The sequence below is a fragment of the Manihot esculenta genome, chromosome 4 (assembly GCF_001659605.2).
Source record: "Manihot esculenta cultivar AM560-2 chromosome 4, M.esculenta_v8, whole genome shotgun sequence".
In the NCBI taxonomy this organism is placed as follows: domain Eukaryota; kingdom Viridiplantae; phylum Streptophyta; class Magnoliopsida; order Malpighiales; family Euphorbiaceae; genus Manihot; species Manihot esculenta.
This window is the reverse complement of record NC_035164.2, coordinates 13,592,962-13,651,954: the sequence shown is the minus strand read 5'-3', so window position 1 is coordinate 13,651,954 and position 58,993 is coordinate 13,592,962. Positions and strand designations below refer to the sequence as shown.

Here is a 58,993-nt window from a genome sequence, read left to right as displayed (position 1 = left end):
TACATTATAAACAAACTTGTTATCTATTGGTAAATCATTTATTCAAATGTTCAATGAAAATAAAACTTAAATTTTTTACTTTAATTAATTTAAAGTCAAGAACATTAAAAAAGAAACGATGGACTCAAAATAAACAACAGTGACTTTCTTACCGCAAAATATTATACTCATACATTATAAAAAAAAATAATATTAATAATTATTTTATTCAAATATTTAATTAAAATAAAACTTGTTTAATTAGTTTAACGTTAAGAACATTAAAAAAGAAACGATTGGGCGCAAAATAAACGATAGTGCCTTTCTTACCCCAAAATATTATACTCATACATTATGAATAAAATAATAATAATTATTAGTAATTATTATTCAAATATTTAAATAAAATAAAACTTTAATTGTTCACTTTAATTAGTTTAATGTCTAACATTAAAAAAGAAATAATGTGGCGCAAAATAAACGACATCGCCTTTCTTACCCCAAAATATTATACTCATATATTATAAACAAAATTGTTATTTATTAGTAATTATTTATTCAGATATTCAATTAAAATAAAATTTAAATTTTTTACTTTAATTAGTTTAAAGTCAAGAACATTAAAAAAAAAAATAGGGCGCCAAATAAACGACAGTGCCTTTCTTACCCCAAAATATTATACTCATAGATTGTGAACAAAATATAATAATTATTAGTAATTGTTTATTCAAATATTTAGTTAAAATAAAACTTTAATTGTTCACTTTAATTCGTTTAAAGCCTATCATTAAAAAAGAAATAATGTGGCGCAAAATAAACGACAACGCCCTTCTTACCCTAAAATATTGTACCCATATATTATTAAAAAATTGTTATTCATTAGTAATCATTTATTCAAATATTCAATTAAAATAAAATTTTAATTCTTCACTTTAATTAATTTAAAGTCAATAATATTAAAAAATAAATAATGTGGCGTAAAATAAACGACAGTGTTTTTGTTACCCCAAAATATTATACTCATACACTATAAACAAAATTGTTATCTATTGGTAATCATTTATTCAAATGTTCAATGAAAATAAAATTTTAATTAGTTTAAAATCAGGAACATTAAAAATAAACTATTAGGCGCACAATAAATGACAGTGCCTTTCTTACCCCAAAATAATATACTCATACATTACAAACAAAATTATTATTAATTAGTAGTAATTTATTAAAAAAATCAATTAAAATAAAAGACAGTGCCTCGCTTATCCTAAAATATTATACTTATACTTTATAAACAAACTTGTTATCTATTAGAAATCAATTATTTAAATGTTCAATAAAAATAAAATTTTAATTGTTGACTTTAATTAGTTTAAAGTCAAAAAATTAAAAAAGAAACGATAAGACGCAAAATAAACGACATATTATACTCAAACATTACAAAAAAAATTGTTATTCACATTAGTAATCATTTATTCAAATATTCTATTAAAATAAAAGTTTAATTGTTTACTTTAATTAGTTTAAAGCCAAGAACATCAAAAAAAGAAACAATGGGCACAAAATAAATGAAAGTGTCTGAACATTAAAAAAGAAATATTAGACGCAAAATAAATAACAGTGCCTTTCTTACTCCAAAATATGATACTTATACATCATAAACACACTTGTTATCTATTGGTAATCATTTATTTAAATATTCAATAAAAATAAAACGTAAATTTTTTACTTTAATTAGTTCAAAGTCAAGAACATTAAAAAAGAAACGATGGACTCAGAATAAACAACAGTGACTTTCTTACCGCAAAATATTATACTCATACATTATCAAAAAAATATAATAATTATTAGTAATTATTCATTCAAATATTTAATTAAAATAAAACTTATTTAATTAGTTTAAGGTTAAGAACATTAAAAAAGAAACGATTGGGCGCAAAATAAACGATAGTGCCTTTCTTACCCCAAGATATTATACTCATACATTATGAATAAAATATAATAATTATTAGTAATTATTATTCAAATATTTAAATAAAATAAAAGTTTAATTGTTCACTTTAATTAGTTTAAAGTCAAACATTAAAAAAGAAATAATGTGGGGAATAATAAACGACATCGCCTTTCTTATCCCAAAATATTATACTCATATATTATAAACAAAATTGTTATTCATTAGTAATCATTTATTCAGATATTTAATTAAAATAAAATTTAAATTTTTTACTTTAATTAGTTTAAAGTCAAGAACATTAAAAAAAAAGGCGCCAAATAAAAGACATTGCCTTTTTTACCCCAAAATATTATACTCAGTGAACAAAATATAATAAGTATTAGTAATTAATTATTCAAATATTTAATTAAAATAAAAATTTAATTGTTCACTTTAATTAGTTTAAAGCCTAACATTAAAAAAGAAATAATGTGGCGCAAAATAAACGACATCACCTTTCTTACGCCAAAATATTATACTCATATATTATAAAAAAAATTGTTATTCATTAGTAGTCATTTATTCAAATATTCAATTAAAATAAAATTTTAATTGTTTATTTTAATTAGTTTAAAGTCAATAACATTAAAAAAGAAATAATGTGGCACAAAATAAACGATAGTTTCTTTCTTACCCCAAAATATTATACTCATATACTATAAACAAAATTATTATCTATTGGTAATCATTTATTCAAATGTTCAATTAAAATAAAATTTTAATTAGTTTAAAATCAAGAACATTAAAAAAGAAACTATTAGGCGCAAAATAAACGACAGTGCATTTCTTACCCCAAAATAATATACTTATACATTATAAACAAAATTGTTATTAATTAGTAGTAATTTATTCAAATATTCAATTAAAATAAAAGACAGTGCCTTGCTTATCCTAAAATATTATACTTATACTTTATAAACAAACTTGTTATATATTAGAAATCAATTATTTAAATGTTCAATTAAAATAAAACTTTAATTCTTGATTTTAATTAGTTTAAAGTCAAAAACATTAAAAAAGAAATTATGAGACGCAAAATAAACGACATATTATACTCAAACATAACAAAAAAAATTGTTACTCATTAGTAATCATTTATTCGAATATTTAATCAAAATAAAGGTTTAATTGTTTACTTTAATTAGTTTAAATCCAAGAACATCAAAAAAAGAAACAATGGGCACAAAATAAATTAAAGTGTCTGAACATTAAAAAAGAAATATTAGACGCTAAATAAATAACAGTGCCTTTCTTACTCCAAAATATTATATTTATACATTATAAACAAACTTGTTATCTATTGGTAATAATTTATTCAAATGTTCAATGAAAATAAAACTTAAATTGTTTACTTTAATTAGTTTAAAGTCAAGAACAACAGTGACTTTCTTACCCTTAAATATTATACTCATACATTATAAAAAAAATATAATAATTATTAGTAATTATTTATTCAAATATTTAATTAAAATAAAACTTGTTTAATTAGTTTAACGTTAAGAACATTAAAAAAGAAACGATTGGGCGCAAAATAATCGATAGTGACTTTCTTACCCCAAAATATTATACTCATACATTATGAATAAAATATAATAATTATTAGTATATATTATTCAAATATTTAAATAAAATAAAACTTTAATTGTTCACTTTTATTAGTTTAAAGTCTAACATTAAAAAAGAAATAATGTGGCGCAAAATAAACGACATCGCCTTTCTTACCCCAAAATATTATACTTATATATTATAAACAAAATTGTTATTCATTAGTAATCTTTTATTCAGATATTCAATTAAAATAAAATTTAAATTTTTTAATTTAATTAGTTTAAAGTCAAGAACATTAAAAAAACAATAATAGGGCGCCAAATAAATGATAATGCCTTTCTTACCCCAAAATATTGTACTCATAGATTGTGAACAAAATATAATAATTATTAGTAATTATTTATTTAAATATTTCATTAAAAGAAAACTTTAATTGTTCACTTTAATTAGTTTAAAGCCTAACATTAAAAAGAAATAATGTGGCGCAAAATAAACGACAGCGTCTTTTTTATCCCAAAATATTATACTCATATATTATAAAAAAATTATTATTCATTAGTAATCATTTATTCAAATATTCAATTAAAATAAAATTTTAATTGTTCACTTTAATTAGTTTAAAGTCAATAACATTAAAAAAGAAATAATGTGGCGCAAAATAAACGACAGTGTCTTTCTTACCCTAAAATATTATACGCATACACTATAAACAAAATTGTTATCTATTGGTAATCATTTATTCAAATGTTCAATTAAAATAAAACTTTAATTAGTTTAAAATCAGGAACATTAAAAAGAAACTATTAGGTGCAAAATAAACGACAGTGCCTTTCTTACCCCAAAATAATATACTCATACATTATAAACAAAATTGTTATTCATTAGTAGTAATTTATTCAAATATTCAATTAAAATAAATGACAGTGCCTTGCTTATCCTAAAATATTATACTTATATATTATAAACAAACTTGTTATCTATTAAAAATCAATTATTTAAATGTTTAATTAAAATAAAACTTTAATTGTTGAGTTTAATTAGTTTAAAGTCAAAAACATTAAAAAAGAAACGATGAGACGCAAAATAAACGATATATTATACTCAAACATTACAAAAAAAAAATTGTTATTCGTTAGTAATCATTTATTCAAATATTCAATTAAAATAAAAGTTTAATGGTTTACTTTAATTAGTTTAAAGCCAAGAACAAAAAAAAAAAAAAAAGATACAATGAGCACAAAATAAATGACAGTGCCTGAGCATTAAAAAAGAAATATTAGATGCAAAATAAACAACAGTGCCTTTCTTACTCAAAAATATTATACTTATACATTATAAACAAACTTGTTATCTATTAGTAATCATTTATTCAAATGTTCAATGAAAATAAAACTTAAATTGTTTACATTAATTAGTTTAAAGTCAAGGACATTAAAAAAGAAACGATGGGCTCAAAATTAACAACAGTGACTTTCTTATCCCAAAATATTATACTCATATATTATCAAAAAAATATAATAATTATTAGTAATTATTATTCAAATATTTAAATAAAATAAAACTTTAATTGTTCAGTTTAATTAGTTTAATTTCTAACATTAAAAAAGAAATCATGTGGCGCAAAATAAACGACATCGCCTTTCTTACCCCAAAATATTATACTCATATATTATAAACAAAATTGTTATTTATTAGTAATCATTTATTCAGATATTCAATTAAAATAAAATTTAAATTTTTTGCTTTAATTAGTTTAAAGTCAAGAACATTAAAAAAAAATAGGGCGCCAAATAAACGACGGTGCCTTTCTTACCCCAAAATATTATACTCATAGATTGTGAACAAAATATAATAATTATTAGTAATTATTTATTCAAATATTTAGTTAAAATAAAACTTTAATTGTTCACTTTAATTCGTTTAAAGCCTATCATTAAAAAAGAAATAATGTGGCGCAAAATAAACGACAACGTCTTTCTTACCCTAAAATATTATACCCATATATTATTAAAAAATTGTTATTCATTAGTAATCATTTATTCAAATATTCAATTAAAATAAAATTTTAATTCTTCACTTTAATTAATTTAAAGTCAATAATATTAAAAAATAAATAATGTGGCGCAAAATAAACGACAGTGTCTTTGTTACCCCAAAATATTATACTCATACACTATAAACAAAATTGTTATCTATTGGTAATCATTTATTCAAATGTTCAATGAAAATAAAATTTTAATTAGTTTAAAATCAGGAACATTAAAAAATAAACTATTAGGCGCACAATAAATGACAGTGCCTTTCTTACCCCAAAATAATATACTCATACATTACAAACAAAATTATTATTAATTAGTAGTAATTTATTAAAATATTCAATTAAAATAAAAGACAGTGCCTTGCTTATCCTAAAATATTATACTTATACTTTATAAACAAACTTGTTATCTATTAGAAATTAATTATTTAAATGTTCAATAAAAATAAAATTTTAATTTTTGACTTTAATTAGTTTAAAGTCAAAAAATTAAAAAAGAAACGATAAGACGCAAAATAAACGACATATTATACTCAAACATTACAAAAAAATTGTTATTCACATTAGTAATCATTTATTCAAATATTCAATTAAAATAAAAGTTTAATTGTTTACTTTAATTAGTTTAAAGCCAAGAACATCAAAAAAAGAAACAATGGGCACAAAATAAATGAAAGTGTCTGAACATTAAAAAAGAAATATTAGACGCAAAATAAATAACAGTGCCTTTCTTACTCCAAAATATTAATTTATACATCATAAACACACTTGTTATCTATTGGTAATCATTTATTTAAATGTTCAATGAAAATAAAACTTAAATTTTTTACTTTAATTAGTTCAAAGTCAAGAACATTAAAAAAGAAACGATGGACTCAAAATAAAAAACAGTGACTTTCTTACCGCAAAATATTATACTCATACATTATCAAAAAAATATAATAATTATTAGTAATTATTTATTCAAATATTTAATTAAAATAAAACTTGTTTAATTAGTTTAACGTTAAGAACATTAAAAAAGAAACGATTGGGCGCAAAATAAACGATAGTGCCTTTCTTACCCCAAGATATTATACTCATACATTATGAATAAAATATAATAATTATTAGTAATTATTATTCAAATATTTAAATAAAATAAAAGTTTAATTGTTCACTTTAATTAGTTTAAAGTCTAACATTAAAAAAGAAATAATGTGGGGAAAAAATAAACGACATCGCCTTTCTTATCCCAAAATATTATACTCATATATTATAAACAAAATTGTTATTCATTAGTAATCATTTATTCAGATATTTAATTAAAATAAAATTTAAATTTTTTACTTTAATTAGTTTAAAGTCAAGAACATTAAAAAAAAAAGGCGCCAAATAAACGACATTGCCTTTCTTACCCCAAAATATTATACTCATAGATTGTGAACAAAATATAATAAGTATTAGTAATTAATTATTCAAATATTTAATTAAAATAAAAATTTAATTGTTCACTTTAATTAGTTTAAAGCCTAACATTAAAAAAGAAATAATGTGGCACAAAATAAACGACATCGCCTTTCTTACGCCAAAATATTATACTCATATATTATAAAAAAAATTGTTATTCATTAGTAGTCATTTATTCAAATATTCAATTAAAATAAAATTTTAATTGTTTATTTAAATTAGTTTAAAGTCAATAACATTAAAAAAGAAATAATGTGGCGCAAAATAAATGATAGTGCCTTTCTTACCCCAAAATATTATACTCATATACTATAAACAAAATTGTTATCTATTGGTAATCATTTATTCAAATGTTCAATTAAAATAAAACTTTAATTTGTTTAAAATCAAGAACATTAAAAAAGAAACTATTAGGTGCAAAATAAACGACAGCGCATTTCTTACCCCAAAATAATATACTCATATATTATAAACAAAATTGTTATTAATTAGTAGTAATTTATTCAAATATTCAATTAAAATAAAAGACAGTGCCTTGCTTATCCTAAAATATTATACTTATACTTTATAAACAAACTTGTTATATATTAGAAATCAATTATTTAAATGTTCAATTAAAATAAAACTTTAATTCTTGACTTTAATTAGTTTAAAGTCAAAAACATTAAAAAAGAAACGATGAGACGCAAAGTAAACGACATATTATACTAAAACATAACAAAAAAAATTGTTATTCATTAGTAATCATTTATTCGAATATTTAATTAAAATAAAGGTTTAATTGTTTACTTTAATTAGTTTAAATCCAAGAACATCAAAAAAAGAAACAATGGGCACAAAATAAATTAAAGTGCCTAAACATTAAAAAAGAAATATTAGATGCAAAGTAAATAACAGTGTCTTTCTTACTCCAAAATATTATATTTATACATTATAAATAAACTTGTTATCTATTGGTAATAATTTATTCAAATGTTCAATGAAAATAAAACTTAAATTGTTTACTTTAATTAGTTTAAAGCCAAGAACATAAAAAAAAAAGATACAATGGGCACAAAATAAATGACAGTGCCTGAACATTAAAAAAGAAATATTAGATGCAAAATAAATAACAGTGCCTTTCTTACTCAAAAATATTATACTTATACATTATAAACAAACTTGTTATCTATTAGTAATCATTTATTCAAATGTTCAATGAAAATAAAACTTAAATTGTTTACTTTAATTAGTTTAAAGTCAAGGACATTAAAAAAGAAACGATGGGCTCAAAATTAACAACAGTGACTTTCTTACCCCAAAATATTATACTCATATATTATCAAAAAAATATAATAATTATTAGTAATTATTTATTCAAATATTTAATTAAAATAAAATTCATTTAATTAGTTTAACGTTAAGAACATTAAAAAAGAAATGATTGGGCGCAAAATAAACGATAGTGCCTTTCTTACCCCAAAATATTACACTCATACATTATGAATAAAATATAATAATTATTAGTAATTATTATTCAAATATTTAAATAAAATAAAACTTTAATTGTTCACTTTAATTAGTTTAAAGTCTAACATTAAAAAAGAAATAATGTAACGCAAAATAAACGACATCGCCTTTCTTATCCCAAAATATTATACTTATATATTATAAACAAAATTGTTATTCATTAGTAATCATTTATTCAGATATTTAATTAAAATAAAATTTAAATTGTTTACTTTAATTATTTTAAAGTCAAGAGCATTAAAAAAAAATAATAATAGAGCGCCAAATAAACGACAGTGCCTAAACATTAAAAAAGAAATGATGGGCGCAAAATAAATAACAATACCTTTCTTACCCCAATAGGGGAAGCTAGCGCATTCAACAAGTAGTTCAATCGATTATTATGCTATTAAGGCAAATATTTTTTTTATAATTCAATGGTACGTGACGGTGTTACACCCATGTCTCTTCTACGGCAGAAGGTGCTATTGCCGGGTTAAAGGAGTCTGTGTTTCCAGTCGATATACCAGAGAATTAAAAATTATTATTTCTTAACAATTGATACAGATAATTTAGAATGACATTAAACAAAGCTAAAGTCCTCTGGTATTCTTATAGTCACAGTGCTCATTATGATTAACAGCATGGTAATTATATAATCTCGTCCTTCGTTATTTAATTTGTTTCTAAAACTTAGTACCTCTTGTTGATTTGTTAAATCTATCAAGACTAATTTTCTAATAGCAGATAAAATAATATTAGACATATAAACTTACAATAGTTTCTTCTTGCTCAAAGTCGTCTCCCCAACCGGTTGGCTTAATTGAAGAGAAGGGAGTGTCTGCAGATTCTGGTTTTGTATACCATACTAGATAATCAAACTTTCCTGATGGTTCTCCAAGAGTATCTTTGACACCGATTAAATCGTTGACAGGGAGATTTCTCTTCCTGTATATTTTTGTTGTTTCTGATTTGAGAGAGAGTTGTGATAATTTCTTTCCAAGCGATCGATGCTCAAATTTTTGAAAGGAATTTTTCATTCATAAGATCGAAGGATACAAGATGAAACTAAAATTCAAACTGTTTACAAAGAGAAGAGTAGAGCTAGAGATTACAGAGAAAGTTTTCTGCTCGGATTTTTTCGAATGCCTATCACTTAAGTTTTGGCTTCCTTTTATAGAGTCTGAGGGAATCTTTGATGATCTCATGGCGTTCGTTAGAGCTTTTGGCTTTATTGTTGCTTTCTTATCTTCTTATCTTCTTGGAATCTACTTTTGAGAGTGCGGTGTCCACTAAGGCCAAGTGGCTTCGTTTGCCTCATCCGGATTTTGGCTGTCTTGAAAGAGGGAATCTGACAGCATGTCTTCATCATCTGAGTCACTGCTTTCTTTGGCGTGTTTGAACTTTGTTCTGGAGCATTCTCCCTTTTCTCGTGGCTTTTCCTTAGTGGTTGCTGTATTTGACAAGTCCTCAAGTGCTTGGGACAGATGTTGCTTTAATTCATCTTTTGGGATGGAGTGAAATAACTCCTTAAGTAACAGAGTCATTTTTGACTTCTCAGAAGATTCCTCTGATTTTTTAACCAGGTCAATAATGCCTCTATGGTAGAATACTGATAAGGGATCAAAAAATTCAAACTTCTTCCACCATTTTATCATTATTCGTCGTGTTAACCATTTCACATTATTAATGGTAAACTCATTAAAGTTTTTGGGCTTTTTGTTTGTTAAAATATAATCCCATCTTGCAATCCATGGTACTCTGTATTGAGAGTAAAATCAAGTATAGAATTTAAGAGAGATTGATTAACCTTTGTAAACTGTTTATAAACAGATCTTACTTTGTCTGGTAACATTATTGGGAAAATTCCCCAATTAAAGAACCATTCGTGAAACCAAGGAGGAAATTCTTTAATTTCTTTTTCTAGCTGGAACTGGATAAACCAACTGAATTTTCTCTGTCTATTTTCATATAACAGAGCTCCAGTCCAAGCTTGGATATAGTCAAAGTAACTATACCATCTTGGTCTTCCGTATTTCAGTTCTCTTTGTTTCAGAAGAGAATCACCCCATTGCTCACTAGTTATAATATTTTTTATAATGAACTTACTATAAGCCCATGGATGACCAGTTCTTTCTGTGGGTGCAATCTCAACAGATCCAGTTTCTGTCAATATAGCTTGATAATAATCAAAAGCTTTTGGGAGAAATGGAACTGCTGAATGATGTTCAGTATAATAATCAGCTATTTCATACGGGCTCAGGTTCTCATATCTTTTTTCAATAGGATTTAGAACATAATAGTTGATAGGGATATATGGGTAATTTACCTCTTTTTCATTAATCGGTTTGATGCTTATTTTATAAGCATCTTCTCTGACCCGATCCGATTCTTTAACCGGTAAGGGTGATGACTCCTCATGCTGCCTTTTGGCCGGAGTCCCATGAGTTAAAAAATCAGGTGATGAGTTAGTTTCTCCTTTTATGAATTCAATGTCGAAATCAAAAACAGACATAATGGCTTGCCACCTAGCAAAGATTTGCTTAGAGGTGATGTTTTTAACATCCTTAAAAAGTATTTCTTTTGCACTTTTGCAATCAATCCTAATTAGGAATTTCTGATTCAATAAATCAGATTCAAATTTTTGGACACAGAACTATCGAAAGAATTTCTTTCTTTACCATAGAGTAATTAACTCTTGGTCCTGTCCAGATACCACTTGTAACTCTTACAAGGGTTTCTTTATTATTCATCCTTTGTTTAAGGATTCCTCCATACCCTTTATCAGATGCATCTGTTTCAACTATTTTAAATGACTTAGGGTGTGGAATGGCTAAGCATGGTAGGGTCTTTACCCTATCTTTGATCTGTCTTACTGCTAAGGTACACTCATTGGTCCACTCAGGAGGATTCTTCTTTAACCGTTGGAATAAAGGCTTAGCATCCTGGGCTAGGTTTTTATAGAAATCGGCTACATAATTCAGACTTCCTAAAAACCTTTGCAGTTGAGTTTTTTCTTTTATTTCATCTGAAAATTTACTAGCTAACTCTATGGCTCTATTTATAGGAATAATAGTTCCCTTAGCAATATTGTGGCCTAAAAATCGAATTTCGGTTTGGAAGATTTTTATCTTCTTTGCAGAGACTACCAGACCGTTTAATTTAACGATCTTTTCAAACATTTTTAAATGCTTGAAGTGTTGATCTATAGTCTTAGAGAAGATTAAAACATCATCTATATAGACTATAGCAAACGCTGAATAAACGTTAAAGATCTCATTCATAATCTTCTAGAATTCTGAAGGGGCATTTTTTAACCCAAATGGCATGACGTTCCATTCATAATGCCCAAAGGGTACTGTGAAGGCCGTCTTGTACTTATCTTCTTCAGCAATTTGTATTTGCCAATATCCTGACTTCATATCGAACTTTGAGAAAATGGTTGCTTCATAGAGTCTGTTTAACAGATCTCTTTTATTGGGCAAAGGGTATCTAATCCATCTAAGCGCCTTATTTAAGGGCTTGTAGTTTATGACTACTCTCAGAACACCTCTTTCCAATTCAGCAGCATTTTCAACGTAAAACGCTGGACAACTCCATGGGCTACTACTCTTTCTTATTAACCCTTTTGCTTGTACCTCAACAATTTCTTGTTTACAAATCTCTAAGTGTCTCGGCCCCATAGCTATGGGCCTTGCTTTAGTAGGTATAGCCCTTTCAGTAAACTCAGGCTCATATGGCAAATTAACCACATGTGTTTTTCTGGCCTAAAATGCATCTGGGCTTTCAGCACAAATACTGTTTATCATTTCTTCCTGGATTATTTTAATCCTCTGTTGGACTTTAGGTTCTTTTAACCTATCTTCTATACTTTTGTAGACTACCTCCTGTTTTAAGGAGTTAATAAATTTTGTTTTATTTTCTATAGTGCTTTTTAACACATCTATTTCCCTTACCCTTGGTTGCGTGGTAAAATGGAAGGTAATTACCTTTCCATTTATCTTAGTGCTTATTCCTTTTTCAGTTATTTGCTAAATAGGATATAGCATATGCAAAAAAGGGTTTCCTAAGATAACTGGATGAGATAATCCTTTTACCATTAGGAAAGGGATTTCGAAGCAAATACCTTGGTTGCAAATAGCAGTATTGTTCAGTTTGTACCTTACTGACATCTTGCTTCCATCTGCAGTATGCAACTCCTCAACTGTTTTTGAGAAATATTTGGAAGGAACTAATCCTTCATTGATGCAGTTTAGGTCAGCGCCAGAGTCGATCAAGGCATTTATTTCAAACAAATATTCTTTGTGTACCACTATAGTGATCTTTGTATGCCACTTGTGGGTAATTACCCTGTCAGCCATATTAATGTAATGGAGATTATTAATGTCTTTAATCTCTGTTTCTAGCTGCTTTTCTTCTGATTCTTCCATGGCTAGTTGGTGTTATTCATTTAACAGCTCTAGGATATTTATCCTTTCTTTTAGCTCTATAATCTCAGATTTAACTTAGTTAAGTTCAGCTCTTAGTTCCGCCACTGTTGGTTCCTTTTGTCTCTTCGAGTTTTTAACTCTTTCTAAAATCTTTTTTAAGTCGTAAGGAGACTGCTTACTGTCGATTTTCTTCTCGATTGGATTTTGCATAGTTGTGCCAGAGTCTTTGTCTTTATAAAGACTGATGTAGGTTTCTAGCTTCTCTCTTTTCTTTTCTGAATTTTCGATATTATCGATTAGATCCAGAATGAGGTTGTCTTCTCTTGTTAGTACTAGAAGACCATTCATAGCACACAGCGACTTGTAGTAATCGCAATTTCCTTCGCATTCATTTTTCTGTTCATCATCTTCTTTTGAACTGCTATCTCCTTCTTCTTCTGAAGTGTAGTCTAGAGCATTAAGTGCCATTACTTCTTGCTCTGAATCTGTTTCATTTAGCAAAACTTTTGCTAAAGCTTCTTTTAAATCTTCTTCTATTGTCAACGCTTGAATTTGCTGCTTTACTCTGCATTTGTTGGCGTAGTGACCAACCTTTCCACATCTGTAGCAGACTATAGTTTTCTCTGCTTTGCTTTGATTAGACTTCTTTCTTTCTTTTTGGCTTGTGGCCCTTATCTCTCTTCGGGATCTTTCTGTGGTCTTATTTGTAAGGACGTCGATCTTTGAAGAAAGTTCTTTTTGGACGATAATGGCGAAACATACGTCGTCGACTGCTGTCCTCCCTAAGAGGGAAAGGCTGTTTGAATCTCTCTCTGGTAGATCTAGAGGTTCTAGCTCTTCTATATCCTTGTCTAAAAAATCCACAAAAAATAAAGAAATTCTGTTAGCCCAAGATCTAGATACTAGTTTAAATAATTGGGAGTTTCCTCCTATTTCTTCAGATCTTATTTATAAATCTAATTTCATGTATAAATTTGATTACGTTATTAAGACTATAGAACAAGCAAACACCAGTACATGGAGACATGCAGTCTCTAAGTTTGCTCTCAGAAGAATTGATCAAAAGGCATCAAGAGAAATATTCATTTCTTCATATAGGAATGATACAGGTAGCGGTAAAACCGGCTACAAGATTGGGGCTTAATACAACCGCCATGTTGTGCGTTCGAGACAAAAGGCACTTCAAGTTTAATGACTCCTTATTAGGAGTAGTAGAGTCTTCCCTTTGTGATGGACCCATATTCTTTCAGTGCTATCCAAATCTTACCTTGTCTCTCACAGATCCGTACATCTTGCAGACTCTGATCTTAGATATCAAAACAATGGGATATGATATGCTGCCGGGATCAGAAAACTTAATCCTAATTTACAGGATTCATTATAAAGCTATGAATACTGTAGTCCCTAATTTAAGGGAAAAGGCTACTAAGTTAATATCCCCAAAGGGAACAACTACTTTGTTCGTGACTAATATGTCAAAAAGGAATTTAATAATTCCAAAGTCCATTCAATGGGATCAGGTTAATTTGCCTGAAAGTTGGATACTTGAAGAAGCTGCACCACCAATGACGCGGAACCCTATGGCACAAGCCTCAAACCCACACGCACAAGTGGATATGGAATCCAAAGATTTGATAAACCCACCTCCTATGGCACCCCACACTTAGAGAAGCTGAAAGACCAATGATCGAAGGATTTATATGAGAATCTGACAAACGCCACAACGAATAGTTGATAAGTAAGCCAAGATTCCTGGTGCAATTTATGAAAGCAAATCCTCACTCTCACTCAAAGCAATACACGCCAAAGGCATGAGAAGAATTTTGAAATTTTGATTAAAAGCTGCCTCTTACAATTGTTTCTTATCCTTATATAGTAAGGAGAAAAACAAATAAAACCCTAAGACACTCTTCTTGGACCTGACTTAAACACATAAGGCCCAATCTCAATTACACACTAAAATAACACATAAGTATTAAAACATAAGCTCAAAACATGGCCCAACACTCTAAAACTTAAAAGATAAAGTATGACCAGAATACAAGCCCAAACAAAGCTAAAATAAAATAAGTGTTAAATAATAAAAATATAGCAAGCCCATCATAACAAAGCTGAATCTTCACAAAAACCTTACTTGATCTTCACTTTAGGCTTCCCTTTGTGTAGTTTTAGCCCATAGGTTTGATTAGGCTTCCTAAGCCTATGATTACAAGTGTTGCACCAAATCTGTCCCATATGAGTTGAAGCACGCCCAAAATATATATGGATCATATGAATATGATTTTGAACTCCTTTTAGATCCATTTGAATGACATAAGTTTGCTCCACACCATTGTTAGAAATTTGCCCTATTGGATCCGTATCAACCAAAGAAGGAAGAATCAACTACTGTTCAGTCAATAATACAAAACAATAAAGGATCAGTAGCCATCTCTTTTGCCAGAAGTAGAAGTTTTGGAGGAAGAAGATCTTATTCCAATGCATCCTTACTATCAGAATCATTACCTCCAAGATCTTCAGTATCAACTCCTATTCAAAGAAGCAACTCTATGATTGGAGTCCAAAGGACTGAAGAACAAATAGCAAATCCAGTTTATGAAAAGCCTCTAAGCCCAACTCCATCCGACATGGGCTATGACACTGAAAGTGTGATCTCCAGATCCTTCAAAATCATGATTCTTGAAAAAGAAGAAATGCCGTTCGAAAAATGGTTCAGTATGGAAATTTCCAACAAAGAGCAAAAGCTGTGGCGTAGCAAGTACAAAGTCTACAAGCACCAGAAACAGGGGAGTACAGACTTTCCTGAATTTATACACCACTGTTTCACTCTACTAAAAAAACCATACCCCAATTTTGAAGACATTTCCTTTCTGACCACCCTTGAGACCAACTACAAGACCTTCATCAATCCCCATGGAAAGATTCTTAAATAAATGCATCCACCCTTAACCGATCTTATATACCAACCATCAGAAAATTCTAAAGTAGAATGCATCCCCTTTTCACATGACAACAGTGAAAATCCTGCTGCTAGGCAACAAAACTTCACTAACCTAAGCCTTCATACAATTGGGCAACAGCTGAATAGAGTTGAAAATCAAGTCTCAAAGATAGCATCCCAACCAACAGGAGTATACATTCTTCCACGAAAAGAAAAGGCGGAATCATCAGGCACCAAACTGGAGGAAAGGGTTTTATTTAAACCCATGGATAGCAAAAGCGTCAATATCAAATTAGACAAGAAAGAAGAAATCCTGGAAGAATTAACAAAAAGATTGGCTAAACTGGGACTAAAAGAAGATCCAAAGAAGAAGTCAATTGTTCCATTAACTATGGAATCTGAGAACGAGACAAAAAGAGAAGAAAGGCAAAATGAAGAAGAAGAACTTACTCAGCTCGAATCCATGTTACGAGAAACAGAACCAGCTGAGGTAAATAGGATAAAATATCCTAAAGCACAGGCCACGATGGATTTGAAGCCATACTATCCCAGGCCATCTCCAATTAACTTGCAGTATGAAGATACAAGCTATAATCCGGTGCAAGTAGATGGATCCTCCATTATGGAATGGAATATTGATGGGCTATCTGATTATCAAATCAAAAATGTCCTTTAGTACATGACCATGCATGCTATAGCATGTCGAGCTAAGGGTAATGATAACCCTGCCGCTGCAAGAGCCCTAATAGCAGGGTTTAGTGGCCAACTAAAAGGCTGGTGGGACTTCTCAGTCTCCAATGAAGGAAAAGCTCAAATATTCAATATGGTTAAACAAGAAGGAGCCCAACAAGTACCAGATGTAGTCAACACCCTATTATATACAATAGGGTTACATTTCATTGGATCAGTCAGCATGTTTACTGACAGAGCGCAAGAGCAGTTAATAAATCTGTGATGCCCAGATCTTTCTCATTTTAAATGGTATAAATCTTCTTCTCTCTGGTCTTTACCAGAGAAGATAGCCAGAATAATGTCTGGAAAGAAAAATTCTTGGCAGGACTTCCCGCACTCTTTGCTGAACGAGTACGAGATCAAATACGAAGTAAGCATAACGGTAATATACCATACCATCAGTATACGTATGGAGAACTAGCCTCTGAAGTGGTTACTGCAGGCATCATCCTTTGCAATGAAGTAAAAATTCTTAAGCAAATGTAAAAGGAACGGTTCTATGGGAAACAAATTCTTGTTAACTTCTGTCAATAGTATGGATTACCACCTATAAAATTTCCCTCCACGAAATTTCAGGGGGGTAGGGAGGACAGCAGTCGACGACGTAATTATATAATTCTCGTCCTTCATTAATTAATTCGTTTCTAAAGCTTAGTACCTCTTTTTCATTCACCGGTTTGATGCTTATTTTATAAGCATCTTCTCTGACCCGATCCAATTCTTTAACCGGTAAGGGTGATGACTCCTCATGCTGCCTTTTGGCCGGAGTCCTTGAACTCATTTCCTGTAAGAAATTCTCGAGTTAAAAAATTAGGTAATGAGTTATTTTCTACTTTTATGAATTCAATGTCGAAATAAAAAACAGACAAAATGGCTTGCCACCTAGCAAAGATTTGCTTAGAGGCGATGTTTTTAACATCCTTAATAAGTATTTCTTTTTTGTATTTTTGCAATCAATCCTAATTAGGAATTTCTGATTCAATAAATCATATTCAAATTTTTGGACACAGAGAACCATCGAAAGAATTTCTTTCTTTACCGTAGAGTAATTAACTCTTGGTCCTGTCCAGATACCACTTGTAAATCTTAGAAGTGGTTCTTTATTATTCATCCTTTGTTTAAGGATTCCTCCATAACCTTTATCAGATGCATCTGTTTCAACTATTTTAAATGGCTCAGGGTGTGGAATGGCTAAGCATGGTAGGGTCTTTACCCTATCTTTGATCCGTCTTACTGCTAAGGTACACTCATTGGTCCACTCAGGAGGATTCTTCTTTAACCGTTGGACTAAAGGCTTAGCATCCTCGGCTAGGTTTTTATAGAAATCGGCTACATAATTCAGACTTCCTAAAAACCTTTGCAGCTGAGTTTTTTCTTTTATTTAAAATAAAACTTTAATTGTTGACTTTAATTAGTTTAAAGTCAAAAACATTAAAAAAGAAACGATGAGACGCAAAATAAACGACATAATATACTCAAACATTACAAAAAAAATTGTTATTCATTAGTAATCATTTATTCAAATATTCAATTAAAATAAAAGTTTAATTGTTTACTTTAATTAGTTTAAAGCCAAGAACATCAAAAAAAGAAACAATGGGCACAAAATAAATGACAGTGCCTGAATAATAAAAAAAGAAATATTAGACGCAAAATAAATAACAGTGCTTTTCTTACTCCAAAATATTATACTTATACATTATAAACAGACTTATTATCTATTGGTAATAATTTATTCAAATGTTTAATAAAAATAAAACTTAAATTGTTTACTTTAATTAGTTTAAAGTCAAGAACATTACAAAAGAAACGATGGGATCAAAATAAACAACAGTGACTTTCTTACCCAAAATATTATACTCATTCATTATAAAAAAAATATAATAATTATTAGTAATTATTTATTCCAATATTTAATTAAAATAAAACTTGTTTAATTTGTTTAACGTTAAGAACATTAAAAAAGAAACGATTGGGTACAAAATAAACGACAATGCGTTTCTTACCCCAAAATATTATACTCATATATTATGAACAAAATATAATAATTATTAGTAATTATTTATTCAAATATTTAAATAAAATAAAACTTCAATTGTTCACTTTAATTAGTTTAAAGTGTAACATTAAAAAAGAAATAATGTGGTGCAAAATAAACGACATCGCCTTTCTTACCCCAAAATATTATGCTCATATATTATAAACAAAATTTTTATTTATTAGTAATCATTTATTCAGATATTCAATTAAAATAAAATTTAAATTGTTTACTTTAATTAGTTTAAAGTCAAGAACATTAAAAAAAAAAATAGGGCGCCAAATAAACGATAGTGCTTAAACATTAAAAAAGAAATGATGGGCGCAAAATAAATAACAATGATTTTCTTACTCCAAAATATTATACATATACATAATAAACAAACTTGTTATCTATTAGTAATTATTTATTCAAATGTTCAATTAAAATAAAAATTTAATTGTTCACTTTAATTAGTTTAAAATCAGGAACATTAAAAAAGAAACTATTAGGCGCAAAATAAACGACAGTGCCTTTCTTACCCCAAAATAATATACTCATACATTATAAACAAAATTGTTATTCATTAGTAGTAATTTATTCAAATATTCAATTAAAATAAAAGACATTGCCTTGCTTATGCAAAAATATTATACTTATACATTATAAACAAACTTGTTATCTATTAGAAATCAATTATTTAAATGTTTAATTAAAATAAAACTTTAATTGTTGACTTTAATTAGTTTAAAGTCAAAAACATTAAAAAAGAAATGATGAAACGCAAAATAAACGACATATTATACTCAAACATTACAAAAAAAATTGTTATTTATTAGTAATCATTTATTCAAATATTCAATTGAAATAAAAGTTTAATAGTTTACTTTAATTAGTTTAAAGTCAAGAACATCAAAAAAAGAAACAATGGGCACAAAATAAATCACAGTGCCTGAACATTAAAAAAGAAATATTAGACGCAAAATAAATAACAGTGCCTTTCTTACACCAAAATATTATACTTATACATTATAAACAAACTTGTTATCTATTAGTAATCATTTATTCAAATGTTCAATGAAAATAAAACTTAAATTGTTTACTTTAATTAGTTTAAAGTCAAGAAAATTAAAAAAGAAACGATGGGCTCAAAATAAACAACAGTGACTTTCTTACCCCAAAATATTATACTCATACATTATAAAAAAATATAATAATTATTAGTAATTATTTATTCAAATATTTTATTAAAATAAAACTTGTTTAATTAGTTTAACGTTAAGAACATTAAAAATGAAACGATTGGGCGCAAAATAAACGACAGTGCCTTTCTTACCCCAAAATATTATACTCATACATTATGAACAAAATATAATAATTATTAGTAATTATTATTCAAATATTTAAATAAAATAAAACTTTAATTGTTCACTTTAATTAGTTTAAAGTCTAACATTAAAAAAGAAATAATGTGGCGGAAAATAAACGATATCGCCTTTCTTACCCCAAAATATTATACTCATATATTATAAAGAAAATTGTTATTCATTAGTAATCATTTATTCAATATTTAAATAAAATAAAATTTAAATTGTTTATTTTAATTAGTTTAAAGTCAAGAACTTTAAAAAAAAATAATAGGGCGCCAAATAAACGACAATGGCTAAACATTAAAAAAGAAATGATGGGTGCAAAATAAATGACAATGCCTTTCTTACCCCAAAATAATATACATATACATAATAAACAAACTTGTTATCTATTGGTAATCATTTATTCAAATGTTCGATTAAAATAAAATTTTAATTGTTCACTTTAATTAGTTTAAAATCAGGAACATTAAAAAAGAAACGATTAGGCGCAAAATAAACGACAGTGCCTTTCTTACCCCAAAATAATATATTCATACATTATAAACAAAATTGTTATTCATTAGTAGTAATTTATTCAAATATTCAATTAAAATAAATGACAGTGCCTTGCTTATCCTAAAATATTATACTTATACATTGTAAACAAACTTGTTATCTATGAGAAATCAATTATTTAAATGTTCAATTAAAACAAAACTTTAATTGTTGACTTTAATTTGTTTAAAGTCAAAAACATTAAAAAAGAAACGATGAGATGCAAAATAATCGACATATGATACTCAAACATTACAAAAAAAAAATGTTATTCATTAGTAATCATTTATTCAAATATTCAATTAAAATAAAAGTTCTATTTTATACATTAATTAGTTTAAAGCCGAGAACATCAAAAAAAGAAACAATGGACACAAAATAAATGAAAGTGCCTGAACATTAAAAAAGAAATATTAGACGCAAAATAAATAACAGTGCCTTTCTTACTCCAAAATATTATACTTATACATTATAAACAAACTTGTTATCTATTGGTAATCATTTATTCAAATGTTCAATGAAAATAAAACTTAAATTGTTTACTTTAATTAGTTTAAAGTCAATAACATTAAAATAGAAACCATGGGGCTAAAAATAAACAACAGTGACTTTCTTACCCAAAATATTATACTCATACATTATAAAAAAATATAATAATTATTAGTAATTATTTATTCCAAGATTTAATCGAAATAAAACTTGTTTAATTAGTTTAACGTTAAGAACATTAAAAAAGAAACGATTAGGTGCAAAATAAACGACAGTGCCTTTCTTACCCCAAAATATTATACTCATACATTATTTAAAAAAATATAATAATTATTAGTAATTATTTATTCAAATATTTAAATAAAATAAAACTTCAATTGTTCACTTTAATTAGTTTAAAGTCTAACATTAAAAAGAAATAATGTGGCGCAAAATAAACGACAAAGCCTTTCTTGCCCCAAAATATTATACTCATATATTATAAACAAAATTGTTATACATTAGTAATCATTTATTCAGAAATTCAATTAAAATAAAATTTAAATTGTTTACTTTAATTAGTGTAAAGTCAAGAACATTAAAAAAAACATAATAGGGCGCCAAATAAACGACAGTGCCTAATCATTAAAATGAAATGATGGGTGCAAAATAAATAACAATGCCTTTCTTACCCCAAAATAATATACATATACATAATAAACAAACTTGTTATCTATTGGTAATCATTTATTCAAATGTTCAATTAAAATAAAATTTTAATTATTCACTTTAATTAGTTTAAAATCAGGAACATTAAAAAAGAAACGATTAGGCGCAAAATAAACGACATATTATACTCAAACATTACAAAAAAATTGTTATTCATTAGTAATTATTTATTCAAATATTCAATTAAAATAAAGGTTCTATTTTATACATTAATTAGTTTAAAGCCGAGAACATCAAAAAAAGAAACAATGGGCACAAAATAAATAAAAGTGCCTGAACATTAAAAAAGAAATATTAGACGCAAAATAAATAACAGTGCCTTTCTTACTCTAAAATATTATACTTATACATTATAAACAAACTTGTTATCTATTGGTAATCATTTATTCAAATGTTCAATGAAAATAAAACTTAAATTGTTTACTTTAATTAGTTTAAAGTCAAGAACATTAAAATAAAAATGATGGGGCTAAAAATAAACAACAGTGACTTTCTTACCCAAAATATTATACTCATACATTATAAAAAATATAATAATTATTAGTAATTATTTATTCCAATATTTAATCAAAATAAAACTTGTTTAATTAGTTTAATGTTAAGAACATTAAAAAAGAAACGATTGGGTGCAAAATAAATGACAGTGCCTTTCTTACCCCAAAATATTATACTCATGTAATGACCCGAAAATCGGACCGCTACCGGCGCTAGGATCCAGATCGGCTTAAGGCCGCCGGGACCCGTAGCAAGCCTGACATGCAACCTGTAAACCTGTTTAATCCCATACATGATCAACAATTATACATAAAATTTAAAACTTTTCTTTCATACATTCTATCATCCACCAAACTCAACCTGTGCATGCACTGAACATATACATAATCATAAACTTGACCCCTCAGTGGGATCCCATCAATGCCCCCAATGGGTGGCATAACAAGAGTTGAGTTGGCTAAACATGGACATCAATAACATTAAGATCATGTTCAAAAGGGATTACATTATACTATGGTCAAGCACACTTCTAACCTCAATATCATTACATTACATATCTATACATCATTATACAATCTGTCATGTCCACTTTCTAACTATTACATACATAAGACTTCATTACTCTTCTTGACTTCTCTGTCTAACCCGTACCTGCAAACCTGGGGAATTTGGGAGAGGGGTGAGCTACTAGAGCCCAGTGAGCAGAATAGTAAAGCATTTAAAACATATGATAACATGAAATGCATCACATCACAACTAATCATATCAAGGATGAACTTGTCACCATTTAGCCCTCTACATAATCCAATCATGCCAGGGGCGTAGTGCAGGCCACACCTGGTCTTTCTCTTATACATAACATAACATAACATACATAATCCATGATGCCGGGGGCGTAATGCAGGCCACATCCGGTCTTTCTCTTACATAGTGCCAGGGGCGTAGTGCAGGCCACACCTGGACTTCCATATCATATCATCATGTCATAACATATGAGGGCTAATGGATCATTCAACATTCATCCACATCAACAACATATTATGCAATGCAACATATTTGTGATTTCTAATGCAAGCATCCTAGAATATCACATGGCATCCGTGATGCATGAACATGCTCAAAACTGATTTATTTATTTATTTAAAAGCATAAGAGTCATTCCACTCACCTCTGGCTAGCTCTGACTCTGACTGAAGCAGTTGACTCACTGCTGAGGTCCTCGGTTCCTCGGGTCCAAACCTACACAGGTGGACTCAAATGAGGGACCAAACATCCATGCAAGAACATGCAAAATAAGGCTGGACAGGGCACTTTCGGCGGCAGGTTCGGCGGCCGAAACTCCCAGACAGAGACGAAAGTCTCCTTTCGGGGGCAAGCTTCGGCAGCCGAAGGCTGCCTCCACAAGAGGGTTCGGCGGCCGAAAGTCCCTTCGGCTGCCGAACCTGGTTTCTCCCAAAGGGCAGAAACTTGGTTCAAACATGCACAAAAGCCTCAAACTCATACCATCATGCATTTAGCTCAACCAAAACATGCACACAAGCTCCTAGGGGTCTCAAACTAACTTAAACCCCAACTACAACACACATACACAAGCATTTGCAAGTCACATTGTTCATGAACATACATTTATACCCATAAACATAACTTTAACCTAAACATGCATTCTACCCCCAAGAACTTCATAAAACTTACTTAAAACATAATATAAGCTAGAGATCGACTCTTACCTCTTGAAGATCGAGAGTAGAGGCGACCAAACTTGGGGTTGGGAGAGATTTGAGTTCTTGAACCTCAAAGCTCCAAAACTTTGCTCAAAAGCTCAAATCTTCAAAACAAAGTTAAAACAAGTGAAAAACTTGAAGGATCTAGAGGAAAAGCATCAAAGATCGATGAGGGGCGGCGGAGAGCTCACCTTGGCCGAAAATGGGGAAAAACTCGCCCGTTTTCGGCTAAGGGACCCTTTTATAGTGGCTGGCCAGGCCACGTTCGGGGGCCGAATGTGCCTCCGCATGCATGCCATGTTCGGCGGCCAAACTTGAGGTTCAGCGGCCGAACCTGGACTTCCCTCACTTATGCTTTCGGGGGCCTAAAGCACACCCGCAACGCACGCATGTTTGGCGGCCGAACTTGAGGTTCGGCGGCCGAACCTGAGCTTTCCTCCAAGGGTGTTTTTATTCTAAAAACTTATTTCCTCTTTACTTAAAATCATCAAAAACATTAAAACATTTCATGAAAACATGGTTTTACCCATCTAGAGGTCTCTGACATCCGAGATCCCACCGGACGGTAGGAATTCCGATACCGGAGTCTAGTCGGGTATTACAACTCATACATTATTAACAAAATATAATAATTATTAGTAATTATTTATTTAAATATTTAAATAAAATAAAACTTCAATTGTTCACTTTAATTAGTTTAAAGTCTAACATTAAAAAAGAAATAATGTGGCGCAAAATAAACGACAAAGCCTTTCTTGCCCCAAAATATTATACTCATATATTATAAACAAAATTGTTATTCATTAGTAATCATTTATTCAGAAATTCAATTAAAATAAAATTTAAATTGTTTTCTTTAATTAGTTTAAAGTCAAGAACATTAAAAAAAAAAAAGGGCGCCAAATAAACGACAGTGTCTAAACATTAAAAAAGAAATGATAGGTGCAAAATAATTAACAATGACTTTCTTACCCCAAAATATTATACATATACATAATAAACAAACTTATTATTTATTGGTAATTATTTATTCAAATGTTCAATTAAAATAAAATTTTAATTATTCACTTTAATTAGTTCAAAATCAGGAACATTAAAAAAGAAACAATTAGGCGCAAAATAAACGACAGTGCCTTTCTTACACCAAAATAATATACTCATACATTATAAACAAAATTGTTATTCATTAGTAGTAATTTATTCAAATATTCAATTAAAATAAAAGACAGTGCCTTGCTTATGCAAAAATATTATACTTATACATTATAAACAAACTTGTTATCTATTAGAAATCATTTATTTAAATGTTCAATTAAAATAAAATTTTAATTGTTGACTGTAATTAGTTTAAAGTCAAAAACATCAAAAAAAGAAACGATGAGACGCAAAATAAACGACATATTATACTCAAACATTACAAAAAAAATTGTTATTCATTAATAATCATTTATTCAAATATTCAATTAAAATAAAAGTTTAATTGTTTACTTTAATTAGTTTAAAGCCAAGAACATCAAAAAAGGAAACAATGGGCACAAAATAAATGAAAGTGCATGAACATTAAAAAAGAAATATTAGACGCAAAATAAATAACAGTGCCTTTCTTACTCCAAAATATTATACTTATACATTACAAACAAACTTGTTATCTATTGGTAATCATTTATTCAAATGTTCAATGAAAATAAAACTTAAATTGTTTACTTTAATTAATTTAAAGTCAAGAACATTAAAAAAAAAGAATAGGGCGCCAAATAAACGACAGTGCCTAATCATTAAAATGAAATGATGGGTGCAAAATAAATAACAATGCCTTTCTTACCCCAAAATAATATACATATACATAATAAACAAACTTGTTATCTATTGGTAATCATTTATTCAAATGTTCAATTAAAATAAAATTTTAATTATTCACTTTAGTTAGTTTAAAATCAGAAACATTAAAAAAAAACGATTAGGCGCAAAATAAACGACAGTGCCTTTCTTACCCCAAAATAATATATTCATACATTATAAACAAAATTGTTATTTATTAGTAGTTATTTATTAGTAGTAATTTATTCAAATATTCAATTAAAATAAATGACAGTGCCTTGCTTATCCTAAAATATTATACTTATACATTATAAACAAACTTGTTATCTATTAGAAATCATTTATTTAAATGTTCAATTAAAATAAAACTTTAATTGTTGACTGTAATTAGTTTAAAGTCAAAAACATCAAAAAAAGAAACGATGAGACGCAAAATAAACGACATATTATACTCAAACATTACAAAAAAAATTGTTATTCATTAATAATCATTTATTCAAATATTCAATTAAAATAAAAGTTAATTGTTTACTTTAATTAGTTTAAAGCCAAGAACATCGAAAAAGGAAACAATGGGCACAAAATAAATGAAAGTGCCTGAACATTAAAAAAGAAATATTAGACGCAAAATAAATAACAGTGCCTTTCTTACTCCAAAATATTATACTTATACATTACAAACAAACTTAGTATCTATTGGTAATCATTTATTCAAATGTTCAATGAAAATAAAACTTAAATTGTTTACTTTAATTAATTTAAAGTCAAGAACATTAAAATAAAAACGATGGGGCTAAAAATAAACAACAGTGACTTTCTTACCCAAAATATTATACTCATACGTTATAAAAAAGTATAATAATTATTAGTAATTATTTATTCCAATATTTAATTAAAATAAAACTTGTTTAATTTGTTTAACGTTAAGAACATTAAAAAAGAAACGATTGGGTGCAAAATAAACGACAGTGTCTTTCTTACCCCAAAATATTATACTCATACATTATGAACAAAATATAATAATTATTAGTAATTATTTATTCAAATATTTAAATAAAATAAAACTTCAATTGTTAACTTTAATTAGTTTAAAGTCTAACATTAAAAAAGAAATAATGTGGCGCAAAATAAACGACATCGCCTTTATTACCCCAAAATATTATACTCATATATTATAAACAAAATTGTTATTTATTAGTAATCATTTATTCAGATATTCAATTAAAATAAAATTTAAATTGTTTACTTTAATTAGTTTAAACTCAAGAACATTAAAAAAAAATAATAGGGCGCCAAATAAACGACCGTGCCTAAACATTAAAAAAGAAATGATGGGCGCAAAATAAATAACAATGCCTTCCTTACCCCAAAATACTATACATATACATAATAAACAAACTTTTATCTATTGGTAATCATTTATTCAAATGTTCAATTAAAATAAAATTTTAATTGTTCACTTTAATTAGTTTAAAATCAGGAACATTAAAAAAGAAACGATTAGGCGCAAAATAAACGACAGTGCCTTTCTTACCCCTAAATAATATACTCATACATTATAAATAAAATTATTATTCATTAGTAGTAATTTATTCAAATATTCAAATAAAATAAAAGACAGTGCCTTGCTTATGCCAAAATATTATACTTATACATTATAAACAAACTTGTTATCTATTAGAAATCAATTATTTAAATGTTCAATTAAAATAAAACTTTAATTGTTGACTTTAATTAGTTTAAAGTCAAAAACATTAAAAAAGAAACGATGAGATGTCAAATAAATGACATATTATACTCAAACATTACAAAAAAAATTGTTATTCATTAGTGATGATCTGAGATCCAGAAATAGGGTTTTACAATGGGTTCTGTAAAACTGGAAAAGCTTAGACCTAGAGGAGAGTATTTCTCCTTTTATATGTTTCCTTTTGTCTGCTAGTGACGTGCTAACAGAACGTATATCATTGGTCCACCTGTCCCTGCTACGTTGATACGGACGTACGAGGGAATCAGATCTCTGCTCCATGCGTAACGGCCTATGATTCTTTTAGGACGCGCATGCGGGTGGATCCACACGAGGGACATGCGGATCTACTTCCTGGTTTCGGGTTGGGCCAGACGATGAGGTACGGGCCGAGCCCAACGAGGATCGGCTGGTCCAGTCGGAAGGGTCGGGCTGGCCTTGGAGAGGGTGAGTTGGACTTAGTGCGAGTCGTGAGGTTCGAGGGCTTCGGTATGATGGGCCTGTATCTTGGGCTGGACCCCAGACCGGGGAGGAAGAGCCCAACGGTCATCAATTAGTAATCATTTATTCAAATATTCAATTAAAATAAAAGTTTAATTGTTTACTTTAATTAGTTTAAAGCCAAGAACATCAAAAAAAGAAACAATGGGCACAAAATAAATGAAAGTGCCTGAACATTAAAAAAGAAATATTAGACGCAAAATAAATAACCGTGCCTTTCTTACTCCAAAATATTATACTTATACATTATAAACAAACTTATTATCCATTGGTAATCATTTATTCAAATGTTCAATGAAAATAAAACTTAAATTGTTTACTTTAATTAGTTTAAAGTCAAGAACATTAAAATAGAAACGATGGGGCTCAAAATAAACAACAGTGACTTTCTTACCCAAAATATTATACTCATACATTATAAAAAAATATAATAATTATTAGTAATTATTTATTCCAATATTTAATTAAAATAAAACTTGTTTAATTTATTTAACGTTAAAACATTAAAAAAGAAACGATTGGGTGCAAAATAAACGACAGTGTCTTTCTTACCCCAAAATATTATACTCATACATTATGGACAAAATATAATAATTATTAGTAATTATTTATTCAAATATTTAAATAAAATAAAACTTCAATTGTTCACATTAATTAGTTTAAAGTGTAACATTAAAAAAGAAATAATGTGGCGCAAAATAAACGACATCGTCTTTCTTACCCCAAAATATTATACTCATATATTATAAACAAAATTGTTATTTATTAGTAATCATTTATTCAGATATTCAATTAAAATAAAATTTAAATTGTTTACTTTAATTAGTTTAAAGTCAAGAACATTAAAAAAAAATAACAGGGCGCCAAATAAACGACAGTGCCTAAACATTAAAAAAGAAACGATGGGCGCAAAATAAATAACAATGCCTTTCTTACCCCAAAATATTATACATATACAAAATAAACAAACTTGTTATCTATTGGTAATCATTTATTGAAATGTTCAATTAAAATAAAACTTTAATTGTTCACTTTAATTAGTTTAAAATCTGGAACATTATAAAATAAACTATTAGGCGCAAAATAAACAACAATGCCTTTCTTACCCAAAATAATATACTCATACATTATAAACAAAATTGTTATTCATTAGTAGTAATTTATTCAAATATTAAATTAAAATAAAAGACAGTGTCTTGCTTATGCAAAAATATTATACTTATACATTATAAACAAACTTGTTATCTATTAGAAATCAATTAATTAAATGTTCCATTAAAATAAAACTTTAATTATTGACTTTAATTAGTTTAAAGTCAAAAACATTAAAAAGGAAACGATGAGACGCAAAATAAACGACATATTATACTCAAAGATTACAAAAAAAATTGTTATTCATTAGTAATCATTTATTCAAATATTCAATTAAAATAAAAGTTTAATTGTTTACTTTAATTAGTTTAAAGCCAAGAACATCAAAAAAAGAAACAATGGGCAAAAAATAAATGACAGTGCCTTAACATTAAAAAAGAAATATTAGATGCAAAATAAATAACAGTGCCTTTCTTACATCAAAATATTATACTTATACATTATAAACAAACTTCTTATCTATTGGTAATCATTTATTCAAATGTTCAATGAAAATAAAACTTAAATTGTTTACTTTAATTAGTTTAAAGTCAAGAACATTAAAAAGAAACGATGGGCTCAAAATATTATACTCATACATTATAAAAAAATATAATAATTATTAGTAATTATTTATTCCAATATTTAATCAAAATAAAACTTGTTTAATTTCTTTAACATTAGGAACATTAAAAAAGAAACGATTGGGTGCCAAATAAAGGACAGTGCCTTTCTTACCTCAAAATATTATACTCATACATTATGAACAAAATATAATAATTATTAGTAATTATTTATTCAAATATTTAAATAAAATAAAACTTCAATTGTTAACTTTAATTAGTTTAAAGTCTAACATTAAAAAAGAAATAATGTGGCGCAAAATAAACGACATCGCCTTTATTCCCCCAAAATATTATACTCATATATTATAAACAAAATTGTTATTTATTAGTAATCATTTATTCAGATATTCAATTAAAATAAAATTTAAATTGTTTACTTTAATTAGTTTAAATTCAAGAACATTAAAAAAAAATAATAGGGCGCCAAATAAACGACCGTGCCTAAACATTAAAAAAGAAATGATGGGCGCAAAATAAATAACAATGCCTTCCTTACCCCAAAATACTATACATATACATAATAAACAAACTTGTTATCTATTGGTAATCATTTATTCAAATGTTCAATTAAAATAAAATTTTAATTGTTCACTTTAATTAGTTTAAAATCAGGAACATTAAAAAAGAAACGATTAGGCGCAAAATAAACGACAGTGCCTTTCTTACCCCTAAATAATATACTCATACATTATAAATAAAATTATTATTCATTAGTAGTAATTTATTCAAATATTCAAATAAAATAAAAGACAGTGCCTTGCTTATGCAAAATATTATACTTATACATTATAAACAAATTTGTTATCTATTAGAAATCAATTATTTAAATGTTCAATTAAAATAAAACTTTAATTGTTGACTTTAATTAGTTTAAAGTCAAAAACATTAAAAAAGAAACGATAAGATGCAAAATAAATGACATATTATACTCAAACATTACAAAAAAAATTGTTATTCATTAGTGATGATCTGAGATCCAGAAATAGGGTTTTACAATGGGTTCTGTAAAACTGGAAAAGCTTAGACCTAGAGGAGAGTATTTCTCCTTTTATATGTTTCCTTTTGTCTGCTAGTGACGTGCTAACAGAACGTATATCATTGGTCCACCTGTCCCTGCTACGTTGATACGGACGTACGAGGGAATCAGATCTCTGCTCCATGCGTAACGGCCTATGATTCTTTTAGGACGCGCATGCGGGTGGATCCACACGAGGGACATGCGGATCTACTTCCTGGTTTCGGGTTGGGCCAGACGATGAGGTACGGGCCGAGCCCAACGAGGATCGGCTGGTCCAGTCGGAAGGGTCGGGCTGGCCTTGGAGAGGGTGAGTTGGACTTAGCGCGAGTCGTGAGGTTCGAGGGCTTCGGTATGATGGGCCTGTATCTTGGGCTGGACCCCAGACCGGGGAGGAAGAGCCCAACGGTCATCAATTAGTAATCATTTATTCAAATATTCAATTAAAATAAAAGTTTAATTGTTTACTTTAATTAGTTTAAAGCCAAGAACATCAAAAAAAGAAACAATGGGCACAAAATAAATGAAAGTGCCTGAACATTAAAAAAGAAATATTAGATACAAAATAAATAACCGTGCCTTTCTTACTCCAAAATATTATACTTATACATTATAAACAAACTTATTATCCATTGGTAATCATTTATTCAAATGTTCAATGAAAATAAAACTTAAATTGTTTACTTTAATTAGTTTAAAGTCAAGAACATTAAAATAGAAACGATGGGGCTCAAAATAAACAACAGTGACTTTCTTACCCAAAATATTATACTCATACATTATAAAAAAATATAATAATTATTAGTAATTATTTATTCCAATATTTAATTAAAATAAAACTTGTTTAATTTATTTAACGTTAAAACATTAAAAAAGAAACGATTGGGTGCAAAATAAACGACAGTGCCTTTCTTACCCCAAAATATTATACTCATACATTATGGACAAAATATAATAATTATTAGTAATTATTTATTCAAATATTTAAATAAAATAAAACTTCAATTGTTCACATTAATTAGTTTAAAGTGTAACATTAAAAAAGAAATAATGTGGCGCAAAATAAACGACATCGTCTTTCTTACCCCAAAATATTATACTCATATATTATAAACAAAATTGTTATTTATTAGTAATCATTTATTCAGATATTCAATTAAAATAAAATTTAAATTGTTTACTTTAATTAGTTTAAAGTCAAGAACATTAAAAAAAAATAACAGGGCGCCAAATAAACGACAGTGCCTAAACATTAAAAAAGAAACGATGGGCGCAAAATAAATAACAATGCCTTTCTTACCCCAAAATATTATACATATACAAAATAAACAAACTTGTTATCTATTGGTAATCATTTATTGAAATGTTCAATGAAAATAAAACTTTAATTGTTCACTTTAATTAGTTTAAAATCTGGAACATTATAAAATAAACTATTAGGCGCAAAATAAACAACAATGCCTTTCTTACCCAAAATAATATACTCATACATTATAAACAAAATTGTTATTCATTAGTAGTAATTTATTCAAATATTAAATTAAAATAAAAGACAGTGTCTTGCTTATGCAAAAATATTATACTTATACATTATAAACAAACTTGTTATCTATTAGAAATCAATTATTTAAATGTTCAATTAAAATAAAACTTTAATTATTGACTTTAATTAGTTTAAAGTCAAAAACATTAAAAAGGAAACGATGAGACGCAAAATAAACGACATATTATACTCAAAGATTACAAAAAAAATTGTTATTCATTAGTAATCATTTATTCAAATATTCAATTAAAATAAAAGTTTAATTGTTTACTTTAATTAGTTTAAAGCCAAGAACATTAAAAAAAGAAACAATGGGCAAAAAATAAATGACAGTGCCTGAACATTAAAAAAGAAATATTAGATGCAAAATAAATAACAGTGCCTTTCTTACATCAAAATATTATACTTATACATTATAAACAAACTTCTTATCTATTGGTAATCATTTATTCAAATGTTCAATGAAAATAAAACTTAAATTGTTTACTTTAATTAGTTTAAAGTCAAGAACATTAAAAAGAAACGATGGGCTCAAAATATTATACTCATACATTATAAAAAAATATAATAATTATTAGTAATTATTTATTCCAATATTTAATCAAAATAAAACTTGTTTAATTTCTTTAACATTAGGAACATTAAAAAAGAAACGATTGGGTGCCAAATAAAGGACAGTGCCTTTCTTACCCCAAAATATTATACTCATACATTATGAACAAAATATAATAATTATTAGTAATTATTTATTCAAATATTTAAACAAAATAAAACTTCAATTGTTCACTTTAATTAGTTTAAAGTCTAACATTAAAAAAGAAATAATGTGGCGCAAAATAAACGACAAAGCCTTTCTTGCCCCAAAATATTATACTCATATATTATAAACAAAATTGTTATTCATTAGTAATCATTTATTCAGATATTCAATTAAAATAAAATTGAAATTGTTTACTTTAATTAGTTTAAAGTCAAGAACATTAAAAAAAAGTAATAGGGCGCCAAATAAACGACAGTGCCTAAACATTAAAAAAGAAATGATGGGTGCAAAATAAATAACAATGCCTTTCTTACCCCAAAATATTATACATATACATAATAAACAAACTTGTTATCTATTGGTAATCATTTATTCAAATGTTCAATGAAAATAAAACTTAAATTGTTTACTTTAATTAATTTAAAGTCAAGAACATTAAAAAAGAAACGATGGGGCTCAAAATAAACAAAAGTGACTTTCTTACCCAAAATATTATACTCATACGTTATAAAAAAGTATAATAATTATTAGTAATTATTTATTCCAATATTTAATTAAAATAAACCTTGTTTAATTTGTTTAACGTTAAGAACATTAAAAAAGAAACGATTGGGTGCAAAATAAACGACAGTGCCTTTCTTACCCTAAAATATTATACTCATATATTATGAACAAAATATAATAATTATTAGTAATTATTTATTCAAATATTTAAATAAAATAAAACTTCAATTGTTAACTTTAATTATTTTAAAGTCTAACATTAAAAAAGAAATAATGTGGCGCAAAATAAACGAAATCGCCTTTCTTATCCCAAAATATTATACTCATATATTATAAACAAAATTGTTATTTATTAGTAATCATTTATTCAAATATTTAATTAAAATAAAAGTTTAATTGTTTACTTTAATTAGTTTAAAGCCAAGAACATCAAAAAAAGAAACAATGGGCACAAAATAAATTAAAGTGCCTGAACATTAAAAAAAGAAATATTAGACGCAAAATAAATAACAATGCCTTTCTTACTCCAAAATATTATACTTATACATTATAAACAAACTTGTTATCTATTGATAATCATTTATTCAAATGTTCAATGAAAAGAAAATTTAAATTGTTTACTTTAATTTGTTTAAAGTCAAGAACATTAAAAAAGAAACGATGGGGCTCAAAATAAACAATAGTGACTTTCGTACCCAAAATATTATACTCATACATTATAAAAAAATATAATAATTATTAGAAATTATTTATTCCAATATTTAATCAAAATAAAACTTGTTTAATTTGTTTAACGTTAAGAACATTAAAAAAGAAATGATTGGATGTAAAATAAACGACAGTGTCTTTCTTACCCTAAAATATTATACTCATAAATTATGAACAAAATATAATAATTATTAATAATTATTTATTCAAATATTTAAATAAAATAAAACTTCAATTGTTTACTTTAATTAGTTTAAAGTCTAACATTAAAAAAGAAATAATGTGGCGCAAAATAAACGATATCGCCTTTCTTACCCCAAAATATTATACTCATATATTATAAACAAAATTGTTATTCATTAGTAATCATTTATTTAGATATTCAATTAAAAGAAAATTTAAATTGTTTACTTTAATTAGTTTAAAGTCAAGAACATTAAAAAAAAAATAATAGGGCGCCAAATAAACGACATTGCCTAAACATTAAAAAAGAAATGATGGGTGCACAATAAATAACAATGCCTTTCTTACCCCAAAATAACATACTCATACATTATAAACAAAATTCTTATTCATTAGTAGTAATTTATTCAAATATTCAATTAAAATAAAAGACAGTGTCTTGCTTATGCAAAAATATTATACTTATATATTATAAACAAACTTGTTATCTATTAGGAATCAATTATTTAAATGTTCAATTAAAATAAAACTTTAATTGTTGACTTTAATTAGTTTAAAGTCAAAAACATTAAAAAAAAAAACGATGAGACGCAAAATAAACGACATATTATACTCAAACATTATAAAAAAAATTGTTATTCATTAGTAATCATTTATTCAAATATTCAATTAAAATAAAAGTTTAATTGTTTACTTTAATTAGTTTAAAGCCAAGAACATCAAAAAAAGAAACAATGGGCAAAAAATAAATGACAGTGCCTAAACATTAAAAAAGAAATATTAGACGCAAAATAAATAACAATGCCTTTCTTACTCCAAAATATTATGCTTATACATTATAAACAAACTTGTTATCAATTGGTAATCATTTATTTAAATGTTCAATGAATATAAAATTTAAATTGTTTACTTTAATTAGTTTAAAGTCAAGAACATTAAAAAAGAAACGATGGGGCTCAAAATAAACAATAGTGATTTTCTTACCCAAAATATTATACTCATACATTATAAAAAAATATAATAATTATTAGTAATTATTTATTCCAATATTTAATCAAAATAAAACTTTGTTTAATTTGTTTAACGTTAAGAACATTAAAAAAGAAACGATTGGGTGCAAAATAAATGACAGTGTCTTTCTTACCCCAAAATATTATACTCATACATTATGAACAAAATATAATAATTATTAGTAATTATTTATTCAAATATTTAAATAAAATAAAACTTCAATTGTTCACTTTAATTAGTTTAAAGTCTAACATTAAAAAAGAAATAATGTGGCGCAAAATAAACGACATCGCCTTTCTTACCCCAAAATATTATACTCATACATTATTAAAAAAATTGTTATTTATGGGTAATCATTTATTCAAATGTTCAATTAAAATAAAACTTTAATTGTTCACTTTAATTAGTTTAAAGTCAAAAACATTAAAAAAGAAACGATAAGACGCAAAATAAACGACATATTATACTCAAATATTACAAAAAAAATTGTTATTCATTAGTAATCATTTATTCAAATATTCAATTAAAATAAAAGTTTAATTGTTTACTTTATTTAGTTTAAAGCCAAGAACATCAAAAAAAGAAACAATGGGCGAAAAGTAAATGACAGTGCCTGAACATTAAAAAAGGAATATTAGACGCAAAATAAATAACAGTGCTTTTCTTACACCAAAATATTATACTTATACATTATAAACAAACTTGTTATCTATTGGTAATCATTTATTCAAATGTTCAATGAAAAAAAAACTTAAATTGTTTACTTTAATTAGTTTAAAGTCAAGAACATTAAAAAAGAAACGATGGGGCTCAAAATAAACAACAGTGACTTTCTTACCCAAAATATTATACTCATAGATTATAAAAAAATATAATAATTATTAGTAATTATTTATTCCAATATTTAATCAAAATAAAACTTTGTTTAATTTGTTTAACGTTAAGAACATTAAAAAAGAAACGATTGGGTGCAAAATAAACGACAATGTCTTTCTTACCCCAAAATATTATACTCATACATTATGAACAAAATATAATAATTATTAGTAATTATTTATTCAAATATTTAAATAAAATAAAATTTCAATTGTTCACTTTAATTAGTTTAAAGTCTAACATTAAAAAAGAAATAATGTGGCGCAAAATAAATGACATCGCCTTTCTTACCCCAAAATATTATACTCATACATTATTAACAAAATTGTTATTTATTGGTAATCATTTATTCAAATGTTCAATTAAAATAAAACTTTAATTGTTCACTTTAATTAGTTTAAAATCTGGAACATTATAAAATAAACTATTAGGCGCAAAATAAACAACAATGCCTTTCTTACCCAAAATAATATACTCATACATTATAAACAAAATTGTTATTCATTAGTAGTAATTTATTCAAATATTAAATTAAAATAAAAGACAGTGTCTTGCTTATGCAAAAATATTATACTTATACATTATAAACAAACTTGTTATCTATTAGAAATCAATTATTTAAATGTTCAATTAAAATAAAACTTTAATTATTGACTTTAATTAGTTTAAAGTCAAAAACATTAAAAAGGAAACGATGAGACGCAAAATAAACGACATATTATACTCAAAGATTACAAAAAAAATTGTTATTCATTAGTAATCATTTATTCAAATATTCAATTAAAATAAAAGTTTAATTGTTTACTTTAATTAGTTTAAAGCCAAGAACATTAAAAAAAGAAACAATGGGCAAAAAATAAATGACAGTGCCTGAACATTAAAAAAGAAATATTAGATGCAAAATAAATAACAGTGCCTTTCTTACATCAAAATATTATACTTATACATTATAAACAAACTTCTTATCTATTGGTAATCATTTATTCAAATGTTCAATGAAAATAAAACTTAAATTGTTTACTTTAATTAGTTTAAAGTCAAGAACATTAAAAAGAAACGATGGGCTCAAAATATTATACTCATACATTATAAAAAAATATAATAATTATTAGTAATTATTTATTCCAATATTTAATCAAAATAAAACTTGTTTAATTTCTTTAACATTAGGAACATTAAAAAAGAAACGATTGGGTGCCAAATAAAGGACAGTGCCTTTCTTACCCCAAAATATTATACTCATACATTATGAACAAAATATAATAATTATTAGTAATTATTTATTCAAATATTTAAACAAAATAAAACTTCAATTGTTCACTTTAATTAGTTTAAAGTCTAACATTAAAAAAGAAATAATGTGGCGCAAAATAAACGACAAAGCCTTTCTTGCCCCAAAATATTATACTCATATATTATAAACAAAATTGTTATTCATTAGTAATCATTTATTCAGATATTCAATTAAAATAAAATTGAAATTGTTTACTTTAATTAGTTTAAAGTCAAGAACATTAAAAAAAAGTAATAGGGCGCCAAATAAACGACAGTGCCTAAACATTAAAAAAGAAATGATGGGTGCAAAATAAATAACAATGCCTTTCTTACCCCAAAATATTATACATATACATAATAAACAAACTTGTTATCTATTGGTAATCATTTATTCAAATGTTCAATGAAAATAAAACTTAAATTGTTTACTTTAATTAATTTAAAGTCAAGAACATTAAAAAAGAAACGATGGGGCTCAAAATAAACAAAAGTGACTTTCTTACCCAAAATATTATACTCATACGTTATAAAAAAGTATAATAATTATTAGTAATTATTTATTCCAATATTTAATTAAAATAAACCTTGTTTAATTTGTTTAACGTTAAGAACATTAAAAAAGAAACGATTGGGTGCAAAATAAACGACAGTGCCTTTCTTACCCTAAAATATTATACTCATATATTATGAACAAAATATAATAATTATTAGTAATTATTTATTCAAATATTTAAATAAAATAAAACTTCAATTGTTAACTTTAATTATTTTAAAGTCTAACATTAAAAAAGAAATAATGTGGCGCAAAATAAACGAAATCGCCTTTCTTACCCCAAAATATTATACTCATATATTATAAACAAAATTGTTATTTATTAGTAATCATTTATTCAAATATTTAATTAAAATAAAAGTTTAATTGTTTACTTTAATTAGTTTAAAGCCAAGAACATCAAAAAAAGAAACAATGGGCACAAAATAAATTAAAGTGCCTGAACATTAAAAAAAGAAATATTAGACGCAAAATAAATAACAATGCCTTTCTTACTCCAAAATATTATACTTATACATTATAAACAAACTTGTTATCTATTGATAATCATTTATTCAAATGTTCAATGAAAAGAAAATTTAAATTGTTTACTTTAATTTGTTTAAAGTCAAGAACATTAAAAAAGAAACGATGGGGCTCAAAATAAACAATAGTGACTTTCGTACCCAAAATATTATACTCATACATTATAAAAAAATATAATAATTATTAGAAATTATTTATTCCAATATTTAATCAAAATAAAACTTGTTTAATTTGTTTAACGTTAAGAACATTAAAAAAGAAATGATTGGATGTAAAATAAACGACAGTGTCTTTCTTACCCTAAAATATTATACTCATAAATTATGAACAAAATATAATAATTATTAATAATTATTTATTCAAATATTTAAATAAAATAAAACTTCAATTGTTTACTTTAATTAGTTTAAAGTCTAACATTAAAAAAGAAATAATGTGGCGCAAAATAAACGATATCGCCTTTCTTACCCCAAAATATTATACTCATATATTATAAACAAAATTGTTATTCATTAGTAATCATTTATTCAGATATTCAATTAAAAGAAAATTTAAATTGTTTACTTTAATTAGTTTAAAGTCAAGAACATTAAAAAAAAAATAATAGGGCGCCATATAAACGACATTGCCTAAACATTAAAAAAGAAATGATGGGTGCACAATAAATAACAATGCCTTTCTTACCCCAAAATAACATACTCATACATTATAAACAAAATTCTTATTCATTAGTAGTAATTTATTCAAATATTCAATTAAAATAAAAGACAGTGTCTTGCTTATGCAAAAATATTATACTTATATATTATAAACAAACTTGTTATCTATTAGGAATCAATTATTTAAATGTTCAATTAAAATAAAACTTTAATTGTTGACTTTAATTAGTTTAAAGTCAAAAACATTAAAAAAAAAAACGATGAGACGCAAAATAAACGACATATTATACTCAAACATTATAAAAAAATTGTTATTCATTAGTAATCATTTATTCAAATATTCAATTAAAATAAAAGTTTAATTGTTTACTTTAATTAGTTTAAAGCCAAGAACATCAAAAAAAGAAACAATGGGCAAAAAATAAATGACAGTGCCTAAACATTAAAAAAGAAATATTAGACGCAAAATAAATAACAATGCCTTTCTTACTCCAAAATATTATGCTTATACATTATAAACAAACTTGTTATCAATTGGTAATCATTTATTTAAATGTTCAATGAATATAAACTTTAAATTGTTTACTTTAATTAGTTTAAAGTCAAGAACATTAAAAAAGAAACGATGGGGCTCAAAATAAACAATAGTGATTTTCTTACCCAAAATATTATACTCATACATTATAAAAAAATATAATAATTATTAGTAATTATTTATTCCAATATTTAATCAAAATAAAACTTTGTTTAATTTGTTTAACGTTAAGAACATTAAAAAAGAAACGATTGGGTGCAAAATAAATGACAGTGTCTTTCTTACCCCAAAATATTATACTCATACATTATGAACAAAATATAATAATTATTAGTAATTACTTATTCAAATATTTAAATAAAATAAAACTTCAATTGTTCACTTTAATTAGTTTAAAGTCTAACATTAAAAAAGAAATAATGTGGCGCAAAATAAACGACATCGCCTTTCTTACCCCAAAATATTATACTCATACATTATTAAAAAAATTGTTATTTATGGGTAATCATTTATTCAAATGTTCAATTAAAATAAAACTTTAATTGTTCACTTTAATTAGTTTAAAGTCAAAAACATTAAAAAAGAAACGATAAGACGCAAAATAAACGACATATTATACTCAAATATTACAAAAAAAATTGTTATTCATTAGTAATCATTTATTCAAATATTCAATTAAAATAAAAGTTTAATTGTTTACTTTATTTAGTTTAAAGCCAAGAACATCAAAAAAAGAAACAATGGGCGAAAAGTAAATGACAGTGCCTGAACATTAAAAAAGGAATATTAGACGCAAAATAAATAACAGTGCTTTTCTTACACCAAAATATTATACTTATACATTATAAACAAACTTGTTATCTATTGGTAATCATTTATTCAAATGTTCAATGAAAAAAAAACTTAAATTGTTTACTTTAATTAGTTTAAAGTCAAGAACATTAAAAAAGAAACGATGGGGCTCAAAATAAACAACAGTGACTTTCTTACCCAAAATATTATACTCATAGATTATAAAAAAATATAATAATTATTAGTAATTATTTATTCCAATATTTAATCAAAATAAAACTTTGTTTAATTTGTTTAACGTTAAGAACATTAAAAAAGAAACGATTGGGTGCAAAATAAACGACAATGTCTTTCTTACCCCAAAATATTATACTCATACATTATGAACAAAATATAATAATTATTAGTAATTATTTATTCAAATATTTAAATAAAATAAAATTTCAATTGTTCACTTTAATTAGTTTAAAGTCTAACATTAAAAAAGAAATAATGTGGCGCAAAATAAATGACATCGCCTTTCTTACCCCAAAATATTATACTCATACATTATTAACAAAATTGTTATTTATTGGTAATCATTTATTCAAATGTTCAATTAAAATAAAACTTTAATTGTTCACTTTAATTAGTTTAAAGTCAAAAACATTAAAAAAGAAACGATGAGATGCAAAATAAACGACATATTATACTCAAATATTATAAAAAAAATTGTTATTCATTAGTAATCATTTATTCAAATATTCAATTAAAATAAAAGTTTAATTGTTTACTTTAATTAGTTTAAAGCCAAGAACATCAAAAAAAGAAACAATGGGCACAAAATAAATTAAAGTGCCTGAACATTAAAAAAAGAAATATTAGACGCAAAATAAATAACAATGTCTTTCTTACTCCAAAATATTATACTTATACATTATAAACAAACTTGTTATCTATTGATAATCATTTATTCAAATGTTCAATGAAAAGAAAATTTAAATTGTTTACTTTAATTTGTTTAAAGTCAAGAACATTAAAAAAGAAACGATGGGGCTCAAAATAAACAATAGTGACTTTCGTACCCAAAATATTATACTCATACATTATAAAAAAATATAATAATTATTAGAAATTATTTATTCCAATATTTAATCAAAATAAAACTTGTTTAATTTGTTTAACGTTAAGAACATTAAAAAAGAAATGATTGGATGTAAAATAAACGACAGTGTCTTTCTTACCCTAAAATATTATACTCATAAATTATGAACAAAATATAATAATTATTAATAATTATTTATTCAAATATTTAAATAAAATAAAACTTCAATTGTTTACTTTAATTAGTTTAAAGTCTAACATTAAAAAAGAAATAATGTGGCGCAAAATAAACGATATCGCCTTTCTTACCCCAAAATATTATACTCATATATTATAAACAAAATTGTTATTCATTAGTAATCATTTATTCAGATATTCAATTAAAAGAAAATTTAAATTGTTTACTTTAATTAGTTTAAAGTCAAGAACATTAAAAAAAATAATAGGGCGCCAAATAAACGACATTGCCTAAACATTAAAAAAGAAATGATGGGTGCACAATAAATAACAATGCCTTTCTTACCCCAAAATAACATACTCATACATTATAAACAAAATTCTTATTCATTAGTAGTAATTTATTCAAATATTCAATTAAAATAAAAGACAGTGTCTTGCTTATGCAAAAATATTATACTTATATATTATAAACAAACTTGTTATCTATTAGGAATCAATTATTTAAATGTTCAATTAAAATAAAACTTTAATTGTTGACTTTAATTAGTTTAAAGTCAAAAACATTAAAAAAAAAACGATGAGACGCAAAATAAACGACATATTATACTCAAACATTATAAAAAAAATTGTTATTCATTAGTAATCATTTATTCAAATATTCAATTAAAATAAAAGTTTAATTGTTTACTTTAATTAGTTTAAAGCCAAGAACATCAAAAAAAGAAACAATGGGCAAAAAATAAATGACAGTGCCTAAACATTAAAAAAGAAATATTAGACGCAAAATAAATAACAATGCCTTTCTTACTCCAAAATATTATGCTTATACATTATAAACAAACTTGTTATCAATTGGTAATCATTTATTTAAATGTTCAATGAATATAAAATTTAAATTGTTTACTTTAATTAGTTTAAAGTCAAGAACATTAAAAAAGAAACGATGGGGCTCAAAATAAACAATAGTGATTTTCTTACCCAAAATATTATACTCATACATTATAAAAAAATATAATAATTATTAGTAATTATTTATTCCAATATTTAATCAAAATAAAACTTTGTTTAATTTGTTTAACGTTAAGAACATTAAAAAAGAAACGATTGGGTGCAAAATAAATGACAGTGTCTTTCTTACCCCAAAATATTATACTCATACATTATGAACAAAATATAATAATTATTAGTAATTATTTATTCAAATATTTAAATAAAATAAAACTTCAATTGTTCACTTTAATTAGTTTAAAGTCTAACATTAAAAAAGAAATAATGTGGCGCAAAATAAACGACATCGCCTTTCTTACCCCAAAATATTATACTCATACATTATTAAAAAAATTGTTATTTATGGGTAATCATTTATTCAAATGTTCAATTAAAATAAAACTTTAATTGTTCACTTTAATTAGTTTAAAGTCAAAAACATTAAAAAAGAAACGATAAGACGCAAAATAAACGACATATTATACTCAAATATTACAAAAAAAATTGTTATTCATTAGTAATCATTTATTCAAATATTCAATTAAAATAAAAGTTTAATTGTTTACTTTATTTAGTTTAAAGCCAAGAACATCAAAAAAAGAAACAATGGGCGAAAAGTAAATGACAGTGCCTGAACATTAAAAAAGGAATATTAGACGCAAAATAAATAACAGTGCTTTTCTTACACCAAAATATTATACTTATACATTATAAACAAACTTGTTATCTATTGGTAATCATTTATTCAAATGTTCAATGAAAAAAAACTTAAATTGTTTACTTTAATTAGTTTAAAGTCAAGAACATTAAAAAAGAAACGATGGGGCTCAAAATAAACAACAGTGACTTTCTTACCCAAAATATTATACTCATAGATTATAAAAAAATATAATAATTATTAGTAATTATTTATTCCAATATTTAATCAAAATAAAACTTTGTTTAATTTGTTTAACGTTAAGAACATTAAAAAAGAAACGATTGGGTGCAAAATAAACGACAATGTCTTTCTTACCCCAAAATATTATACTCATACATTATGAACAAAATATAATAATTATTAGTAATTATTTATTCAAATATTTAAATAAAATAAAATTTCAATTGTTCACTTTAATTAGTTTAAAGTCTAACATTAAAAAAGAAATAATGTGGCGCAAAATAAATGACATCGCCTTTCTTACCCCAAAATATTATACTCATACATTATTAACAAAATTGTTATTTATTGGTAATCATTTATTCAAATGTTCAATTAAAATAAAACTTTAATTGTTCACTTTAATTAGTTTAAAGTCAAAACATTAAAAAAGAAACGATGAGATGCAAAATAAACGACATATTATACTCAAATATTATAAAAAAATTGTTATTCATTAGTAATCATTTATTCAAATATTCAATTAAAATAAAAGTTTAATTGTTTACTTTATTTAGTTTAAAGCCAAGAACATCAAAAAAAGAAACAATGGGTAAAAAGTAAATGACAGTGCCTGAACATTAAAAAAGGAATATTAGACGCAAAATAAATAATAGTGCTTTTCTTACACCAAAATATTATACTTATACATTATAAACAAACTTGTTATCTATTGGTAATCATTTATTCAAATGTTCAATGAAAATAAAACTTAAATTATTTACTTTAATTAGTTTAAAGTCAAGAACATTAAAAAAGAAACGATGGGGCTCAAAATAAACAACAGTGACTTTCTTACCCAAAATATTATACTCATATATTATAAAAAAGTATAATAATTATTAGTAATTATTTATTCCAATATTTAATCAAAATAAAACTTGTTTAATTTGTTTAAGGTTAAGAACATTAAAAAAGAAACGATTTGGTGCAAAATAAACGACAGTGCCTTTCTTATCCCAAAATATTATACTCATACATTATGAACAAAATATAATAATTATTAGTAATTATTTATTCAAATATTTAAATAAAATAAAACTTCAATTGTTCACTTTAATTAGTTTAAAGTCTAACATTAAAAAAGAAATAATGTGGCGCAAAATAAACAACATCGCTTTTCTTACCCCAAAATATTATACTCATATATTATAAACAAAATTGTTATTCATTAGTAATCATTTATTCAGATATTCAATTAAAATAAAATTTAAATTGTTGACTTTAATTAGTTTAAAGTCAAGAACATTAAAAAAAAAAAATAATAGGGCGGCAAATAAACGATAGTGCCTAAACATTAAAAAAGAAATGATGGGTGCAAAATAAATAACAATGCCTTTCTTATCCCAAAATATTATACATATACATAATAAACAAACTTGTTATCTATTGGTAATCATTTATTCAAATGTTCAATTAAAATAAAATTTTATTTGTTCACTTTAATTAGTTTAAAATCAGGAACATTAAAAAAGAAACCATTAGGCGCAAAATAAACGACAATGCCTTTCTTACCCCAAAATAATATATTCATACATTATAAACAAAATTATTATTTATTAGTAGTAATTTAGTAAAATATTCAATTAAAATAAATGACCGTGCCTTACTTATCCTAAAATATTTTACTTATACATTATAAACAAACTTGTTATCTATTAGAAATCAATTATTTAAATGTTCAATTAAAATAAAACTTGAATTGTTGACTTTAATTAGTTTAAAGTCAAAAACATTAAAAAAGAAATGATGAGACACAAAATAAACGACATATTATACTCAAACATTACAAAAAAAGTTGTTATTCATTAGTAATCATTTATTCAAATATTCAATTAAAATAAAAGTTCTATTGTTTACTTTAATTAGTTTAAAGCCGAGAACATCAAAAAAAGAAACAATTGGCACAAAATAAATGAAAGTGCCTGAACATTAAAAAAGAAATATTACACGCAAAATAAATAACAGTGCCTTTCTTACTCCAAAATATTATACTTATGCATTATAAACAAACTTGTTATCTATTGGTAATCATTTATTCAAATGTTCAATGAAAATAAAACTTAAATTGTTTACTTTAATTAGTTTAAAGTCAAGAACATTAAAAAAGAAACGATGGGCTCAAAATAAACAACAGTGACTTTCTTACCCCAAAATATTATACTCATACATTATAAAAAAATATAATAATTATTAGTAATTATTTATTCAAATATTTAATTAAATTAAAACTTGTTTAATTAGTTTAACGTTGAGAACATTAAAAAAGGAACGATTGGGCGCAAAATAAACGATAGTGCCTTTCTTACCCCAAAATTTTATACTCATACATTATGAATAAAATATAATAATTATTAGTAATTATTTATTCAACTATTTAATTAAAATAAAACTTGTTTAATTAGTTTAACGTTAAGAACATTAAAAATGAAACGATTGCACTACAAGATTTTGCAAAATCACCAACGGAAATTTCCGTTGGTGAGCGTTGAAGATCCGTTAGTGATCTTTTTCACTAACGGATCTGTGACGGATTAAATCCGTCAGGAAAATCCTCGTTGGTAAATAATTTACTAACGAAAATTTGTACCCGTTAGTGACAGTGACGGATCACCAACGAAATTTTCCGTTGGTGACAATGACGGATCACCAACGGACATTCCGTTGGTGACAGTGACGGATCACCAACGGACATTCCGTTGGTGACAGTGACGGATCACCAACGGACATTCCGTTGGTGCCAGTGACAGATCACCAACGGAATTTTCCGTTGGTGACAGTGACGGATCACCAACGAAAAATTCCGTTGGTGACAGTGACGGATCACCAACGGAATTTTCCGTTGGTGATAGTGACGGATGTTTGGTTACTAATCCGTTAGTGATTAAAAATGACAGAATTGCACACCCCTACCCCTGTAACTGTACATATACATCCATTTGTAACCTGTACATTCATATACATCCACATCCACATTCATATACATCCATATCCACATCCACATTCATATACATCCACATCCATCTGTACCCTGTACACTCATATACATCCATCTGTACCTGTACCCTGTACATTCATATACATCCATTTGTATATTCATATAATAATAATACTATAAACGGACAAAACTAAATTACTCATTAAAATATATTTAAAACGTAAAGAATTTGTACTACAATTATATTTTGAAATAAAAATTATCAACTGGTCATAACAAAATGTACATACTAAACTAAACTAGCTAGCTCATCATCTGTATCATCATCACTATCTGTATAATGATCACCAATGACAGGAGCACCCTCACGCCGCTGCTGTGGAGACGGAGCTGGAGGTGCCGTAGGACCAGATGTCTGAGTGGATGTCCCAATACCCTGTTGTGCCATCATCCTATGCATAATCGTCTGCAACTCGTCCAACCTTGTGGTAATTCGACTATTCTCTGTCTTTAGTCGATCAATTTTATTCTGCATCCTGTTCATTGTTTCAACTGTAGGAGGATCCACTGGGGGTGCAGACGTGTATGATGCAGAACAATGAGATGGCTCATGAAAATATGCTGAGGCCTGGGACCCTAACCCATAAACTCGACTCTTTTTCTGTCCATCAACCGCTTCGTAGTACAGTTGGGCCTCATTTATGGGCGTCGACTCATTGCTTCCCTCCTGTTGATGTGTAGCAGCCTCCTTCAGTTGTACGTATTTATCCTGCATTATAAATTTAAAGTAACATATAAGTAAAACAATTTAAGTCAATCAAAATTGTTAATAACTATATTTAAGATGAACTTACATAAATAGCTTTTGATCTCGCATCAACAAACTCCTCCATCCCCTTTCTCTTATGGCCTCAAAAAGCTCATGAGGATGTGGTTCTCTGCCTAGTCTTTCCCTCTGTTACCAATTATAAGAATTGTAGCATTTGTCATTGAACTAAAATATTTATAAGAAGATAATTATAAAATAAAAGTTTTAACAAATACCATCCTCCGCTGGTGGGTGTACTGTGAAACAGAACCGCATGCGTGCCTGGAAATGCCAGATCCTGAACCTCCAGCCTCACTGCGCCTATTGGCAGAAAACTTCTCACACTTCTCTTTGTATTCAGAAGTGTTCCAAGTTTTCTGCCACTTCCTCAAAATAGAATCAGGGGTTGCAAGATTCTTCGCCTTTCCTTTCCGGATTTCCCACATTAAGCCCCTGTATCGCTCAGCTGCCTTTTTCTGCCAGGCAATTTTTACCAAGCTGTCAATTGCTTGGTCCCATAGGAAGTATTTCTGCAAAAAGAATACATTTTATGAGTAGATAGTAATTAAACAGTTCATAAATAGATGACAAACTGCTAAGTTAATTATGCTTCACCTTGAATTCCTGCCAATAAAACTCCTTAGTTTCATTGGGCACAGTCTTCCAACAGTGGCCTTCCTCGACCAATCTTTCTTTCACTATCAGAGTTATCCTGTGGCTGCACATCTCCGACGGATGCAAACTACATGAACAATGGTGAGTAAGTAAATGGTAACATTTAAAATAATGTAAATTAATAAACAATTAATTATTACTTGTTGTTAATGAGTGAAATAGTCTGTCGGAATGACTGTGTTCCGCCTAAAGCAGTGGTCGATGCAGCTGATGCTGGAGCAGATGCAGGAGCAGATGATGGAGTAGATGCTGATGCAGATCCTGTCCCTCTAGCGGATGCAGTACCAGAAGGGGATGCAGAATGAGGTGAATGTGTATGTGATACCGCTGGTCGTGGAGCTGCAGTAGGGTGGTGAGGATGTAAACTGTGACGGTGAGGATGTAAACTGTGACGGTGAGGTGGTGGAAGGGGACGGGGAAGCTGTGCATCGGCAGATGGTGGAACTGGTGTATATGATCAATCTCTATGAGATGGCTGTACACTGGATGCAAGTGGTACTCATATCTGAAGTTCCGTATCCCCAAGTCCCGTCGGTGCTCGTGGTATATGCGCCTCATGCTCTTGTCCGTCATCTGTATTCGCGTCCTCTTGACTTGCACTTGCAGGAAGTTGAACCGGTCCTCTCGGCTTGCTAACCCTTCCACGTCCCCTCATCTGTGAATAAACAAAAAATGTCATTGTCAAAAATAATATAAAGTTCATAAACATTATATTAAATATATACAAATGTATTAAGGTACTCACTGAGTAATAAATGAAATATACAACTCCAAACTTCTTTAGTATATAGATGAATTTAGTCTGATTCATATGAATTGTACTCATTATCACCGTCTGCATCTGCATCAGAATCAGGGTCACTAAGGAATTCGTCTTCCTCTGTCGAAACGTCATCATGAATCTCAGTCATTCCTCCGCTAGAATCATTCAGGCAGTGTTATTGATTAATATCATCGCTATTTACTTCAGCATAATCTATGTCATCTTCTTGAAAAGGTTCATATGTCTTTGAAGACGTTTGAGATACTTCAACAACGGGTCTACCTTTAACTTTCACCACAGCCCACCAATCATTTTTGTCACGACGCTTGCTCGGGTATGAAGCATAAACGACTTGTGTAGCCTGAGAGGCCAATACAAATGGCTTGTACTTACTATATCTACGCTTATTGTTAATATCAATAATTCTATACTGTCTATGCACCTTGGTGCTCATACTTGGTGTTGGATCAAACCAGTCACATTTGAAAAGTACAGTCCGCTTAATTGGTAGCCCTGGATACTCCAATCATAACACCTCGACCAACTGTCCATAGTAGTCACTCTCTTCAGAACTGTAATTACTCCCTTTTATACATACACCAAAATTCATTGAGCTACTACTTGAACTTCCATTGATTGTGTTGAATTTACATCCATTAACACAATACCCATTAAAAGTGGTGACACTTCTGAGTGGTGACACTTCTGAGTGGTCCCTTTGCCACATCTTGTATAAGCTGATTTTGTACATTGTTTGGCAATTCATGGGCATACTTGTAAAACCATTTGACAAAGTCTCTCTCTAGTTTTTCATCAACAGCTGCATCTGTGATATTTGGTTGTGTCGACTTTACTCGCTCCACATAAATGCTATACATACAAAGAAACAAGTAATGTTTAACAATAATGTACAATATAAGAGGTATTAGACTATCAATATAACTACCAATACTTACTCAATATATGTTTTAACCTCTGGACAATTTAATAGAATATATGTTTGAGCAGCTTGGATTTCATCTTCAGTCATATATCTGGATTTTCCTTTTCTGATAGTTCTACTTGTGGATTTGAATATGCTTAATTTACCCGATATGTCATCATCAGAGACAAATTCATGCAAGTTGCGTGGAACCTTTCGATGTCTGGTCATTACATGTGCTTCAAAGTAATGAGCAGAAAATGCACTTGCTTCTTCTACCAAGTAAGCATTGCATATTGAACCTTCAACCCTTGCTTTATTTTTAACATTGTTCTTTAACTTTCTCAAGTACCTAGTGTGTGGAAACAAAAATTATATATGCATACTAAGTAATTCATCATGCTAAGGAGTGCGAGTAAATAATTAATACGTGTACCTCTCAAATGGGTACATCCACCGATATTGTACTGGTCCTGCAATTAATGCCTCATATGCAAGGTGTACTGGTAAATGTTCCATTGAATCAAACAGACTTGGAGGAAAAACTCGTTCAAGCTTACAAAGGATCACAGGAATTTGTTCATTTAACCGTTGCATGTCCCCATTAGTAAGTGTAGTTGAGGTGAGTTCTCTAAAGAAATTGCTAAGCTCTGTTATTGGTTGCCAAACATTATTTGGTAAGAACTCTCTGAGAGCTATAGGAAGAATTCGTTGCATGAAAACATGACAGTCGTGGCTTTTCATACCAAAAAGTCTAAGCTTCCGACTATCAACACATCTCCCTAGATTGGAAACAAATCTGTCAGGGAATTTGAGTGTTTTAAGCCAATCACACAGTATCATCTTCGATTGGTTATCCAAACAATAACATGCTTTTGGATATTTCCCGCTAATTGGATCTTTCTTCAATTCTGGTCTCCTGCAAATTTCATTTAAATCTTCCCTTGATTTTATATTGTCTTTTGTCTTCCCCTCCACATTCATAACTGTATTAAAAATATTTTCAAATACATTCTTTTCAATGTGCATTACATCAAGATTGTGGCGAATCATATTTGAAGACCAATATGGCAAATCCCATAATATGCTCCGCTTACGCCAACCAGTTCTCTTTGAAAGCCGACAATTTATTTCATGACTGTCAATGTCTATAACTCGCCTTAACCCAATTTGCTCAATTTCTTTTAGCAAGTATTCCCCAGTTCTAATTGGCGGCGGTGACTTCGATACACATTTGTTTTTAATAAAAGATGTCTTGTTTCGACGGAAAGGGTGGTCGTCAGGCAAGAACTTCCGATGACTATCAAACCATGTTTGTTTACCCCCCCTTCATAATGTAAATGCATCTGTGTTTTCCATACAGTAGGGACATGCAGTGCGTCCTGCTGTGCTCCACCCTGAGAGCATTGAATAAGCAGGGAAGTCACTTAGAGTCCAAATTAATGCAGCACGCATAGTAAAATTGTTCTGCTGGAAAGCATCGTAAGTATTCACAACAATTGCCCAAAGTTCTTTCAATTCTTGCACTAATGGCTGCATGTACACATCAAGCTTCTCTTTCGGATTCTTGGGACCAGGTATTATTATTGTCAGGAACATGTACTCATCTTTCATACACATACCTGGTGGCAAATTGTATGGAGTTAATATTACTGGCCATGAAGAATACTGTTGTCCAGATTGACCGAATGGTTGAAATCCATCAGTGCAAAGGCCAAGTCTGACATTTCGAGCCTCCAGTGCGAAGGTTGGATGAGTTTGGTTGAAATGCTTCCAAGCAGGAGCATCTGAACAGTGGCGCATCACCCCATCCTCAGTTGCATGGTCATTTGTGCCAAGTCATATACTTAGCTGTAACACACGACGCATAAAGTCTTTGCAAACGTGGTGTAATGGGGAAGTAATACATTTTTTTGTATGGTATTTGACTCTTCCCTTTCCCCAAGGTGTGCTTCAGGCGTTTGAACCTTTCATGTTCACAAAATTTGCATCGTGTAAGTTCTTTATCATTTTCCCAATAAATCATACAACCATTCACACAACAGTGTATCTTTTGTACAGGAAGCCCCAATCCTAGGACTAGTCTCTTTGTTGAGTAAAAGCTGTCCGTCATGACATTGTCACTCGGTAACATCTCCTTCATGAGTTCACAAATCTGATCAAAACACCGTTCTGAGAAATGATGTTCCGCCTTCAGATTTAGTAAACGTGAAACAGTTGATAACTGGGAGTGAGTTTCACATCCAGGCCATAGTTGTTGCTTAGATGCATTTAACATATCATACAGTTTCTGTGCAGCCGAGTTTGGCATCTCATATGTATCATTATGCATTACATGACAGCTTGTTGCATCCATGACCATGTCCTCAAAACGATTGAAATTTGGGTGATTAACACTGTCAGAACCATAAGACATGTATAAATCTGTATCACCATATCCGTCATGCACTTCAATTTCACCGTGCAAATACCAAACAAGGTAATTTTGCACAAAACCATGCTTCATTAAATGATATTTAACTGTATTTTCATCTTGAAAGCTACGGTTTTGGCACTTAAATCGATTACAAGGACAGCGAATCTGATCGCCATTTAAATATTCTGTGCAGGTCTTAGCCTTCTCTATAAATTCATTGATACCCTCTAAATATCTGGGATTCAGTAAACCATCTCTGAGACGGGCATACATCCAACTTCTTTCAGCATTCATATTAACTACAATAAATATGCTGATATGAAATCATAAAACTTATAAACCCTATCTTCGAACAGAGCCTGAAAACCAACAATTAAATTGTGCATTATATCTAAATGATAATCTGATAACTACATTCATTTTGGAACAAAATATTAACATAAATTTGAACTTGCCTGATATCAATGGCAGTATCTTCTACTGGAGGGGGAGGTGGCGGGGCAGTATAACCAGGTTGGTTAGGCTGTTAATGAGAAATTATAGCAATCAGTATATGTATTCAGCCCTCATCCATATCAAAAGTGCATCATGTTTGGAATATCTACCTATCCAACCACACTAAGTGTAAATTCAAACACATGCACCAAAAAAAATTTCACAATGCAATTAGTTTTCAATTCTATAGTAACTTTGAAAACTTATAAATGGGACATTCCATGTGAATATTGAACATCAATTCAAATCCAATAAATATCAAGAAAATTTTCTCTTTTTTTAGACGACTTTGAGGCCGAATTTATTTATAAATTTGCTGGAAATTGCACCTGCTGGTGCACTGGCAAGTGCACCAGCAGGTGCAATTTGAAGTGCACCTGCTGGTGCACCTGGCCAAGTGCACCAAGTGCACTTTGAAGTGCACCAAGTGCACTTTGAAGTGCACCTGCTGGTGCACCAACCAGTGCACCTGCTGGTGCACTTGGCCAAGTGCACCAGCAAGTGCAATTTGAAGTACACCTGCTGGTGCACTTGGCAAGTGCACCAGCAGGTGCAATTTGAAGTGCACCTGCACCAGCAGGTGCAATTTGAAATGCACCTACTGGTGCACTTTGAAGTGCACCTGCTGGTGCACTTCCCAAGTGCACCTGCAGGTGCAATGCCAAGTGCACCTGCTAGTGCACTTGGCCAAGTGCACCAGCAGGTGCAATTTGAAGTGCACCTGCTGGTGCACTTAGCAAGTGCACCAGCAGGTGCAATGCCAAGTGCACCTGCTGGTGCACCAACCAGTGCACCTGCTGGTGCACTTCAAATGGTGCACCTTGAAGTGCACCTGCTGGTGCATTTGGCAAGTGCACCAGCAGGTGCACCAACTAGTGCACCTGCTGGTGCACTTGGCAGGTGCAATTTGAAGTGCACCTGCTAGTGCACTTGGCCATGTGCACCTGGTGGTGCACCTGGCCAAGTGCACCTGCTGGTGCACTTGCCAAGTGCATCAGCAGGTGCAATGCCAGGTGCACCTGCTGGTGCACCAACCAGTGCACCTGCTGGTGCACTTGGCCAAGTGCACCAGTAGGTGCAATTTGAAGTATCTCACTCCCTTTCATGTTTGTAATTTGTACTTATTTTAATGGAAAATAGGGAACAAAATACAAATATTCTGACCTTTATTTCATTTGTACATTATGTATCTTAATAGTATCTCACTTCCTTTCATGTTTGTAATGGAATCAGATGAGAAAATTGCATTGTTGGGTGCAATTTCAAGTGCACCTGCTGGTGCACTTGGCAAGTGCACCAGCAGGTGCAATTTCCAGTGACACAAGATTTTTAAATGTCCATTGGCTCAAGTGGCTAGCTTACCAAAAGTAGTAGTGATCAAGCATAATTTAGCCACATTTTTATCATAATTATTGTTGCTTATTTACACATTTTTTAGTTTAATTTATGGTTTCTATCTTGTTTTTACAGAAAAGGAAAGAATTGGAAAATTGGAGAAAAAGTGCAGAAAATTGACAGAAAAGTGATTGGGTCAGTGATTTGCCCAGTGATCTGCCCAGTTCAAGCTGAAGCAGAAACCTGGAGGCAACAGGCAGAAGTGATATGGGCAGTGATTTGCCCAGGACACTCGAGGACACTGGCCAAATCACTCGCAGAAGACAGAGAGAACTGACTGGCAGAAACGTGATCAGGTCTGTGATTTGCCCAATCCCTTGAAAAAACTGGTCAAATCGCCGGGCAAATCACTTCGACAGCAGAAAATACAGCAGAGCGGGAAATTGTTCAGGAAACCGAATTTCAAGTTTTCAGAAGTCCAAATCCAACTCAATCACTACCAAAACAATTCCAAGAGCCACGAAAGAGTTTCTCACCTAAGGAATTCCAGTTGCAATTAAATTCAACATCAAAAGAGGAGTCACAAGCCAAATTAAAAAGGGATTTCAAAACCCTAGAAGGATGGAACTCTTCAACTATAAAAGGGCAACCTCCAAACCAGCAAAGATCCTCTGATCAGCAACTCAACTCGCCAGAAACTCTCCAGCATCTTCCCTTTTCTTTTCTTTTCATCTTTTGTGTATTTAGTCCACCATGAGTGGCTAAACTCCTTCTTTTCTAGTTGAAGTTGGTGAATTTCAGATTTTGTGATGAATTGGGAGATTTAATACTCCATTGTTGAACTCTTGTTTATTTCAATATTTATGCAATCTGATCTTTTCCATAATTATTACTTTGCTTTTAGAATCAATAAGGGCCCATTGCTTTTAAATTGCTTAAGTGATAAATTGTTTGAATGATTTAGGTCCGTAATTGCTTAAATTGTTTAAACTCACATTTAATCAAATTGCATGATCTAAACTTGACCACGCGGTTGGCAAGGTTAGAATTAGGTTTCTCTAAGTCTTAATGCAGTTAACGGTTGTTCGATGCTATAATGCCCCAAGGACGTTCCTTGGCAACTTGTTAACTAGTGTTTGATTAGCGAACGTTTCCTAATCAAACTAGAACTAAGGAGGAATTTGGATTGTGAGAAGCGTCTTCCACATCCAAAACTAATTTATTGGAATAAATAGGAGAGTTAAAGAATCAATGATCAATTCTAAACAATCTGAAATAAGATCCATACTTCAACTAGAAGCTTTTCTCTTATTGATTTACTCATCTTTAAATTATTGCTTTCTTTTGCTATTTAGTTTTAATTCATCAACTCAAATCCCCCTCTTTTAATTATTTGTTATTTACTCATCTTGGTTATTATTAGGAAGATCTTTAGTGTCAATTCCCTGTGGTTCGACCCTATTGCCACTATCTACAAGTTTATTGTTGATTGTTTAATAGGTTTATTTTTGACGGCTTCGACAACCGCTTATCAAAAATTGGCGCCGTTGCCGGGAAATTGATTTAAACTAATGTATTTTCCTTTTATGATCAGGGCTGATCGTAAAGAAGCTCTTCTTTACAATCCTGAAATTGAACGCACTGCCAAGACCTTACAAGCATGGCTACGGTAAGTATGTCTTTTCTCTCTTCTCAAATTTCTGAACTAACCTCTATTGTGAGAAATTATAGTCAAGCTCGACAAGTTCAACAACTTCAACAAGCACATGCATTTGAAGGATTCTATGGACAGCCAAGACATAATCCCTACCTTGACACATACAATACAGGTTGGTGAGACAATCTGAGCTATGGCTATGCTAGGACAGACCACTACCATGACTACCAAAGAGATCTGCAATATAATCCAGGTTGGAGGGACCATCCAAATTTCGGTTATGCAAGGGGAAATCAATATCCAAGCTACCAGAAAAGGAATCAAGCTCAAGCTGCACCTCAGAATTCCAATGCATCTCTTGAAGAGATTGTGAAAAATTTGGCAAATACTGTGCAGAATCTTGAGAAACAAATGGGGCAAATGGCTTCATCCTTGAACAAAATTGAATCACAAGGAAAGCTACCTTCCCAAACTGAGATAAATCCAAGACAAAATGTTAGTGCCATCACATTGAGGAGTGGAAAGGAGTTGCAAGACAATAGGGCTGAAAAATTGCAAAAACAGACCATGGAAGAAATTCTGCCAGAAAGTGATCAGGGCAGTGATTTGCCCAGTTCACTAGTAGAAACTGACCCGATCGCTGGTCAAACTGAGCTGTCCAGCAGGGATCTGCCCAAACCACCAGAGAAGGCAGAAAGTGATTTGCCCAAATCAACAGACCAGGCAGAATCAAGTCAAAGGCAGAAACAGCAACCTATGGAGAAATTCAAGGTACCTCCTCCCTTCCCAAAGAGATTTGCAAGGTCCCAAAAGGAGAAAGAGGAAAAAGAGATATTGGAGACACTTCGCAAAGTGGAAATTAACATTCCCCTACTTGATGCTATCAAACAAATACCAAGGTATGCTAAATTTCTCAAAGAGCTATGCACCAATAGGAGGAAACTTGCTGAACATAAAAAGGTAAGTGTGGGGGAGTGTGTTTCAGCTGTAATCCAAAGGAAACTTCCAACCAAATGCAAGGATAGAGGAATGTTTGCCATTTCATGCAAGATAGGCAATGTGGGGATAAAGAAAGCCATGTGTGACCTTGGAGCTTCAATTAATGTTATGCCCCTTTCTATTTTTAACTTGTTAAATGCAGGTACACTCAAGGGCACCAGCATTGTGATCCAATTGGCTGACCGATCCATTGTCCACCCCAAGGGAGTGCTTGAAGATGTGTTGGTGCAAGTGGACCAACTAGTCTTCCCAGCTGATTTTTATGTGATTGACATGGAGGAGGATAAGGGCAACATCACCTCTGATATCTTACTTGGGAGACCATTCTTGAGCACAACAAGAACAAAAATTGATGTGCATGATGGCACATTGACCATGGAGTTTGAAGGGGAAATTATAAAATTTAATGTTTATGATGCCATGAAATTCCCCAATGATGTTTCTCCTGTTTATGGCCTTGATGTTATTGATGATTTAAGTCAAGAAATTTTTGATTTTGATCAAGAAAATTTACTTTATGATGGTCTTTGCAGGAGAGGAGAAGTGGACAGCAACATCATTGAAACAGAAAAAACAGCAGACTGCTGTAACTTGTTGGATGTGGGCGATTTGCCCAGTGATTTGCCCAGAACACCAGAAAATCTGCTCAAATCACAGCCCAAATCAGACAGCAAACAGCAGAAATCAGCACAGACATCAACTGCACCAGAACTGAAACCATTGCCTAGCCACCTCAAATATGACTACTTGGGAGCTGGAAATACACTTCCAGTCATTATTTCCAACCAGCTCAACCAAGAAGAAGAAGAAAAGCTCCTTGATGTGTTAAGGAAGCACAAAAAAGCAATTGGGTGGACCTTGGAGGACATAAAAGGCACTTCAAGACCATTCGGTGGAGGCTCATCTCACCAGAATCAGAGACAGGATGCAGCACATGGAGCACCTGTTGGACCTGCTGGTGGACCATTTTCTGCCCCAGCACCGTGACAGATAGCGATTTGCCCAGTGATTTGCCCGGTGCTTGCCCAAGTCACTGGTCAAATCACCCCCAGGCCAGGAAGTCCCTTTCCCTTTCCTTCTTAAATTTTTCCTTTATATATTTTACATTGGGGACAATGTTGGGACTAGGTGTGGGGGTACTGTTAGGTTCTTTTTGCATTGATTATATTATCTTTTGCTTTCTTTTTGTTTCTTTTTGCATCTTTTTACCCTATAAACACACACCAAAAATTTTTTCTTTTGCACACATTTTTTTCACTTCTCTTTTGCACACATTTTTTCACTTCTTGCACACACACACAGAATTTTGTAGCTAATTGCTCTACTCAACATAGATAACAAGGTTGAAAGAGTGCCCTTATCTCATGACCCCATTGATTTGCCACCCCTTTAAGCCTAAATTGAATCATTCACAGTATGTTACCTTCACTTAGGGAGTTTTTCTCTTGAATTGAATCCTTAAATGTGCTAAGGTCAAGGGAAATAAAAATATAAATACATGCAAACACAAAGCTAGTGTAACTCCCTATGAGCTGATTTGCCCAAATTATCATGAAAAACCAGCACAAAGCACAAATCACAAACTTGTTCCAATGGTCTAAGACTATGAACTGAGCCTAATAGCCACTTGGAGAAGTAACTGACTGAGTAACCGGGGGTGTATCACCCATGTACACAATCGCGTAAAAAGGTCAGTAACTTTTTCAAGCGAATAAGTTTCGATGGTCTAGACTATGAACAGAGCTAGTAGCCACTTGAACAAGTGACTAACTGAGTAACCGGGGGTGTATCACCCATGTACACAATCGCGTAAAAAGGTTAGTGACTTTTTCAGGCAAGGATAAGAATAAGTGCTGCTGAAAATAAAAATAAAAATTAAATAAAAAGGAGAAAGAGAGAAGGTGGCAGGTCACTCCTAGGGGTTGCATTAAAACTAACATAAAGGAATAAGCATGATTGATTCAAAAACCTTTCTCTTGACCATGGTAGGTGAAAGGAAACAAGGAAAGGAGAGGATGACCTTAGTGCATGTACTCTATACTGTGATAATTCAGATTAGGAGTCTAGGGGGAGCTGATTAAGTGGTATTTAGGCTCTAAGGAAAAAGGGGGCTTGATTGGCTAAG

General features: G+C 28.7%; 2 protein-coding genes across 2 annotated transcripts; both read right to left on the bottom strand.

Annotated features, from left to right (window-relative positions):
* Positions 1-47,087: 47,087 nt before the first annotated feature.
* LOC110607910 lies at positions 47,088-47,691 on the bottom strand. Its single transcript, XM_021747073.1, has 2 exons — positions 47,653-47,691; positions 47,088-47,567 (listed from the first exon to the last, which is right to left on the bottom strand). The coding sequence occupies exons 1-2, from the start codon at positions 47,689-47,691 to the stop codon at positions 47,088-47,090; spliced, it is 519 nt and encodes a 172-aa protein (XP_021602765.1).
* A 968-nt stretch (positions 47,692-48,659) lies between these two features.
* Positions 48,660-49,206, bottom strand: LOC110607911. Its single transcript, XM_021747074.2, has 2 exons — positions 49,027-49,206; positions 48,660-48,936 (listed from the first exon to the last, which is right to left on the bottom strand). The coding sequence occupies exons 1-2, from the start codon at positions 49,177-49,179 to the stop codon at positions 48,781-48,783; spliced, it is 309 nt and encodes a 102-aa protein (XP_021602766.1). The 5' UTR covers positions 49,180-49,206; the 3' UTR covers positions 48,660-48,780.
* Positions 49,207-58,993: the final 9,787 nt, after the last annotated feature.

Excerpts from the sequence above, each read along its gene's own strand:
- LOC110607911 (XM_021747074.2), bottom strand. The coding sequence starts at position 49,179 with ATGATGACGTTTCGACAGAGGAAGACGAATTCCTTAGTGACCCTGATT. Across the intron at positions 48,937-49,026 it reads TATATTTCATTTATTACTCA|ATGAGGGGACGTGGAAGGGT; the intron begins GTGAGTACCTTA and ends GTTTATTCACAG.
- LOC110607910 (XM_021747073.1), bottom strand. The coding sequence starts at position 47,691 with ATGGAGGAGTTTGTTGATGCGAGATCAAAAGCTATTTAT. Across the intron at positions 47,568-47,652 it reads CGAGATCAAAAGCTATTTAT|GATAAATACGTACAACTGAA; the intron begins GTAAGTTCATCT and ends TTTATAATGCAG.